The sequence below is a fragment of the Prunus mume genome, linkage group LG1, assembly GCF_029339155.1.
Source record: "Prunus mume cultivar Tortuosa linkage group LG1, ASM2933915v1, whole genome shotgun sequence".
Taxonomy (NCBI): Eukaryota; Viridiplantae; Streptophyta; class Magnoliopsida; order Rosales; family Rosaceae; genus Prunus; species Prunus mume.
Genome location: NC_142698.1, coordinates 10594813 through 10655604, shown reverse-complemented (window position 1 = coordinate 10655604; position 60792 = coordinate 10594813). Strand labels below are relative to the sequence as shown.

Genomic DNA, 60792 nt, shown 5'->3' with positions numbered 1-60792 from the left:
TCACATCAAATTCATCATACAATTAAATACCTACTCACTCATCATACAATAGAAATACTCCTGGTCCTCATAGTCCTACACAATCAAGTACAAGAATGACTCAATCATTAGCGAAGACGATTCCACCGGATCACGATGTGAGGGAGTATTTTCCTTTGGAGGACGTAATAATGCCATTATTTCCGACATGGAATGCACCAAGGGAACTGACTGCGGGCATTAATCACTTGAGGAGCCATGTGTAATGGTTTTCAATTTTTTTGTTTTGCCTTGAATAATCTATTAAAAAAATTAAATTGGAAATGTAAGAAAATATAAAAATGATATGACATTAAATTGAATAAAACGGCAATTAATTTTTTACCTCATCGCCAAGATTTTGACCTCTTTGATCTTTTATACACGACCCTCCGGCCTCGATGAAAGATGCCATAAGATGGTGAATAAAAATGAATACTTGAAAGTGAATAAAACATTGAGTAGAAACTGAATAATAGTTGAAAGGAGAAGAAAATGTATAAGGATTTGGTGTTAAAAGTGAAGAATATTGGTTGGTATTTATAGAAAAAAAATTCATTATTTTTTGGGTATTTTTTTTTTCATAATTTTATTGCAACAAAATTGACTGTCGTTGGATTAGAGGACAAAAAATAATTTGAGCGCCCAGATGATGCCACGTGGCTGCTAGCCGCGTGGAAAAGGCGGCAAATTTTTACCGTTAGCACTTGCAACGCACGCGCCAATAGTAAACAAAATTTGAATTCCAAGGCTCGCCTAGACTCGTAGCCCCTACCGCCTCCTTGGGCAAAAGGGCCGTTGGAAACTTTTTAGGGCTTGCCTCACCCCCCCAGCAGCTTGCACCGCTGGAGTGGCTCTTAAGGCTATGATGCTTTTGAGATTTGTGGGTGTTTGATGTCAAATGGGGCTTATTTGAGTGGTTTTTGGGTGATCGAGTGGCAGTTTGTGTGAGAAGTTTGTCTTATTAATATGCAGTTTTGATTCTCTGGTCATATTTGTGTTGTGCGATGAGTCTAAAGTGGATGTTATGTGTTGGAAATTAGAAAGTTATTTGTTTCTTTTTATGTATTAATTGTAATTGATTTAGGAGTAGCCTTCAATTCTAAAATGACAAAATTTTGATTTCCATCATTTCAATTTTTGGCAATTGAAAATTTCAATGTTTGGATTTATGTATGTTGAATTTTGTAAATGACAGAATTTTGTAAATGGTATTATGGAAATTGTGAAATGACGCCTATTTTGATGGAAATTAAACTCAGGAATTTGATGCTCTAATTTCTACAATTTTTTCCGTGCATCATTTAATAAATTTCGCGCTTAACTTGCAAAACAAGAGAATTGTCAATTTCTCTCTTAAATTCCCGACTTTTAGCTAAATTCCTAGTTGTTTTCCCTCATCCAAACAGAGGTTTAGAGCACTTCCACCACTGCAGTTTGGCCCGGGCATGAGGGGGCCTAAGTCCCATGTCGAGCTTTCAATGGGCTTCACTGGGTAGGAGGTGGGTCCCAAGAAACCGGGCAAGTCCAAAGGCAAAACGAGCAATTGGAGCTCGTGGGGCAGCTAACGCCAGCTTGGCGTCAACACTTGGGTTTTAAATTTTTAACGTTGGCAGTTGCCCAATCGTTATTTGTCCTCCAATCCAACGATTGCCTTTTTTTGTGTTAAAAAGTACCAAAAAATTCTAATTTTTTTTTTCTATAAATAACTACCAATATTATTCACTTTCCACACCAAAAGCGTCATACATTTTCTTCTCCTTCCCATATTATTCATTTTCCACACCAAATTTTCTTCACTTTCCAAATTTCATTTGTGTTGAAATACAAATGACATCTTCCATTCAAAGCCGGAGGAGCATGGACAACCATAGAAGATATTTTGTTGTGTGAGTGTTGGGATCCAAGTTGGTCATTGCCCGATCACAGACAATGAGATGAAGTTCTCTCATATGTGGTGAAAAATTGATCAAGATTCAAAATTATTCCTATAGGTCTGACCGTTGTGTTGAATGAGACACCGCTCCACGATTCAACGACATCAGATTCACCTTTGAATTCCCCGATGAATCAAGACTGACCAATCTAAAAGGAGCCGAGGCCTATTAGGAGAAAGGTGGCGAAGGCTAAGAGATGGAAGTAATTCCACTAATGATACTGCAAAATTTTTGGAGCAAATTGCTCTAAACAACACAATAAGAATTGAGAGAGACATGAAAAAAGATGCGGATGAGAATTCAATGTATGAGGAATTTGCAAGAGAGAGGGAGTATGCATGCAAACAAGACATGAAAAAGAAGGATTGGAAAACCGTAGCAATGGATACGAGCCATATGTCCCATGAAATAAAGTCATTTTGGAAGTTAGAACAAATGGATATTATGAGAAAAAGGCTTTTCCGTGACGATGGACCTAGTAACACCGATTGGTTAAATGATGAAAACCATTAGGTTGTATTGCTTGTCTTTTATTTAATTAGTTGTCTTTTATTTAATTAGTTGTTTCTTGTCTTTTATTTAATTAGTTGTATTGCTTGCTTTTATTTAATGAGTTGTATTTTTGTCCTTTATTTAATTAGTTGTATTGCTTTTCTTTTATTGAATAAAGAAAGTATTCAATAATATAGCTATTTATTTAACACATTGCATACATCAAAACACAAAGAAAGTATAATTCATTATAAAACAAAACCAAAGCATAATTCAAAACAAAACACAACCAAAGTATAATTCAAAACAAAACATAAAGAAAGAAAAATTCAAACAACGCATACATCAACATAAAGCATAATTAAAAACTAAGTATCTTCATTTGACTTCATTGATTGTCATTGCCTCTCACCACTCATAAGTGATCCATCAAATCAACTTGATGTCGTTAATGAATATAAAAAGATTGCATCTTCGTATAGCGATCAATCATACGGTTGTTGTAACGACCGTCCCTAACTAGCGGTTCATGCTCCAATGGTTGTCCATTTTGCTCACACGTGCTATTCATAAATTCTTGTCAATTCCATGTTCATGGGATCAAGTTCGAACACCTCTGGAGCATCATAATCATACTTATCCTTCACAATCATGTTATGGAGGATGATGCACGTCATCATAATGCTCCTAAGCACCTCTTCATCAAACATATGAGCAGCCCCCCTAATTATTGTCCATCGAGTTTAGAGGATACCAAAACACCTTTCAACATCTTTCGTATAACCCTCTTGATAGGCAACAAATGATTTTTCCTTCTCCGATTGAGGATGTAGAATTGTTTTGACGAATGTCGTCCACCTCAGTTTGATTCCATCTGCTAGGTAGTATTAGGGCTGGGCATCCAAACCAAAAACCATGTAAAACCAGTCGAATCAAACCGACGATGTGGGTTAGTTTGGGTTTTTTTCAATTTTTGTTTGGTCAACAGTGTGAAACCGAACCAAACCAAAGGTATATGGTTTAGTCCTAATGTCTGATATTAAAAACTACCAATTTAATCAAACCGGATAGTTACTGTAGCACTTGTACACGTGTCATGCTTCTATTCATTGTTGGTGTAGAACCTATAGACCACATTACATAGAATTCCTTCCCCCAGTCATTATAATCTCTTGAGCTCGACTCAGTTAGCCTAGAATTCTCCTCCTCTTTCCCCCAAAGTGACTGCGACTCATCCTTTTCCTTCCCTAAAATTTCTTCACCTCTGCCTCGCCATCGCCTTTCCCTCACCATTTCCTCTCCATTGTTGTCGCCTCTTCCTATCGCTGTCACTTGTCATTTCTAATCTCTCAACTCTCAACTCTCATCTCTCATCAAATTCGAAATTGAAACCATCTTTCATCTTTTATCTCTCACAGTCTCTCATTGAATCGAAACCACCTCTTAACTCTTATCTCTCATTTTTGCAATGAGGTAATTTTTTATAACTCAAATATGCATTTTGATTTTTGCAACAAATTTCTTGGTTTTGGTTTTTCTAGTTTTTGAGTTATATATAAGAATGTTATTCTAAATTTTTTCTAACTCCAATTTGTTTTCTTATTTTTGTAATTTTTGTAATTTTGTTTTTTCTAGTTTTTTGGTTAAATTATATATAAGAATGTTATCTAAATATTTTCTAATGTTGGTATAAATTTTATCTAAATGTTAACTGCAATGAGGTAGTGTGCTGCACATTTGGGGAAGGAATTGGATTTCTTTGATGTGCTTGCTTAAAGATTAGTGTAGCTATTACCACTGTGTTTAGTAACTTTAGTTGAATCCTTGCTATTGCTGCTGCTTGTTGAATTGAAACCTTGTTATTGCTGTTGTGTTGAGTGTTTAGTTGTGGGATAGGTTAGTTTTTGTTGTAGCCCTTAAAGTTTTGTCCAGTGTGGAAGGTAGTTCTCAGACTCTTACCATTAACACACCCCTTACCCCAAGTGAGACTCCTCCTGATGATCCACAAACAGTAGAAGGAGAATCACCTAATGTCCTCACTCCCCCCACTCCCCCCACTTCCTCCTAAGAAGACAACCTGTTAGGAAATCATATGAGATTTGGAATCATTTTACTAAGGAACTAGTTCAAATGGGTAGTGATGTAGGGCTTAGGACTTCTTGCAACTACCGTCATTCATCTTATGCATGTGATCCTACTAGAAATGGCACATCTACTTTAATGCAACATTTGAAGGTTCAATGCAAAGGGGGGTTCTCCATTAAAAGAGGATAATAAACAAAAAGTTCTTTCATTTAAGAACAAGGGAGGTCTTGTTGCACATGCATTTAGCAAGGAGAGAACTAGAAATGTTTGTGCAAAGGTGATAATAATTGATGAGTTGCCTTTTAAATTTCTTAAAGGGTTAGGGTTTAAGTACTTTATGAAAAGGGCACAACCTAGATTTGATCCACCGTCTCGTAGGACCATTGCTAGAGATGTGTGGTCAATCTTTGAAGAGGAAAAAGCCAAATTAAAAGAGTATCTTGAGTGTAAATTCACAAAGAATGTCTCTTATTACCGACATTTGAACTTCTATTTAAAATGTGAATTATATGGCTCTCATTTCCCATTTCATTGATGATGGTTGAAATTTGCATGAAAGAATCCTAAACTTTTGTCAAATTTTAAACCACAAGGGTGAAGTCATTGGGAGACTTATAGAGAAGTGTTTGGCGGATTGGGGAATAGAAAAGGTGTTTAGTATCACAGTTGACAATGCAAGTGCTAATGATGGTGTTGTTAAGTATATTAAGAGCCAATTAAGTGATTGGAACACACTTTTGTGGGATTGAAAAATATTACATATGAGGTGTTGTGCTCACATAACCAACTTGATTGTCTTTCAAAGGGTGTTTGAATTGTATGACTCAATTAAGAGTATTCGCAAAACTTGTAGGTATACAAGATCATCACCATCTTGATTAGAAAAGTTTAGGCAATGTTTGTTTTTGGCCATGATTGATAGCAAAGGTTTACTACCTTTGGAATGCAAAACAAGGTCGAATTCCACCTACTTAATGTTAGATGCTGCATTGAAGTTGCAAAAAGGTTTTGATAGGGTGGCATTGGAGGACTCTAACTTTGAAGCTTACTTTAATGAAGTTGACAATGATGAAATGCCAAAACAAAATAAAAGAAGGTTTGGATGGGAAGCAAGCTCGAGGATAAAGGTGAGAACTCTAATAGTGGGGGATTGACATTATGTAAGGGCCTTTGTTACTTTCGTGAAAAGATTTATGAGGCAACATTAAAGTTTAGTACTTCTAAGATGGTCACTACCAATACACCCTTTCATAAGATGGCTAAAATTGTTAATGAGTTGAATGGAATGATGCAGAGCCGAGACCTTTTTATGAAAAAGGTAACAACTTCAATGAAAAACTAGTACGACAAGTATTGGGGACAAATTGGGGGTGTGAACTAGCTTGTAATATTGGTTGTAGTTCTTGATTCGAGGTAGAAAATTGACTATGTGCAGTTAGCCTTCCTTTTTTTGGAAGTAGACGAATCCAAGGTTGATAAGAAGATAGTTGAGGTGAAGAAGCTTTTAATGCCCTTGTATGAAGAGTACAAGAAAGAGAACACATCTCTTGCCCACTCTTATGTGGAAGAAATCACGGAAAATGGGCCAGATCAAAGTGTTGAGAGTGATCTAATTCTTAAGCAATTTATGAGATTAAGAAAAGATAAGATATAGTACAAATTGGGAATGAAGTTGATAACTACTTATTGGAGCCTGCTGATAATCCAAAAAATGTGGGGTTCAATTTGTTGGGTTGGTGGGTAGAACACTCTCCAAGGTTTCCAATCATGTCTAAGGTTGCAAAAGATATATTTGCCGTTCATGTTTCAAGTGTGCCTTTAGAATATGCCTTTAGTGATGGAAAAAGGGTTGTGGATACTTTTCGGGCTTGTTTGACTCCCAAAACTATTGAAACCCTTATTTGCACAAATGATTGGTTGAGAAGTGAGAGTTGTGACTTCAACAAAGAGCCCACTGAGGATGGATTAGAATTGTACCTAACTTTGGAGAAACTGGAAAAAGGTAATGGTTTTTGTTTGGTATTGTTTTTCATTTTAATTTGTGTGTTTTAACTTTCTAAACATTAACTTTTCTTATGTTTTAATGTTCTTGCATAAGTTGAATCATTTCATTCAAATGGACAACCTCCTAATGACACTCTCATTCCCACGGATTGATTAAAGAAACAACATGGCAGCAGTTCCTGCAAGTTTGTAATTCTAATTTCTGATGTTGTTGCTTTGATGGTTTATTGTTGTAATTAGTAATATACTAATATCTCTCTTTCATGATGGTTTGAATTTGTTAAATTGGTGTTTGATGTTTGATGTTCATCATTTGTTGATAATGGATTGTAATTTGTTAAATTGATGTGTCATGGATTATAATATGTTAAAATGAAGTATGATGTTAAAAGATGCTTTGAAATTCATGTGTAGCCTTATATGCTTTGAATTGGACTTAGAAATGTATTTTTTGTGAAATTTGGGCAAATTTATATGAAAACCCAAAAACCCAAACCGAACCAAACCAAACCAAACCAAACCAACAAGTCTGGTTAACCGGAGTGACCGGTTTACACCGGCTATGGTTTTCGGTTTCAATAATAGTCACACTAAGACCTATGGTTGTGTTCGGGTTGGGCCCAAAACCGAACCAACCCAGACTGAGCCTAGCATTAGGTAGTACCCATCCTAGTAGACGGTATTGTTCATTTTATAAGTGATCTGAGGGGATTGTCCTCTCAACACATCGTTGAACACAGAGAATTGACCGATCATGTTGAGGTCATTTTGAGATCCCGCAACTCCGAAAAAGGCATGCCTAAACCCATGTATCGAATGATGCAACGGCTTCTAGAATGATACTTTTTTGGCATTTCCTATTTCCATAATCTCTTGCTAAGCAGTTGGGCAATTCTTCCATTGTCAGTGCATACAGTCGATGCTTCCAATCATGCTTAGGAAACCTCGAGTCTTAGCTTTTTGTAGAAGCTTTTGGGGGTCTCTAGATGTAGGTTTGCGAAGGTAATCCCTCATATAGAGAGTTTTGATTGCATCACAGAATGTGACAAAGCTTTCTAGGATAGTGGATTTTCCCATCCTAGCAATCTCATCCACTTGATTTGCAAATGTGACAAATGCTAGCATCCATAAAGAAGCTGTAAGCTTTTGCTCCAGAAGAAGCCCCAAAACCCCAATAGCATCACACTTCTAAACGAAGTATGCGTCATAATTGCAAACATCTTGCATTATTTTATTAAACAAATAGGGTTGCATTCTATATTGCCCTAAAAAATCAACAATAGAGTACAACGAATTTTGGATAAAGTAATCTTCTAAAAGATTCTTCCTCGAGACTGCCTACGTCTGTCCACGTTCAGGCCACGGCCGACTTGTGAACCACGGTGGCTGCCTTGACTTGTGAAGATCTGTATTTATATATATATATATATATCTTCCTAGCTTATAATTATAATTATTTTAAACTAGAAAACGTGGCATCAATCTGTATAGTGAAATGGAAACATTCAACTACAGGTAAAAATTAATATGAGTTGGAGTTAGTTGGATGAGGTGTTAGAATTATCTTTTGCTTGGCAATAGGTGGCTTCATAAGGGAGTTGGCGTCAAATTACCTTGAGCTGGAGCACATGCATATATAATTTATCTCTTAGGGTTCATGTGTCAAATTTCTAGTTACTTAATCTACTTTTGTGATAGGATTAATATTAGTTTATATTATATAAGGTTTTCCATGCATATCTCATTTAAACCGCCAAACAATCATCCAATAGGATCTTTGTGGTTGCCGACTTATGCTTGTATAAATAGGATCTTTCAGGTTTGAAATAAGAGAAAAAAACAAGAAAGAAATGCGAGAGGAATTAGGAGAGAAAAAGAAAGAGAGAGTGGTGATAATAATTTGGAAGAGTTAGAGGTTGGAGCTTGTGTTTTCTTAACTTGGAACTAGCTTTGCAAACGAGGTAGGGGTTTCTTGGGGGGCCTTTTGCAGGGATTGATCTAATTAAATTTCGTGAACTCTATATTATGTGTGATATTACTGTTGATTTACGCTCCTTGTATTGGATATTTACGTACTCTTAACTGTTTGAACAATGTGGGCATGATTATATATACATTGGTGATATTTAAATTATTACATTGTTTTTATGAACAGAAGAACTATATAATGTCATGGAAATTATTTGGAGTTCTTGGGTTGAGAAAATAATAGTAGAAAAGAGGGTAATGATAATGGTCTTTTGTGTAGTTGAGTCTAACTCTTGGCAGATACCAGGTCTCAAGGATCCCACAGTGCACATGGTTTTTATTGGGTAATTCGGGACTGGCGAAAGGGAGTTAGACAAGATGACTAACAAAAGGGAAATTATGGGATGATTGAAATGAGTGTTAGTTCATATAAATGGGCATTCGGGACCAAGTGGTATAAGCATGATATGGGACGTGCAGGTCTGCTTATTCAGTTATATGAATTAAAGGGATTAGATGAAGAGCATTCATGCATTGTTACTAATAAATTGTGAAATTTGGCTGCTTGATTATTTGTCACTTAATTTAATTATATCAATTTACCGTGAAAATGTTTATGTCCCCATTGAGCTGTGGTTTCGCTCACCCTCTAATAGATTTTGCAGGTACCGAACCTGAAATCTAAAGCTTGTGATGATTTTGGCAATGTCTATATAGTGTATTATAGCTTGTGGTTGAATAATAAACTATTCTTTTAGTGAACTCTCGAGTAGTTCTAACTTGTAAAATAATGTAAAATTTTTACGGTTTCAAGATGTTGTCATTTCCGCGTTTCCGCTGAATATTCTATGTGAAATATTTATTTTATTTATTTAAATGTTTTCTTTACATTTTGGTTATAGTTTTTATTAAATTCTATAATTAATGTGTGAATCACATCTTAACCCAAGATTTTGGTAAATCCGAGGGTTGGGGCATGACATAACTCTTGCCTCTCCAAGCACATTCTCATGTAAGACATTTAGAGTGGACTATGAAATATAAAATCTAAAGAAATGAAAGGATAGAGAGGATATGGTGTGAGAGGTTTGAATTGAGGCTTTGCTTTTATAGAGAGATTTAGAAGATAGAGTTAACACATGACACAATTTTAGAAGGTGATAATCTTATCTGAAATATGATATTTGTATTTTATAATAAATATCGACATGTGGCAACCGAAAATATTATCCGAAAATTGAGATGTGAATTTTGTAATAAATATGGATACATGACAACCATAAATCTTATTCGAAAATTTTATCTTTAAATTGTATCCGAAAAATTTATATGAAATATGAGATGTAAATTTATAATAAATATTGACACGTGGTAACCGAAAATTTTATTTGAAAATTTTATCCAAATTAGTTGTTTAAGTTGTTTAAGTATAATAATAATAATAATAATAATAATAATAATAATAATAAATACAAGTGAATAGTATTTGTCTTTTGCCATGATAATAGGTGGAAACACAACAAGCCTTTTGAAGGGCTATCACTATTCATATAAATAGTAACAATCATTACCTTACCATTGCCCATTGCCATAACAAATGAGTGGAAGTGCTTTTAGAGAAGTGATGGGTGTTGATGGTGTGATTAAAGGTTGAGGGAGTCACGGGAGGTGTTGGTGTTATTAGTGTGAGGTGTGGCTGTACAAACAAATTCGTAAATTTTTCTAGAGATCATGTAGTTTTAAAAAAAAATTATTTCATTTTACAAAATGGGATATACTTTGTAATTAAAAGAATAAAATATGAGCCTCCAAAGACAATATTTGGGTGTCCACAAAATCACACTTCAATTCTCCAATAAATATTTCGACCAAAAAAGAGTCTCCAATAAATATTTCGACCAAAAAAAGAGTCTCCAATAAATAAATAAAATTTTAAGTAATTCAGATCCAATAGGGTGGGCCTGGGCTTGACCCAAGATCAAAATAATGATGGAAAAGGAAAAAAGGAAAATCGCTAGAAGGAGGGCTCGAACCTCCGACCTTGTGGTTAACAGCCACACGCTCTAGCCAACTGAGCTATTCCAGCTTGTTGCTAGATGACGCCATTTTAAATATATATAATTGTTTGATGATATGTGTTTTGGAGTGGGACAATCGCTGCTTCTACGCTCAATTCAATCCTGTCCATCTGCAACAACAGCACAAGCATTATCCTTGTCTGGGTCCATACTCTTCACGACATGTGCGCTCTAGATCTTGGCCTCGAATATTTGATTTGTTTGACAAAATAGTAAGTGTTTAATTTTTTATACAAGCAATATTAGAGATGAAAGATTTGAACACAAGATCTCGAGTATATGGAGAACTGAAATGACAATTACTCAAGTCAATGTATAATGACTATTTCTGAATAGCTACTTGATAAATACGTGGAAGTAAATAACAATCACATTGTTCAAGCTTGAGTGATAAAATATAAAGAAATCCAAGGAGGGGAAAAGAACAAGAGAGATTAAGAATAAAACAGGGTCACTAGATCCGAGAGACTGTAGTATTTGCCTACATGACGCTACTGTCCTCTGCTATCTCTTCATCATCAGTTTATCTCTTCCCTTACAAATTACAGAAACACGACAATTAGCAAGTCCCCACAAGTTTTGGTGGGGCTGGTTGATGTGTTGTTGTCTTGTCCCGCAATCACATGCTTAAATCGAGTGGATAATTATTTCTCTTACAACATTTTCATGGCTGTCAGGAATTCCCATTTTATAATTTTTTTGCATCATTTTAGTTCATGGCTTTTCATTCAATATGTCTACGAATTAATCATTGGAGAAAATCAATTATGTGTTTTCTTGGCTCTTTCTGTTTATTTTTCTTCCACTCACATTTGCTCTCATTACATCCCTCGATACCCTTGATTCTATAGAAACTTACTAAGTGTGTTTATTTATTTATTATAAATAATAGAGAATTATGCGAGATTAGCTCTTCTATGAAGGTAGTATGCGAGGATGCACCCTCCATCCTGAAAGAGAAGGGACCTATACTTGTGGGAGACCCCACCCATCCCCCTATCAAATGTACATGAGTTTATTAGCTTGTGTGCCCTTAATACATAAAATATGTGTCAAGCATTTTGTTATAAGGGCTTTTAACATATTATAACAGGATCAAGTTAACAACCAAGCTGTTTCAATCAATCAAAATCAGTGGTGGAGATTCTCTCCATCTTTAATGTTATATAATAAACAATCACAGAAGTTCCTATAACAATTATCACACAAATAGGATGCGTGTAAGACTAATCACCACCAGAAAACTTCACTATATGTCACAGATACACTGGTGACATGTATTTATGTTAGCCACAAATTATCCGTGGCCAACGAATGTTAGTTATGAATTGGACATAGATCACGTGATCGAAGTAGGTGTTATTAATTTTCTGCCACAATAAAGAGTATTCGTGGCCTATAAATAATGGATCCCACCATCTCTTCTCACCCTTTGCCAAAGTCTGCCTCCCCTCCCCTCCCCAATTGATTAAAAAATATTAGGACTTGTAAAAGCGGAATATTGGTTTAGATACCTGACTTATGAGTTTGGTATTTTTTTAGTTTTATCTCATGATTTGGAGCTGTCTTGTAGTTTTCATACGTACTGTTTGCATTTCTTTTAATTTGGTTCCAACCAAATTACATTTAGGAGCAAGTGATGTATAAAATGGGAAAGAGAGTTTCAATTGTTTCCATTAAAATTAAAATTAGGAACAATTGATGCATAAAATGAGCCTAAGCATGTCAATATAGATCTAAACGAACAACTCAGAAGGAAAGATATCCGGACTTATCTAGCTAATAGCGCCTTGAAGTTTTTGGAAGGTTCGTTAAGATGATAAAACTCCAATTTCGAAAGGGCTGAAATTTTTGGTTGATAGTAACAAACAAAACAACCCTACTCTTTACAATCACATATAATATACTTAAAATAACCAGTCAACAAACGATATATTCTGTAGCTAGGAAGGAGAGAGTTGGTGTGAAAATATGCTTTGCGTGCATGTGATTTTTGTCTGTGCCATCATTTTCAATCTGTAACCATGCTTGAGGCCCACAAGACTGGTGCAATTACAATAAGAATACAATTCTGCATCCACCATGCTTATCATTATTAATACCTATAAAGAGAGAGAGAGAGAGAGAGAGCCAACATATCCTTGCCTTAGTGTTTATAATGGAGAGAGATGATGTTATTGAACATCACAGGAGATCCCCTAACCTTTCCAGGTGCATGATGTCCCCTTCATGCTTTCCAGTGCAGGGGGAAATGGAGTACACTCGCCTCCACAGCTGTGGCCGCAGCAAGAGAAGCCCGCGATGGCGAAACTTGCTGCGGAGGTTTCTGAGTGATAGGGGCAGAAGCAGAAACATGTATGGGTCCAAAACTACCTCGTTTCAGTATGATGCAGTCAGCTATTCCCAGAATTTTGATGAGGGGTGTCACTTGCAGGAACAAGTAAATAGACGACATATTCAAGCCATGTTTCATGATGTGAGATGGGATCGCTCACATGAGTGATGTTGTTGTGTCTAGCTGCACTAGCTAGATGTGTAAGTAAGTATAGATTTTTTTATTAATCATTGTAAATATTTCAGATCCATATGTGTAAGCATATATATATGCAAAATTTGAATCTTCTGTTTTCCTTTTTCAATTTCTGATGCTCAATCATGAGGAGGTTTTCTGTAATGCGGGATGGATGTACGTTGTGAGATTAATTCGGGATGTGAGTGGCGTCCGTACACTATTCTAGCCGTACTCGTATCCCGTATTAATCTCGTAACAAAATTTCAATAAGAAGACAAATGCATAGCTTAAATATGGATCTACTAAAAATTAGTTATGTATTTTGAGCACATGGCAGGTAGCTCTATTGAGATTCATTACAAATTTCTAAGATCAGAAAGAAGTCTTATTATTTGTGTTAAACTGGATCTACCTTAGTATATATGTTACTTCAACAATGCACGGTTTTTACACAATAAGTAACAATGTTCCACACAATATGATCACAAATTGAAGCAAGAGAAACCCCACAAAGGACAAAAAAAGGATGGTTTTTGAAGTAAAATATTTGCTTATTACAACATTAATTTCGTATGTTCGTTAAGTCTTTGCGAATAGCCCAAGGGATGTGGGTGAGCGGAGAAATGTGTTAGAATTCACTTCCATGGATAAACCCTATTTTGGTTAATTAATCACATTTCTAAGTAAGTTTTATAAATTATATACGAATGTAAAATAATTAAGATTTCTAAATAGAGTAATTTCATCGAAAAAAGTGTTAATTATATACAACCCCTCAAACTCTGAGGTCAATTTAAATTGGTAAATTGATGAAAAATCTACACATAAGCACAAAGATAAAAGAATATGTTAATATTTTTGTTAAATGATAACGTGGCAAATATAGGTGTCATATTAAATATTTTATACTTACGTGGACTCGATCAATTTAAAAGGACTAAAGAAAACCATGAGGGCCTGATGTCGTACGGCATATCGACGACATAACGACCCCAATCGGACCACCTGGCCCAACACAATAAAGGCTTGAAGGAAGAGCTCGAATGAGATGGGAGCAGCAGAGAAAGAAAAAAAAAAAAAAAAATCTAAATTTACATTTATGTCACATTGGTTTTTCTACTTATTCAACAGTCTTAGTAAATAAAAAAAATAAAAATAGAGTTTTATCAGTTATAAAATTAAGTTTCACTAAAATACCCAAAATGGGGGTTGAAATTATAAAAAAACCCAAGTACTATTTAAATATATAAACACACCCAAAACCCATCACTACACACACTCAAAACCCATTTATAAACACACCCAAAAAGTTGACTTTGGGGTTGATTTTGGGTGTGTTTCTATGTTTAAATAGTGCTTGAATTTTTTTTATAAATACATGTCTAGGATTGAGTTTATTTATTTTATATGGATGATCTGGATTTAATATTGATTTTTCTTTCTGTGTGTGCTCTATGTTGATCTTCATTTTTTAAATATATTTTTTTTTTATACAAGGGAGATTTGGAAGGGGTAATCGAACTTAAGATCTCTGGTGCAGAGATAAATACTCTTAACCACTTCAGTTATAAGCCTTTGTAATTATTGCTTGATCCTGGAAATTAGAGGACAAATTTAGTGAAATCCTCTACAACTATTGTCCGTCATCTTGAAATATCATCGAGAGCTGAGAATCTTCATGAACAAAATATATATTTATCTATTTTTGATGTCCAAGACTCTAACCTCAATTGCTTTTAACTTCCTTTTTGTTAAAAAATTTTTTATTTATTTTTTATTTTTTGTATTTTGGATTGCAAAGTAAATAGAAATTTTATTAAACAAAGGAAAGTTTTTACAGGGCCATCAAAGCCCATGAAGAACACAAAACCCCGGGGAGGAAAAACCCAACAATTAAAACAGCCATAATAGGCAAGCCCAACAGGCCGATAAAAAGAAGAAGAAAAAAAACAAGACAATCCCACCAGAGCACAGAAGCAACTTTGCTAGAACTTTTAACAATCTATGCTCTCCAGCGAAAAGAAGAAGAAAAAAAGTTTTACAGTATACACTTGGGTTGTAAGGTATTTTGTTTAGGGCAAGTCTGCTAACATTTGTCCACGATCCTCAGATACTTCTTTGATATATAGACTGCTGCTGCATTTTGATCAGCACATTTTAGATGAAAATGTTACATAGTGGAGGTTTATTTTTCTCAATTAAAGAATGTGAATGAGAATTTTACCCGTTTTGATTGCTCTTTGTGGTGTATGTTAAGTTTGTTGGTTGGGCCGGCGCAGCTGAAGCTGGTTCGGGACATGCGAATCATCACTTATGCTCATGCCATAGGGAATGCAGGCATTTCTGCTCTCTGAATTCACAGCAGTTGTGCCATAAACCTGATACATGTGAAGTCAATTAGTGATGTTTTTATGATGTTTTATTACATGTTGTAGTTATAGATCAGAATACCTGCTTGAGTAATTGCATTTTTTCTTGACAAATGAGATTTACCTTGTTAAAGAGTTCCATGTTTTGTTGATGAACAAGATTGCTCTGCATGGATCAGAGAAATAAGAAAATGCTATGATGGTTGAAATTGAATTAACTCTTAGGTGGAATGTGTAACGAGGAATGAGTAATTATGTGTTTCTGGAAAGACCTTTTCATTGAGCTCATCTATTTCATCAGTTAATATTTGTTCCTGCAATTTCAATGCTTGTTATTTGTCAAACTTCTACCAAAATCAATAGATATCAGCAGGAAATGAGATTATACACAAATTAAAGCATTTGATCTGACCTTTTGCATACGAATACCCTGCAGACTCATTTCTAATTGACTTTCTAGACCCTTCAGTTCTTTGACACTCAAGCCACAAAGCTGTTCTCCCATGCACTGCCTGTCATACCAGAATGCAGATTATCATCAGGTGTTTGATATACTTTCACAATCTAATGTCTATTACTATTAGTGTTGCGTTCAGTGGGATGTGCGAAGCCATTTCTGATTTGCTACCTTTGCTATATATACAGTTTGGATTATATATGGTAGATACATATAATTAGATATCATACCTGTTTGGACATTGTAAAGGATTCTATGAAGCATATTATGAGCACTACTATCCATTAAATGGTACCTTACTTACAGCCATCATTATTTGAGTGTTTGTGTGCTCAAACAAAAATGTTCAATTTAAAACTGAAGGAGAAAGATTGTACCGATGCTGTTCTTTCAAGCTCTGCAGTTGTTGCCTTAAGTTGGCTATCTCCCTTTGCCAAAACTAGCAAGTAAAATAACACAAAAATAAAATGCGCATGCAACTTCGGAGAATTGAATCAGTCTATATGATCAAACAGAGACCAAGATCTTTCAATAATATGTCAGAAACATGTCATTATAGAAATACATGAGGTGGTTGAATTTTCGATATCTACTAATCTGATTGTATTTGGGGTAGGTAGTAATGTAGTGTACTTCATATCCAACTCCCTCTGGTTGCATAGCATCATAAATTTGTCTAGCCATGTTCATCGAAATCTTTCAATTTGTCAGAGTTTTTAAACCTTTTTCCCTTGAGTGATTCATCACATGCTGCACGTTTGTCAAGAAAATTAGTTTCTTGCAGCATGTGTACAATTTTGTTTAGTTCAACATATTCTAGTAGCACTTCTTAGTCAAGACAAACGAACCATCTTATAATGGAGTTATTATGTCAACACATCATACCACCATCAGGACTTTGTTTAGAAGATTACATGTTGTTCACATCCCTGGCAGCTGAAAATATACTAACTAAATTCATTTGGAATACCAGTACTGTTAAAACTAAGGCTCAATCTCATCCGTCTGAGGTTGGTGTGAACGCTTTCGTGACGTTTGATCTGGTAAAATCTTATACATCATCATCTTCATCATTACATTTCCCAATTCAGGCGATAATGGAAAATATTAACAATTGAAGACGGTGATCATGGAAAACAAGGATCTGAAGGCTGATCTAGAAGTTTAGTCTTGGAAGATAGCAACCAGGAGAATTTACTTGATCACAACCTGGTTTAACTAACAACTATACTTGATCAGTGCCAAGGAAGTTGATCAGTAATGTTTAATTAGCTTCGCCTGATGGTGGTGTGAAAGTAAGCTTTTCTTATGTAGAATTGGTAGCCTATAGGAATTGAATATATATCAAGACAAAACTATGGCCTCTCAATATCCACATATTGGCACAATTCCATTAAAAAATAGTTCGTCTGACTTGAAAAAGCAGGACCACAGAATATTGTAATACTTTTTCTTTGTTAGTTACGTTCTTATTGGTAGCAATACAAGCAACTGTTTGGGAGTTGGATATCTTTGTTTGCATTAAAACCTAACAATACTTGAGTAGAGATGATAACTGAGTGCCTACAAGGTATAAGACAAAGATGTATTAGTTTTTTTTTCTTCTTCTTGGAAACATAAGAGGTTTATTGTTTATATTGCAGAGTGATACTTTCTACATGTTGAAACAGATACTATACGAACACGCGTTTCATTTGTATGCAGATACTATAGCCGTAAACCCAGAATTATTCGAAGCAGAACTGCAATCTTTGCATAATGGTATGTTATAAACTAGGACTATGTGTGTTCTCTGCTCAAAACTGCCAGGTCTTTTCATCCCTTATTCACTATGAAGAAAGTTCACTATGCTTTTCATCCTTTTTAATCTCCTATCTTGAGGTTGATGTAAAGCCTGAAGACAACGCTTACCTGATATCTATTTTATACTCAAACAAAGCTGGGAAGAAAGAAAAAGAAATCTGATTCTTGCAATGCGGAATTATTAGCATTACTATTGTTTTATTTCAAGGTCAAACACGATGAAACAATAAACTTCAATGTAAACAACAACATGCTTGAATAATGCAGAAGAATTAAATTAGAGAGAGGTAGATGGAAAGACCTTCATTTCTGATGCTGGGTTAAGCAGTTGTTCATGCCCCTCCTTTGATTTGTTGTATCTCTCTATCACTGATTTCATGCTGGTAGAAGGGCATGAAGTGGTCAGATTGTCCTGATGAGGACTTTTTGAAAAAGAGGATATAATGGTCGTTAAGGCCATAAAGAATAACACTCTATGAGAAAGACAAATTAATGCCCTTGAAGTTCTGTATAGGCAGCACAATAAAAATGAACTTAAATGATGCCTCAATTCTCAAATTATATTTTGCAACATCGAGTCATGATGAGAGAAAACAAATGGCTTGGAATTCAAATGATGTAATTTACTACTACAATATATATGTTTTATAGAGGTGAGTTTTACTTGCATGACACCTATCTATACAAATTGGTCACATCTACTTCAGTCTATACTATGATCAGTAAATGTGATACAAATAGTTTAAAGCTGCTTATGAGGAGGGGGATTCGAACTTGAGTGCAAGTGGGCGAACTCGCTATCCTAACCAACTGGCCTAATCCACGTCTGCTTAAGAATACTTTTATAATTAGTAATCTAAAAGTGCATTAATTCAAATGACCAAAAGTACACTTTCCATTGTATTCGGCAGATTTAGCTAGCTAGCTAAAAGTGTTTCTTCAGTTATAGAACCACTTTTTAGTGCTTTATAAAGAAACACTATAGAAGCGTTCTTAGGAAGCACTTTCAAGTGCATAGGATTTGTTAGATGACACACCTACGTACCCATTTATGACTAGGTAAAGTTAAATCACATTGGTTGCCATGGTTAACCTGTTTAAAACCTAACATGATGAGTAAGTTTTACCTAACCTTTACAGTAAACCGAAAGGCCATAAGTGGTAATATTTTTTATAAAGAGAAGAAAAGACCAACGGGTCTAGCGTAGTGGAAATGGCTTTAATTTGCAGATCAGTGGCCTCAAATTCGAATCTCTATGACACTTTGACAGTGTGTGTGGAGGAAACCCCAACCCCTCCCCACCCCCTCACCCCCAATTATCACTTGTATATATATAAAAAAAAAAGATCATAAGTAATATTAAAATTTAATTTTTAAGAGCATCCGCAATGGACTCCCTAAATCACCTTTTCAGATAAAATTTAGGGAGAAAGTGAGAATACCCACCTCCAAGCTCCAACCATGCTCCCTATCCATCTACTATAAAATAGAAAGATCTCTAGAAGCTCCTGTATATGAGGAGAGAGAATGGACTACTAATGACTCTCTATAATTTAATGTTGTCTTATTTAATGAATATTTTAATTAAAAAAGAACTATAACATTTATGACTTCCTAAACTAGATATATAATGCCATAGATATATAAGTTTAGGAGCCGTACGTAGATAAAATTTCAACTTCATATTAATGCCATAGATATATAGTTATAGCATTTATGACTCATAAAATTTCAACTTCATTTATGACTCGCTAAAGAATTATAGTTTCTTTTATTTGTTGTATAATGCCGTAGATATATAAATTTTTATTGTATTATAATTTTATTTATTTATTTATGTTATACTTCATCTTATTTGCAATTTTTTTAAAAATATTTTATAGACAAGAGAAAGATGAACACGCAGACATGACACGATAAATTTGCGAATGAAATTGAATGTACATATTTTGACATGATAAGTTAACGGGATTGGTTTGAGTTTAGGATAATTTCACATGACATGACACGACACGAACACAATTAAACAAAACAAGTTGCGAAGCCTATAATGATCTATTACGAAATGTCTTCGTGTCATTGTCGGGTTAGGCAGGTCAACAGGGTTATGACAAGAACATGATACACACTAAATGGATTGAAAACACGATTATCATCAACTTGAACATGAATGTTTCATATTATTTTCGAGTAGTAGTGTTATATGTTGTCACCAAAATTGCCACCTCCAACTATAGAAGACGCTTTTCATTGACAAGTCTTCGGTAAGTTGCCCGGAGTTGAGTATATAAGAAGTCATCATTGAATGGGATAATGAATCTTAGGTTATATATCTGAATGAAAGTAAGAAAACCCAACTATCAAGTGAAGAATGAAGGGCGCCAGAACCAACTGGTCAGGTCGGCAGTGGATATGGGCTGGGGGAAGAGATAACAAAGTTATATAAATGCTCTCAAAGTTGGTAAGCAATCCATTTTTATATCTAACTTATTATAATTAAGGAACTTCAACAACATTTAACTATATTCTAGTCAATATTGTTCTTTCGATTATCCTTCTAGCTTTTAAGAGTTACTTTTTGGCCTACTCTTATTATGTTTTTGTTATACCTTTGACTTAGTTCAAGCACTTGTTCCCTTTTTACATATCTTAACTCTAAGCAGCCTATGATGATATTCAAAGTTCACCTTGTTAGTGTAGGTGGCTCGATACAAGCCATGATAGCCCATGATAAAATTCTGAGCTATATAAATATGTGTTGACTGTGACACAATGGTGGTACTATATAACTGCTTGCATTGTAGTCTAATCTCTAGTTCAGCTCCAATTTTTGTGAATCTCTTCATAACTTCAAAGTGGCAAACTAGACATCCTAAGAGATCAGCTACATATATTTTAAAGATAAAAATTAATAACATATATATTTATTCATAATCCCTAATCATCAGAAGTTATTTAGATGCAGAAACATGCAGCTCTATCAGTAGGCCATGCAAACTATGTTGCAGTAAATAAATATATAAAACCGTATATAACATTGAATTACCCTAAATTTTCCACAAACAGTAAGATATATAAAGAATCTGCAAATATGTATTCAAGTGTGAGTGGTCATTTTCTGTTGGTTCAAAGGATCCAGAGACGCACACAGAGTAAGCTAGAACCACGGGATCAACACATATATGGAGAAAGAAAGAATACTGGTCAAACCTGTTGCTTGAAAATTCAAATAGCTTTCCGGTGCTTGAGTAGATCATAAGTCCTACTTCTGCATCACACAAAATTGCCAACTCCTTTGCCTTCTTAATCAAACCCTTTCTACGCTTTGAGAAAGTCACTTGCCTACTTGTCGAATTATCGATCCGCCGGATCACAATCTTACCCCTCCCCATAACCCTTAAGCTCCTTTTTGTCTTAAGGTTTTCTGCAATAAAAAGTGTTGATGAATAATCTCAATATTGTTAGCGTAAGGATTAAGAGGATTAAGGAGAAAAGCATGATATAGGTGGAGCTAGCCCATAAGAACACTTACGGTATTGATCAAATCTGTGGGTTGTAAGAAGCTTGTGTTACATTTTTATCCATGATAAGAGCTTTATAGCCAAAAAGTGGTTTAGGGATGAAAGTAAGACACATTTTTTAATGGGAATGGGTTTTGAGTAGATTAAACTTGCATTAGTGGTCTGTACTTTGTATATTGAAGTACTCAAGAATGAATTATATAATATAATTTGTAAATATGCTATATATGAGAAATTATACATGTCCTTTATATTGTGAATATTTTGATGGTGTGATCCGTCGTATAAGTCAGCGACACATACATGTGAATTATTACACCCACACATTTTTATGTTTGTTAGTGCGCGTTTGGAGATTTAATTTTTTCCATACTCTTCTGGTTTTCTTGTTTGTTTATTTACATTAATCTTATCATGTTTTGTTTAAGGGGTAATTGCTAAAAGGATCACAACATCTCATTACATCACTTGACCACATGATTTGATAATTAATGTGTTAATCAATAGTCGGCTTTTAATATTGTTGTAATAACCACATATATTTACTTCATATAAACATCTAATTATGTGGTCAGAATGTGATGCCTTTAGCATTTTCCTCCACTAAATGATGAAATGATCAGTTTATATATTCATCCTCATCTTGAAACATAGTAATAGGCTATATATGGATAATTGAGCGCCTCATTACCTTTGCCAAAATATTCTCTCCCTCTACTTGTAGCATATTTTCTTTCCCTCTTCCTCATGGTCTCTCGACACATATGAGTGTGTGATTTTGGTTGTATCTAGAGCTGGTAAATTTGGAGAGAGAGAGAGAGGCATTGGTTTGATTGTTTTTGAATCGCTATCAGCATAACGCGTCGCAATTTATGCCCATATAATATCGCGTAAGCTTTTGGGAATAGAAATATTATTATGAAAGAAATGATCAAGCATTTAAGAAAAGGATTGTTCAACAAGATTATCAGCCCAAAGAAACATATGATCTTACAAAGATAATTCACAATTCACCAAAAACAATCACATAAAAAATCATCATCCTCCTCAACATTAAGAAAATAATCATCCAAATGTTGATCTTTACAAAGATCATTCACCAATTTCTACTCAATTAGTGCTACAACACAGCCCAATATATAGCTTGAATCTTTTCCGAAAACGGCCTCCAATTTCATGGGTTGCTAGTTTATGTGGAGAATTTGGGGGTTAGGGCTAGAGGCATTTTTCAGAGGTGATATGCTCATGATTTAAGGCGTGTTTAAGAGTGGGTTATGTGACTTTGGTAGGTTTTTGATTGTATGGGACTGAAACGAAAACTTAAAAAGAAAAAAATAAATTACAAACTGAGGAGCACGTTTTCGCGAATGATCAGCGTGATAGCGTATCGCGAGCTATGCAAACGCGATTCAAAACAATGAATGGTTAAAATATATTCATGCCAATCCAGAAAAGCAACAAAATGCAATCTATTAATACATCGCATCTAAACACTTGTAATATTTCGTAGTTGGGACTGCCAAACATAAAGGCACCTGTACACACCTTTTTAGGCTGTGAACTCAAAAATAATTGAGGTTCATTTTCCTCTCATTGAACTTAAAGAGCTAGGAAAAGTAGGCTGAGTTATCTTATTTAGTTTTTGTAGATATGTTGCGGACTTCGAGAGTACGAGAAATTCTCTGAAGCGTTGAAATCCTGCAGCAAGTTTCAGATACCAACTCACATGCGAAAGGCTAAAATTGGCATCTGTCAACCTTAGAGTGGTCTTCTTTGCACGTATTTGTCTTGAGCTTAATCAATTGTAAATTGTAATTAAACAACTCTTAAACTCTATTAGAATGCAAGTATCTAACTTAAAATCAATTCACAATTCGCTTAGCCAATTGACACGCCTAAGCAACCAAGCTGCAGTGTCAGTGAGATTTTCTCTCTCACACAACACTCAACTGATCATGATCATCACTGCTTATTATTACGTACACATATGTAATCTATCAGATGACATGTTTGAGTAGTGCATCGAATTTACATAAATTTTGGCACTGGTACAATTATTAATATCTTATGCCCCTATTTACATTTTAAAAAAAATTATACCCTACTATAAATGGATTCGATACAATACGCCGGCATGCCACTATGACATATTTATTGACAACATATACACTATATATGTATGGCATACATGTCAACTAGAAATACTCCATAGTATGGTATATATTGTCCCTTTATATTGAGGGATTTCTCAAATAATTTTATTTGAGGGACACCATTTAGGGTCTTCTACGAATTTATTTTTCAACGATTCAAATCATTTATTTTTTTAAATTTACATTCATAATCATTCTTACAAAAAATTAGATAAATCGAAAACCATTTCGACATCTAATTATGTCTACAAAATTAATGAACACGGTGCTTCAATAAAGTACTACAATTTCAATAATTCAATTGAGAGGTCAAATGATATCGGATTCAAGTAATTTTTTGTAAATATAATTTTGAATGAATATCTACAAAATAAATGTTTGGATTAGTAACATACAATACGGAGTGGACTCTATAAGAGTGTTTCTCAATGAAAGCTCTTTGATAGGGTATATATATATATATATATATTATAATTAGGATGTGGCTAAGGCCAAGTTAATCATTATGGTTTGGTGACTGTCTCTAAACACAAGTTCCCATTGGCTAAACCCCACGTGAATTTGATTTGTTAGACCAATAAGATTCGATCTTGCTGTAAATCCTATTGGGGCCCTGGGATTAAGGAACCCAAAATCGAAGATTGGGTTAATTTAAGCACAGCTTTATGACATCAACTAGCAGCGTAGCCAGGTGTCAATCATCAACAAATGATATAGGTTCACAAACCAAGAGAAAAAAGGTAATTTTGTGGACATTTGCCACTAGTCTATCATCCCAACAAAGGAAAATGTTGCGTTACCGAGTCATCACACCATTCAATAATCAATACATGACTACTTTTCAGTCTTGTGATGTTCGAACATAAACTAATAAGAGAAGCACATGAACTTCATCATAACTTTCAATTTTCTCCGCCCAATGAAAGTCAGATATGGCTCCTTTTTTTTGGAGGAGAGGTATGTCCCTTTTGATTCTCTAAGCCCACTTGCTCGGTGGACTGAAAACACCATTCTTTTGCACTTCGGGTAATTTCTGACAGAACCTTCAGGACTCAAGAAGGTGTGGAATTTTTACAATGGAACTAGAAATATATTAGGGTGGAAACTCGAAGGGGGTGAATTATTTTGTGCTTTTGTTCTTTCCCTGTTGGTCCTTGGCGCTTTAACCTATCTCTTTATTAGATAGTGGTCATGTTTGGTGATGGAGATCTAGATTAGATTGGATTATGAGGTAGAATTGGATCGCATTGGATTACATTGGATTGGAGACAATAACATTAATCCGATAACATGTACTACCTATGATTAAGGGGGGTGAATTAACTGAAATATGCTATTACATGACCTAGTAGAATCCAATTCAAGTTGTTTTTAAGCCACTAAACATTTGACTATGATTATGAATAATGTCCAGCTAACCAAACATGCAATATTATCAGTAAGCATCTTATCAAAATGTGTGATGCTAAAATACCAACTACCTTGCCAATGAGTCAATAGCTCAATGGTAAAAATATTTGACTATAAATCAATTGTCTCAGGTTCAAACACATATGACACATTTCTCCCCTTGCTTCTAATTCTAACTTTCACAAAATACCAACTACCTCGTTTTTCTTTTTCAGAGCCCTGTTTAATTTGCAATGAATCTTGGGCCTATTGTAACGAACCAAGTTGGGCTTAAGCCTTAAGGTAAATTTCTCCCCGCACTTGCATTGATTTCGTCTTGTTCTTCAGCTCGGTTTGCTTTACTTTCGACGGTTGGAGACATGGTAGATTTTAACTTCCAAATAAGATGGTTGTCTAGTGATATTTTTGTTAACAGAGGTTTCAATTTCTTTTGAATTTCTTTTCTGGTCGCCTTTTGTCCTAGTAGGAAAGAAGCCTGGTCCAAAACATTGGGAAGCATTTTGAGAATCGTGATTGGAGCTTGCAAATACTTCGAAAAGCCATACTATGGATATGGAACTGGTCAAAGTCTCAAGGTCTAGGATGTCTATACGTTCATGTTATTAATTTTGTTGACTAAAATGATGGGGAATCAATGTGCCAACATCATTTAAATTTTTTAGCTTGTCTCTATTTGATCATGAAATTATAATTTGCTTAGGTGAACATCTGATTTCATGGTGGCTAAATCTAGATGAGAAATAGAGGCATGATTTTGGGCATTTGCTTGCAGTGACGAATTCAGGAATTTTACTTTGTGGAAGAGGAAAAATATAACTAATTGCCTAACTCTTTGAGACATTTCGTTGAGCATTTACTTACACCTTAAGAAACATATCAATGGATAAACTGATTTGTTAGGACAAATTAATAGAGACTATTTTGTTGAGTGGGGCTGATAAACCCAATTGCCCCTCCTTCCGTCGGCCAATGATTGCCTGGCCTTGAAATCAGAATGAAAATTTTCATACAGCGTGCAATTTGGCTGAGTCAAAAGAAGTGGAATGTTGAGAATTTCCAGGTACCGAAGCAACTTTCTAGCAGTCGAGTTCTTTGCTAATCACAATTAAGTCTCTAGGGATTAATTCAAAACAAGTTGTTAATTTCTTGATCATGGTTATAGTGTAACCACTACGTAGAAGAGAAGAGATTCTGGATTTTCTAATTTCTATTGGTTCCACAGGATTTGTCTATAAGCCCTAGCAGATTGACAGAAAAAAAGACTGTCTCGCCGCTATTATGACAGAATTAATGCAAAACATATATCTCCGAAGCTACATAAGCATGTAAGGCCCCGTTTAGTTCATGGAATAAATTTGAGGGGAAATCATTTCCTAAGGGATGAGAAATGGAAGATTCCTTTTCCATGTTTGGTAATGCTAGGAAAGTAATCAGGAAATATCACTTTATTTCCTTTTCCGTGTTTGTTTTGAGTAGGAATGAAAAATAAAGTTTGTGTAAATTTTCAATTATACCCATATTAAATCAAATTAAAAAAAAATGCATTTAATGATATATTGTAATTGTAAATTGTTAATGGGGACAAAATGGTAATGAAAAATGTTTATTTCATAGTGGCTCATTTTCCCAAACTTTACCATGAGGAGGGAAAACAAAACCTAAGTTGGGAGAATGACTTCACTTTCCCCCCTACTTTTCCATGGGTTAGGCAACGTTTCCTATGTCTGGACTTACCAAAATGGGAAAGTAATTGATTTCTCATCCCAAGTCTCCTTTCCCATCCCCAAGTATTCTTTTCCATGAACCAAACGGGACCTAAAACTATTCAAGGTCAACTCTAAGCAGATTCTAAGGTAATCTTTGAAAACATCTTTTTTCTTATTGGCTGGTTGTTGTCAATCCTTCTCATTTAAACACTTTCCAAGACCCCTGTTGCTGGAAGTGGCTATCATTGGCAATCTTTGTAGTGATTATAGTAATGAACCACGAACCAAGTTGATATAGAAATGCATGTCACATAAATATTAGATAGTAAAACTGTAAAAAAGATGCAGATAATTAATATGCCAATGAATTTAGTCTTTTTCTGTATTTATGAGATTCTGCTTCAATACATTTGTATCATTATTAGACCCTATGATCAGTCTTGAGATATAAAGTCAAGTCTCTCTCTCTCTCTCTCTCTCTCCAATGGTGACCTCTTTCTACAGATTACCGGTGCTGCTACTCTTCTTTTTCCATCTTTTTCTTCTCTTTGCTTTGCTCGTTCACTTTCTTTTGATATATCTACCTTTGTTCCTAATACAACCAACATATACTATCATGGAGATGCAAATGCAATGGCTTTAGATGGTGTTGTCGAGTTTAACAAAGTGAATTATTTATGGCACGTTGGATAGGTCACCACTATGGGACAATGAAACAGGAAAGCTCACTGATTTTGAACCCATTTCTGCTTCACCATCCCCTTTTCTCATTGCTAAATGAATAAAATATCAACAACTTGTCTCTTAAGAGAAAGTTGGGTGAAGGTGGGTTTCGTTCTTATCTACAAGTTCATGCGAAATGACCTTGATTCTCATTTATTTCACAATAAGATTCGTCTCAATTGGGCAATGAATCCAAGTTCATTTATAAATTTGTATTCATTTAAACCCCAAAAATGGAAAGCAAATAAACAAAGAAAACAAAAGCAGAAAAGGCCAGGAACAAACAAAGCACCACAAACACAGGGAAGATTAGACTAGAACCAGTATAGTCTAGTATAATAATCTTCCCCATCACAAATTCAAAACAAAATACAACATAAAGCCACTGTTATCGCATAGGGGACGAGAATCGCACCATCATGGCCACAAATAGGGGATACACACCCACCACACATGTCAGCATTGTTGTACCTAGAGACCCACCGATCTTCAGCTAAGAAGAGAAATTCCCCAAAAAGCATAAACACATTAGCACTAAAACATGCCTCCATAGATTGCCTTCTCCATCACACCTGAATCTGACATTGCACCTAAGAGAAAATAACAACCAATCACAACACCAAGGTATATGCCAAAATATAGACACCAAGAGACTGGAGAGCATTGGTGTAAGCACGAGAGCAAGAACGGTAGCAAAAGCTCTAAATACACTCTGATAATAGCATGGCAAAGCGCTTATACATATAATTGTTGTATCCTAATGGAGAGTCCATATCCAAACAGAAAAGCAGGCAAAAAGAGAATGAGATGTTGGGGTAGATTGGCGAAAAACGGGGGACACAACATCATGAGATATTTAATCTCAGTACATGGCACAAGGCTCAAGCAATCACTACAGTAGGGAAAAGCACCCAACTCTCAGAGAGAGCCACTAGCAGAGCCAAACAGGCTTAAATTGAAAAAACAAAAGAAAAATCGAGAATCACTCTGCAAAAAATACCAAAACCCCCCAAGAGGTGGAAGAGAAAGGAAATGGTAGGAAAAAAGGGGATGAGGGAGAAAACAAGAAAAAGGAGGGTAGGAAAGAAAGAGAAAAAAAAAAAAAAAAGTAATGCCACACTTACCACATTATTATCCCACATTTCTATACCACATGATGTGGCATGTCCATATCATATGACATATCATTTAAATGAATGAAGTGTATTTTAATAAATAAAATTAGAAAAATAGAAACTAGTATTTTACATGATGTGGTATGTAACACATCAGCCGCCACATCATGTGGTATAAAATTGTGGTATAAAAAATATGGTAAGACTAGTATTATTAAAAAAAAAAACCTCGAAAAAAGTGGAGGGAGAGAACAGAAAAAGGGAAAAAGGGAAAAAGGGAAAAAGGGAGGAGAGGTAGGGAACGAGGGAGGAAGGGGGAGAGGGAACTAGAAAAGAAAGAAAAGAGGAAGAGGAGGAAGAGAAGGAGGGAAAGAGGGGGTGAAGGGAGGGGAGGGGAGGAGGGTTAGTAACCACTTCCTCCTGGCGGCACAAGAAAAGAGGGGTGCTAGGGTTGGGAGAAAAAAATTGCATAGCTGAGAGAGAGGTTCGATATATCTTCATGTTTAGGGGACCAATGTGAGATGCACAAGGAGACCTCGATGCAATCAAGAGTGGAAAACCAATTATGCTATCTATGGATTAGTAGTATCAACAATTGGTTTTCGTTAGACTTTTTGGGCATTACCTACTTATATTAGTAAATTAATATGGACCAGGATTTATCATTAGTCTCTCTTTTTGTGGTTTTATTATACCGTTGTACATCCCTTGATTAGTAGTGTATTTGAACGCAGGTGCTGAATATGCTGATACGGCTGTGTGATAAATTTTTTTTTTTTTTTCACATAACAACCCAGCTATATGGCAAGGGCTTATACCTCAAGTGGTTAATGTTAAATTTTAGAGAGACGGGTCAACGGTCCACTACTAAAAACACCAATCTTGTCCCTAACTTAACCACCTACAAAGCCCAGTAAGTATGAGTTTTTATCACAAAAAGCCTTGGTGATATTAGTAGTGGAATCTATTCATTATATCTTGTATTTTATTTAGTCAAGTTTCCAATATATGACTTATATTCTTCAACAGTTAAGAGCATTTACCTCTGCACCCTTCTCTTTCCCCCGCCCCCAATATCGCTTGGGTTAAATTATTTAGCTAGCCTGGGCTAAATAATTGGATGGGGCCCAACTAATGTCACCTAGCAGTCAAGTGATGTCATCTACTTTAATTTTTTTTTTAATTTAAAAAAAAATGATTTTGTTTTTATTTAAAAAAAAATCTAAAAAATTCCTTTTTTTTTTTTTTTTGGTGTATACATACCTACCACTTCTTACATAATTTCTCACAACATCTTCATCATTTTACATATTATCCTTCCTCAATTTCATCATTTTACATAATTTCTCACAATCTCTTCATTATTTTACAAACTATCCTTCATCTTTTCCCTTTAAATTAATTTTTAAGTTGATTTGAGAACAAGAAAAAAAAAAAAATCATAAATCTATAAGACTAATCACGTGACGACACGTGGATGTCAAAAATCCTATCCCAAAATATTTTTCTCTTCTAAAATGTATTTTGAATAGGATATAAATAGTAGTTTAATTAAATTAACTAATAAATTTATATAATATACTAAAAACCATTAAAATATTAAATTTAGCCCCTTGTTGCTGGAAACAGTTAAAATGTAATCTTACACTATTCCTTATAAAATTATTTATTAAAAGGCTAAATGTAGCCTGCGGCTATAGCCCTCCCCACCTTAAGATTGCGTTAGGGTTGTTAGTCTTGTTAATAGTCAATAAACTTTGAGGTTTCTCTCATTTTTCTTGTATAGGAGTTGTGCGATGGCAGAGACAATGTGAACATAGTCATGTTTCAAGTGAAGTAAGTATATTAATGTTCCATTTCTTTGTTTAGTAGCCAACAATTGTCTCCTTTTTTTAGGTGTCTTCCTGTTCCTGTCGAAGGTCAACTCCGTGGCTGATTATTATTAAGAGATAATATGTTTTAAACATACTTTCTTGCAAAGACCCCATTATTAAACCTTCACCCATCTTAACTACACTACTACAAAAAAAGCCAAAGACGACGGGAATTCACCGTCGAGTATTCGGTTTTCAAACCATCGTGAAATTGACTGCCGTCTATTTGGGTTTCAAACTACGACGGCTTTTCACCGTCGTTGTTTATCTATAAAGACGACGGTTTTTAAAGAAAATCATCGTTATTTAGAGGTAAAGATCGTTAATTATAGGAGGAAAGACGACTGTTTTTAATAAAACCGTCATGTATTGTACATAAAAATGACGATTTTTTTATGAAAACCGTCGTGGATTGTTTATAAAGACATCATCTTTACATACAATAGACGACATTTTTTTATAAAAAGCGTCATCTTTACGTACAATAGACGACCTTTTTTTATAAAAAGCCTCATCTTTACGTACAATAGGCGAGAAGTAGCTTGCCTACAATGGAGGTAAGGGAGGCTCGTCGACTACTTGGAGTCGAGTTGGTAAGCTGCAACTTGAACAATGGTCTTCTTGTTGTGGTAAAATGCCAGCTGTTGCTGGTATGCTATTGCTCGAACAATGACCTTCTTGTTATGGTAAGATGTCAGCTGCTGTTGGTAAGTTGCAACTCGAACAATGACCTTCTTATTGTAGCAAGATGTGAGCAACAGCTGGTGAGCTGCAACTCGAACAATGGCCTCTTCTCGTTCTTCTTCGAGCAGATCAAGGTTGACTTTATCTACTTGCAGTTTTGGTCAAGACTGCCCACCTCAACAGCTCTTGGACTTTGTCAACATACAAGATCATCCTTGGGTGCTTCGCTATGTATTCTTATGAGGCTTGATTTGTGGTCAGTTAGGAATTTGAGTGGATGGCCAGCTTCTTGATTGATAGCTCATTTGTCAAGCGCAAGCTAGTAAGCAATGCCTCGTACTTTGTCTCATTATTTGAAGTCGAGAAGCCAAGCGTGATAGCTTGCTCTAACATGGTTCCATCCGGGGTGATGATGATGACGTCTGCTCCAGCTTTTTTTTGGTTCGACGCTCCGTCTAAGCGCAATCTGACACATGTCTCGGGTTGGTCGAGGTTTGGCGGAGGTCTTTTCTGCTCTCAAACTTTCCTTCTTTTTGCGACCAGCTTCTCTTCTTCAGCCGATGATGTGAATTATGCAACAAAGTCTGCTAAGGTATGGAGCTTTTATTGTAGTTTTCGCTCTGTAGAGGAGGTTATATTGGCTTAACTCTATAACCTACTTCATGAGTCGCTGAGAAGCATCAGGGCTGTGGAGGATTGATCTCAAAGGAAAGTCAGTCATGACGATGACTTGGTGAGCTTGGTAATAGGGTCACAGCTTTCTCGAGAAAACTAGAACGGCCAAAATGAGCTTCTACAATTTTGGGTAGCGAGTCTCTTCATCGAGGAGAGCTTTTGACATGTAGAATACCGGATGTTGGACCCCAAGTTCTTCGCAGATGAGAGTTGAGTTGATAGCCGAGTTGGACATTGCCAGGTACACGAACAAGTCTTCACCAGGAACTGGCTTTGAGAGTAGGGGAGGTAAAGTGAGGTAAGTCTTTAGATTTTGGAAAGCGACTTAGAACTCCTCGTCCCACTTGTCTTTTTGCCACTTCTTCAAAGTTTTGAAGAATGGTCTGCACTTGTCGGTTGATTTTGATGGGAATCGGTTGAGGGTCATTGCTCTGCCCGTTAGGCTTTGTGTTTCCTCCACTATGGAAAGGCAACTTCATCTTGAGAATGACTTTAATTTGGCGTGGGTGTGCCTCGATACCTCGTTGTGTGACTAAATACCCCAGGAATCCACGGGACGATACACCGAACGTGCATTTACATGGATTCAACTTCATGCGATCTGGCGGAGCAGCTGAATGCCTCGACGAGGTTATTGAGGTGGTCTGCATGTTTGGGGCTTTGACTAGCCTATGGTCTGCATAGACTTCCATGGTTCTACCAATATGCTCTTTGAAAATTTTATTCATGAGGCTTTGGTAGGTTGTTTTGGCGTTCTTCAGCCCAAAGAGCATGACCTTGTAGCAGTATGTCCCTCTCTCGATGATGAAAGAGGTCATTGCCTTGTCATCGTCGTGTATCATAATTTAAGCAGTTGATTGCTGGAAGTTGAATTCACGAGCTGGTCGATTCTTAGCAATGGGAAGTTGTCTTTAGGGCATGGTTTGTTGCGGTCGGTGTAATCGACGCACACTTTCCATTTTCCCTTTTCTTGTTTTGCCACTAGAACAATGTTGGCCAGCCATTATGAGTAAGGGATCTCTTTAATGAAATTGCGGCTAGAAGCTTGTTGATCTCAACTTCAATGATCGCGACCCGCTCGAGAACGAAGTTGTGTCTCTTCTGCACCACGGGTTTGTTGGTAAGGTTGACATGGAGCCAATGGCAGATGATGTTTGGGTCGATGCTGGGCATGTGAGATGGTGCCCACGCGAACATGTTTTTCTTGTTCTGGAGGAAGGTGGTCAGCTCCACCTTCTCGTCTGGACTTAGGCACGAGTCGATCCATGTGTTTTTGTTTGGCTAATTAGGATCGAGGGGTACTAACTCAATGCATTTCTCAGGCTTCTAACCTTTTTCAACGGAGCCTTCCAGGAATTCCCTCATCTCGATCCTTTGTTTGGATTCGCACGAGCCGATTTGCGCTTCTTTGTTTAGCTAGCCAGGATCAAAGGGTACTAACTCGACGTCATCCTCAGGCTTCCAACCATTTTCAAGGGAATCTTTCGGGCATTCCCTCACCTTGATCCTGGCTCCTTAATTGCTATTGTGAGGTAGCAACTCCTTCCCGTTCGAGCACAGCATGCGCTATGAATGTTTCTGCCTCGTTGGCAACTTGCATTACTGGTGTGAATTGAACTGCTTGTTCTTTCTTGAGCCCTTGGGTTGTACATTTCATTTCCGTGGTTTGGTCATTGTCGATATGCCTAATCCCGCCCCCAGGGATGGGGTAGTGTATCTTCTAGTGTAGAGCAAATGTGATGGCCTCGATTTGTTAGTGAACTCAGTGAAGGTTCCTGTTTCCGAGCCTCTCTCTTGGGGCCGCGATTTGCGCTTGTCGCGGCTTCGTGCTCGAACTTATTACTCTTTTGGCTTGCCTGCTTTGTCGGGTGATCAACTTGCTTGCTGGCTTTCTTCGCGACAATACTATCATCGTCCCAAAGTGCATAGCTCTGTCGTCGCAAGACTTCGCCAAGGTTCGGCTTGGAGTTATGGCCAGCTCCCGGTATAACTCGTGCTCGGTTGGCAAGCCCTTTTTGAAAGCCGAGGATGCAACCTGGTCATTGCATCCTATGATGTCCGCCTTCTCACCTTAAACCGCCTCGGTAGTTTCTAAGATACTCGTCTGTTTTCTCAATTACAGGTTGAACAGTTGGTCCACATGCTTTCTGACTATGTTGTTAGAGGTGTACTCCTTTGTGAAGATGATCCCTAACTTATTGAAGTTGCTTATCAACACGGACGGTAGAGTGTGGAACCAGTCTTGAGCTGCTCCTCGCAGAGTCATCGCGAACACTTTGCACATTAAGGTGTCGTCTGCCTTGTACAGGATCATAGCGCTCTTGAAGTGCCTCAAATGGCTCTCAAGGTTAGAGTCCTCTTTGAATGCAAAGTGATGGATGATGTTGTGAACCGCTTCGGCGGCGGAGCTCTCCACCTCGTCTGTAAAGGGCGAGCAATCAACTCGATCAATTTCCTTACGTCGTGCCTTCTATATGCTTCCTTTAAGTTGGAGACCTTGGAGTCGGTCATTTACTAGTTTCTCGACATCTTCTACCCCCAGGGCTAGAGGCTCGGGCCGACATCCTCGGTGCCTCGATCGCGGCTGGCTAACTTCTTCCCCAGTTCCCAAGGGTCGATCTCCTTGGGTGCTCTGCCCGTGGGGTAGATTAGGAGATTGAGCTTGTGAGGATTCCTCTACAGCTTATCGCCGCATGTTGGTCCTCAAGCGGGCTAGTGGGCGTCGACCGACATCTTACGCCCGCAAGGAGGGTAACTCATGTCGGCGTCTTCGCCTCAAGCACGGATGGCTAACTTTTCCCACGGCTCCCAAGGGTCAATTTTCCCGTGAGGCGGATGAGAAGGTTGAGCTTAGAAGGATCCCTTTACGACTTGCGCCACGTGTTGGTCCTCGGCGGGCTGGTGGGGTCTGTCGTTGCGCTTGTCACGCGATCGTCACGAACTTCGAGATCCTTGTGAGCCCAAGCGAGCATGGACATTGGTATGGGCCTAGCCTCTCTAGCACGTTGGTCCTTGGACCTAACCTCGAGCGGCTCGAGTACGGCTCACGGTTGCTGCGCTTCTCGTCTACACGATTTCGCTCTCTCCTGCCCGTTTGCCCCTCTCGACTAGCCCGGTACCTCTCGAATCGCTCACCGACATGCTCGTGTGCCCTTTTTCCTCCACGAGGTCCAAGGTTAGGGCCTTGACTCAAGTTGATCTGCCTGAGTTGTTGGTCAATCAGGTTGTTTTGATCGTCGACCCTCTGTGTTAGTTGATCAACCCGTGAGTTAAGGTCTATCCTGACTGCGCAGTCAAGTAGAGTGTGTGCATCGGGCCCAATGACATATGGGCTAGGGCTCCATTAGACGCGCATACAGTACATACGTCAAGTATGATTGCAGAGGAGGGAGAGAATAGATCTGCTCCAAGCGGGACGGCATCGAAGTAGCCATGGGGTTGTGCAGCGATCTTGGTAGCCGAGTGGTGTGGTTGCCGCTGTGCTCAAGGCGGATAGCGAGGCGAGCAACTCCGGCAGGATGGCGAGCAGAGCGAGCTCGGCAATCGGCGCTTGCGGTTGCAAGGCGGTGGAAATCACAAGGTCATGTGGCAGCTTTTCAGTAATTCCAGCAGTTGAAGGTGGTTGCAGAGCGCTAAGAGACGGCTGCAAGGTGTTGGTAGCCACGATTCCATGCGGTTGCATTGAGGTTTACACCACGAAACCATGAGACGGGCCTGTCGTGGTGGTGTTACTCTTCGAACGTCTTGTATCAACCATGGTTGTTTGAAAAAAAAAAAAGTGTAAAATGGATTTGGAGCACGCTTTGAGTATTATTTTGCGCTTTCAATGAAAAGCACCACTTTGTAGGAGTGGTTTCCGTCCCATTAGAATATTCGCCAAAGATTCATTCGTCTTCTCTGCTTTCCTTTCTCCCAGCAAAACATATCGGAGTAAAGGACCACACCCAGTGGGTGTTGGACCAAAGGCTCTCCGATGCCTAAGTTAGGTTGGGTGTTTCAAGGAAAACAGGGTGGCTGGAGCCTTGTGTAAAAGAGAGAAAGAATATGATGGCTAGGGTTTTGGAGAAATGATTTATGCAGAGTTTTAGTATGAATTTAGACGTACCTTGACCCTTGTGTGTAGCCAAGTATTTATAGTGGTCTCGGAGGCTAGGGTTTCAGAGGAATAATTCCGTAGATGGAAAGGAATTATTCCTCCCCGATTTGGAATTGATTTGATTAATTAGGGATTTGATTTATTAGTAAATCAAATATCTAATTATGGAAGGTATCAAATCAATTCCTAATTTAATTAGGTAACTCCTCATTTAATTAGGAATTGTGGTAGGAATCAAATCAATTCTCAACCTAATTAGGTAACATTCTATTTAATTGGATAATCCCAATTAAATTGAGTAACTCCCAATTAGGTTGAATAATTCCTAATTCTGTCAAATAATCCCAAAATAGAAGGAATTATTTGACCTAGGGTTCTGATTTAATTCGGTTCCCACAAGTACCATAATTCTGAATTGCATATGCATTTTAAGAGTTGACAATTTGCACTAAAGCTGCACCAATTTTTTCTCTGGAAATTGTTGCCTTACAATCATGTAAGCTTCCAAGCAATTGGTCTCCAACATCTCCTCCTGTGTCTCTTTGTCTCCGTTTCCTTCTCTATCTTTTTTCTCTTTGTTTCCTTCTTTGTCTCAGTCTATTCTCCAGGCCATTGCCATCTTTTTCAACAACCTATCATCTGTACCTATCAATAGCGTCATTTTCCTTTTGCTTTTTCCTTATGCTTGTTCGATTAATTTCCAAATACACCACTTCAAATCGAGTGTAGACAACATAGTCTATCAGGGAGATGCAGTGGCTTCAGTTGGCGTAGTTGAACTGATCAACATGCGTACTTACCTATGCCGTGTTGGCTGGGCCACTTATGCTAAGAGAGTGCCTATCTGGGACTCTGATCTGGAAGGCTCACAGACTTCAGCACACATTTCTCATTCATCACAACAGGTGAAAACCCTTTCGGCCATGGGATTGTGTTCTTTCTTGCTCCTATTAGATTTTAAATCCTACCAAACTCAGTTGGTGGCTTTCTAGGCCTATTCAACACCACAACCAATGACTTCTCTGGAAACCAAATTGTTATTTGTTGAGTTTGATTCGTACGTAAACCCTGAATAGGATCCCGACTATGAGCATGTCGGGATTAATAACTCAATTTATTATGTTGTCACCACCGTTTGGTATGCTAGCATACACAGTGGAGACATTACTGATGTATGGATTGCCTACAATGCAACAACTAAAAATTTAAGTGTCCATTGGAGCTACCAAGCTACCTCGAATCATAACGAAAGCACCACTCTCTTTCACCAGATTGATCTAAAAGAAATTCTGCCTGAGTGGGTCACAATTGGATTTTCCACTGGTATTGGTAAAAATGGAGAGCGTGATACCATTTTTTCGAAGGAATTCAATTCAACTTTGGAAAGAAAAGAAAGTAGTGGAAATAATGCAAAGAAGAAAACATTAGTAGTGGGTTTAATAGTTTCTAGGGGTGTTCTGATAGCTTGGGTGTTTATAGCATTAATTGAGGAGGTGGAAGTGGAAGCAAAAGCAGAGGGAAACACTAGAGACAGTGAACTTAACATCAATCAACGAAGACCTTGAAAGAGGAGTAGGACCAAGAAGGTTCTCTTATAACGATCTTGTTACAACCACTAACAATTTCTCTAATGAGAGGAAGTTGAGCGGAGGATTCGGTGCTGTTTACAAAGGCTACCTAACCGATTTAGACATAGCAGTCATGGTGAAGAAAATTTTAAGCGAGTCTAGGCAGGGAAGAAAAGAGTACATAACAGAGATGAAGGTTATTAGTAGCTTGAGACACCGAAATCTAGTGCAACTCATAGGATGGTGCCATGACGGAGGTCAGTTCCTTCTTGTCTATGAGTTCATGCCAAATGGTGGCCTTGATATTCCCCTATTTGGAAAGAGGTCTGCTTTATTATCTTAGGCTGTGAGATACAAAATATCTTGAGGATGGCCTCTGCATTGCTTTATCTTCATGAAGGGTGGGAGCAATGTGTGGTGCATATGGATGTAAAATCAAGCAGTGTCATGCTAGATTCTAGCTTCAATGTCAAGCTTGGTGACTTCAGGTTAGTGTGGCTAATGGACCATGAGCTTGGTCCTCAAACAATTGGATTGGTTGGAACAATTGGTTACTTGGCTCCAGAGTATATAAACACAGGTAAAGCTAGTAAAGAGTTTGATGTTTATAGCTTTGGTGTGGTCACCTTAGAAATAGCTACTGGAAAAAGGTCAATGGATCATATGGAAAAGGATTTCAAAATGGGGCTGATAGAGTGGGTTTGGGACCTTTATGGAAAAGGAAAGCTTCTCTTAGTAGTGGATGTGAGGCTGCATTTAGAGTATGAAGAGAAACAAGTAAAGTGTTTAATGATTAGGGGACTGTGGCGTGCTCACCCTGATAAAAGTTTAAGGTCATCGATAAGGCAAGCAAATCAAATTCTGAACTTTGAGGTAGCATTGCCAAATCTTCCCTCAAAGATGCATGTTCCAGTGTATGATGTACCTACACCACCATTTAGGTCCGGTGATCCATTAATAACCATAAGCACTCAAGAAGGTCGATGAGCTTTGCACACAACCTCAGTTTGTAACTTTGTATATAAAGTCATTCTTAGTGTTTTCCACGAGACATGATTGGTTGCATCTATAAATAGCTTGGAAATTACTCAAAAAGTAGTTCTTTTTTTTTTCCTTGTATAATGATCTATTCTATTGCAAAGAAATAAGGGAAACTATGTGGCATGAATGTTTATCTGCACATAATGCAAGCAAACTCATATTATGCCGCAATAAAATTTCATTTCACCCCCACTATTCTATCAGAAAATGTAGACATCCCTTTTTTCTATATGTTCTTTTCACTATTAATTTTCATTGAAAATCAACTTTTGCCTTCTAAGTCCGTTACCATTGATGTCCAATAGCTTTGATAATAATGGCTGGATCTACTACTACCTAATCTAAAACATAAACTGAACTGAACTTAAGATGAAGGAACCTAGTGCCGATGCCTTATCATCCCACGCACCACCACCTTCCGTCCCTATGACTGTCTCCTCCATGAAAACCCATCACACCTAGACACATTTTCCAACAAGAACACATCGATCTCACTCTCAACATTGACAACAAAGTTGCTTTGTAGAGCCCCTCATGGGAAACGTGTTCGAGAAGACTATCTTGTGGTTCTTTTGTATTCCAAAAGTTATGTATCAATTAGTAGTATCGACAAATTTTTTCTTTCCTTAGTGGATACAAATGGTTTTCATTAGACTTTTTGGGCCTTATTATACTGCTCTTGTACCTCTTTTTTTTGTGGTTTGATTATACAGCTCTTGTACCTCTCTTTTTTGTGGTTTGATTATACAGCTCTTGTACCTTTCTTGATTAAAAATGCTAGGTGCTGAATCTGCTGATATGGCTATGTGATAATAATTTTCACATAACAACTCAACCATCTTGGTTAAGAGCAGTTACATCTGCACCTGAGGTTCTAGGTTCGATTCCTCCCTCAACTAATATCCCTTATATAAGATAATACTAATTAAAAAAAAACAGCTCAACTATATGAAACCATAACATAAACAGCAAGTTGATCGCATCCCATTTCTCATTGCTAAAATATCAACACCAGCAAAATAGCAGAAAAACAATCCTCGATAATGGTATCATCTGTTAGCCAATAATGGCACAACTTCACTTTAGTTGCTCGCCTCCTATTGGAGCTAAAGGTTAGCTTCATAAAAAATAGATAATTTATCTGTTTATACACTTTGAAGCAGGCCAATGATATGAATTCTTCATATATATTGCTTTGGCACGTCTCCCTCCACTAACAATATATGAATCTTACCTAAACCATTGAATTAAGTTTCAACCTGGCGACATGCTCATTGTAATGCAGCACTTTGGACCATAAATGTATATGAAGGGTCATTTGGAACTTGAAACAAGCAAATATTTAATCATATTCAGGGATTGACAAGCTCTATCAACTCCTTTTCAATGGAACTATTACTCCATGCATAAATTAATGCCGGTGGTTGAAAACCTGGATTATCACCAAATTATAAGCAATTGTTGGGCTAACAAATTCATAATGTAAGTTACCAAGAATTTGGCCTCCATTTAACTGCTCTGCTCTCTATCTCTATCTCCTTCACATGGCCGTACCATCTCTACCTATCAGCATCCTCTTTTACTGCTTTGTTCTTCCATTATCTAATTCAATTTATTTCAAAATTCCCCATTTCGATTCAAATGACACCACCATACTCTACCAGGGAGAGGCAGTAGCTTCTGCTAGAAAAATTGAATTGGTCAACAAAATCGATGATTCATGCAGAGTTGGATGGGCCATCTATGCTGAGAGAGTGCCACTTTAGGACTATAATACTGGGAAGCTCACTGACTTCACAACCCATTTCAAGTTCATTGTTGACACAAACGTTGTTCCCTATGCCTCTTATGACACCGAAATTAGTGCAACTCATAGGATAGTGCCATGATGAAGGTCAGTTGGTAGCCTTGATTCTCATCTTTCTGGGAAAAGGCCTGCTGTACTGTCATGGGCTATGAGATACAAGATATCTCTAGGGTTAGCTTATGCTTTGCTTTATCTTCATGAAGAGTGGGAGCAATGTGTGTTGTGCACAGGGATGTTAAATTAAGGAATAATGTCATGCTAGATTCTAGCTTCAATGTCAAGCTTGTGACTTCGGGTTAGCGCGACTAAGAGACAATGAGCTAGGTCCTCAAACAATTGGATTGGTTGAAACAGTTGGTTACTTGGCCCCATAGTATATTATCACAGGCAAAACCAGTAAAGTGTCAGATGTTTATAGCTTTGGGGTTGTTGCCTTAGAAATTGCTACTGGAAAAAAGGCAACGGACTTTATTGGAAATGACTCTAATTTGGGATTGGTAGAGTGGGTTTGGGATCTTTATGGACAATGAATGCTTGTCTTGGTTGTGGATGAGAAGCTAGATTTAGAGCATGATGAGAAACAAGTAGAGTGTTTGATGATTGTTGGATTGTGGTGTGCTCACCATGATCAAAATCTGAGGCCTTCCATAAGGCAAGCAATTCAAACTCTTTAACTTTGAGGCAGCATTCCCAAGTCTTTCAACAAAGATGCCTATTCCAGAGTATCATGTTCCTACACCACCATCAGTCAGCTCTGGCGAAGATATAAGTACTGCAAACCTTCAAGAGGGCCATTGATTTCGTTGAACGTTGTATGAAAGATCATGTTCAGTGAGTAAAATTTGTATACAGTTTATCTTTGTATGTTTTTTTTTGTTTTTTTATTTTATTTTTTATATATATGAGATACATGATTGTTTATATGTATCAAAACATACTGTCTGGATTTACTGTGAAACTAGTTATGTGATCTTCATGTATCTATCTGTTTTGGGATGTTTGCTGTAAATAACAAAACTCAAATAAGATTCAAAGAATAAATCTTGAAGGACATGGTTTTTTTTTCGGGAGAATGAAGGACATGTTTGGAGAGAAGGGAAAAGTTTAAAAAAAATGGACATGTGGTGTTCTTTAAGTGGAACGAAACACCCCATGTACATGTTGATGTGGTGAACCAGTAACATGATGGGTTTCCCTCGTTAGTGGAGGAGAGAAAAAGAAGGAAAATAAATATTAAAATAAAATAAAAGAAAGGATGGGAAAATTTGAAGAAAACGAATGGAAGAGAAAACGAGAAAAACTCTCCCTCATACATAGCCACCAATTAGTTAGGAATGTTGGCTATAAAAGCAGTTTCCTTCTTTCAGTTCAATGCATCCCTTAGAAAACCAAAACTTAGATAGTTTTGAGAGATAAGAAAGCCTCACTTGTGTGAGAGAGAAAATCCTCTTGAGAAAAAAAACCAAGAGAGAGTTTAGCCACCGATGTTTGGTGAGATTATTATTGTATTCCTATTATTTTTCTTAGTGAAAAATAGAGTGTTAATTTTGGACATTTTATTTACACAAGGCTGAGAGAAGTCATATCCTGGGAGTGCCATATTTATGTATTGGCTCTTTGATTTTTCGCCATCTTTCCCAACAAGTGGTATCAGAGCTTCGGCTTAAAAATTATATTCTTGTGTAATTTAAGATGGAGGAGTCATCGTCATCATCATCAGCAACATTGTTAAAATTAACTGCATCCAATTAGTCCATTTGGAAGCCAAGAATGGAGGACATCCTTTACTGCAAGGATTTGTATGAGCCCCTTCAATTGCTGGGGATCAAAGTGTGTTTCACCATGTGGCACAAGAGACGGATGCATACAAATTATGGACAAAATTGTCGTCCATGTATGAGCGAAAGACCGCTCAAAATAAAGTATCGGTTATCTGACGGTTGGTAAACTTTAAGTACAGAGATGGTCGAAGTGTTACCGAGCATCTCAATTACTTCCAAGGTTTGATCAACCTGTTGACGAATATGAGGATGATGCTTGATGATGAGTTACAAGCACTAGTGTTACTCAGCTCTTTGCCTGATAGCTGGGATACACTAGTAGTATCCTTAAGCAATTCAGCTCCTCAAGGTGTTCTTACATTGGACATAGTTAAAGATAGCATGTTCAATGAAGAAGCAAGAAGGAAAGAACAAGGTGTAGTAGCCAAGTCAGAAGCCCTCGTCTCAGAGTATTGTGGAAGAACTAACAATAGAAAATTCCATAGGCGAGACAAGTCAAAGGGCAGGTCAAGAGATGGCTCGAGAGGAAGGTCCAAGACAAGTAAGGACCTAGAATGTTACCATTATGGCGGGATAGGCCACATGAAGAGAGAGTGCAAGTTGTGTAAACGAGTGCAAGATAAAGGTAAAGAAAAGAGTTATGCTAGGCACACGACCACAACTACCTCTGGTGGAAAGAAGGTAATTATTCTATGTGGTGATGACTTCGTTAATTTTTCCTCTCAAGATACATGCTGGATAGTGGATTCTGGTACATCATTTCATGTCACCTCATGGAGGGACTTCTTTACATCTTACACCAATAGAGATTTTGGTAATGTGAGGATGGGAAATGACAAATTGTCCAAGATCGTCGGAAGATGAGATATTTCCCTTGAAACCAACACAAGCTGTCACTTGGTCCTCAAGGATGTCAAACATGTTCCAGACATGCATCTCAATCTAATCTTCATTGGATTACTTGACGATGAAGGATACACCAATATCTTTGCTGAAAGGAAATGGAAAGCTCAGCAAGAACTCTCTTGTCCTAGCACGAGAAAAGAAGGAGAACACCCTATACATGACACATGCAAAAGTCAGTAATGGGTACGTAAATGCTCTTGCAGAAGACTCGATCGAGCTATGACATAAATGGCTCGGTCACATGAGCGAGAAAGGGCTGCAAATTCTAGCCAAAAGAAAGCTAAAATCATGCACACATTGCTTGGTAGCTTCGTTTCAACATAGTCATGCACAAAGAAAACCCAATGTATTGGATGTTGTGTACTTTGATGTTTGTGGTCCTATGACCACTAGTACTCTTGGTGGTGTAAGATATTTTGTCACCTTCATTGACGATCATTCTAGGAAGGTATGGGCTTATGCACTTAGAACAAAAGATCAAGTATATGAAGTTTTCAAGTAGTTTCATGCTAGCGTTGAACAAGAGACTGGTTGAAGCTAGAAATGTATTCGCACCGATAACGAAGGAGAATATATGGGGGCATTTAGAAATTACTGTAGAAGTAATGGAATCATGCATGAACGATCTGTTCCGAATACTCGTCAGCATAATGGCATAGTTTAGAGAATGAACAGAACAATTGTTGAAATAATAAGAACAATGTTATCTCATGCCAAGCTGCCCAAGAGTTTTGGGGGTGAAGCCCTGATGACTGCGATTGATCTAATCAACCTTTCTCCTTCAACACCTTTGAATGGTGATGTCCCGAACAAGTTCTGGTCGGGAAAAGACGTTTCCTACAATCATTTGAAAGTTTTTGGTTGTAGAGCTTTTGTTCATATTCCTAAAGACAAGAGATCCAAGATCGACGCGAAGTTGAAAGAATGTATCTTTGTGGGATATGGGAATGAAGAATTCAGTTATAGGTTATGAGATCCTGTAGTTAGAAAGATTATTAGAAGTAGAGATGTTGTCTTCTTTGAAGATCAGAACATTGAAAACATTCGAAGAGGTGATAAACCTGATAATCCTAGAGAATATCCAGCTAACTTGGATCCAGTTCCTCCTCCATTAGAGCACAATGATAGGCGAGATGAATCCAAGGATAATGATGATCCAGTTAGTGATTCTATTATAAATGAACCAGTTGATGATGACATGAGTGATGATCATACAACTGATGATATAGTAGATGATGTAGCTGATGAGGAGCTAGAAGCACAAGCCCATGAAGAGCCAGCGGCCGAATTCCAACCAAGAAGATCGAACAGGGTACGGAGACCTCCGAGTAGGTATTCTCTAGATGATTACGTTCTCCTAACAGACAGGGGAGAACCAGAATGCTATAAAGGGTTGAGATCATTCCTAACAACTAAAATGAGTTATTAAAAATAGCAACTTTAATTCTCGCAAGTGCACGAATTGTTCATAGTATAGCTTATGTAATTACGAGGTCGATCCCACAGAGAATGGTAACTTGGTTCCAAGTTAAATTACTTAGAATGCTAAAAAACAGAAAACAAAGAAACTGACTAACTAACTAAAGGCAAAGTCGAATTCAACAATGCCTCTTGCTAATTACTCAGGGTCAAGGATAGAATCCTAGCACCACACACGCATTCGAAATGGAGGGTTTTGTTGTTGAAATGATGACATGAAAGTGAAAAGAAAGTGTTGGAAAGTAACCACTGCCAGCAATCAACAAGTTGTGAAACAATGATTGAGAGGTGTTAGAGTCGTGGAATCTACCACTAGTCTTCCTATCCAAGTGAGGAATGGATAGAAATTGACTCAAGCTTCATCAACAATAGAATATTGCATACAAGCCTATGGTATCTAGTTGCAGGATGCATGATTCTCCTAAGGCATGTGATTATGCATGGTATCTACACAACACGTGATCTCTAATATGCAACCTAAGCATGGTATCTACTTAGAATAAAGAATACGAGAGTCATTAAGCTCCTTGAGAATATGATAATCACACAAGTCCTAGAACATGGTATCTGTCCTAGTCAACCTATGGTTATTAACCCCTTGAATGATTCTTAGGTCATTCATGTGTTGCTTGTGAAAGGATAGTAGAATTGGTGAATCTAAACCCCTTCCCAACTTGTGCTAGATGCATAAAATCATAGTTAGCTACTCCAAGAAAACATACATCAAGCACATAATAAACTGGAGATTAAGAACTTGATAATGAAAGCAAGGAAATCAATTAACTATAAAACCATCCATAACTTTGAATATTCATGACTAGGGCTTCATCCTAAGCCCTAACTAAATGGATTAGTTAGACATAACTATGAATACAGAAAATAAGATATATATATAGATAGGATAAAGAGAGGAGAAGAACTAGATGATGGCAGCAAGGAATTCCCAGGACAGCTCCAAGCTCTCCCTCCTTTGCAACTAGCTCTCTTCTCTCTTTGTGGTGGAGAATGGAATCTAAATGTGTGTATGAGTAATGGATGAAATGAATGTCTGTCTCTATCTCCCTTGAATAAGTGTGTAGCTCTCTATTTATAGAGTGAAATTTCGTCCTCCCTTTTGGCTGGTGAAGCACACCTCTCTTAGCTGCTCCCAACTATCTCAACTTCCCAATAAATGCCAACTGCTCCAGCTGCCCATACATGCTAACTGCTCTAGCTGCCCATACATGCTAACTGCTCCAGCTGCACAATACATGCTTTGGTTGACTTTTGTTCATCTTTCTGAGTTCCTAATCTGATTTGTCTCCCATATGTGGCTGCTCTAATGTGTAGCACATGACTCTAGAGATGTAGCCACATATGATGTGATGGCAGCCAACATGACTTTTCTGTGAACTTGGTTGAGTCTTTGACATGCTGAGGGCTCCAGATTTATCCAATTATACTGAAATTTGGATATGTTATAATACACCCATTGGAACAACTTCTATCAAGGTTGTCCCCTCATCCAACCTGCGTAATTTGCTGAAATGAGGCCCGCAAGATGACCTACAAAACTGAACTGACAAGGAGTGTGGCCCAAATTGGGTTTGTCTTTAAGCTCATATTCCTCTTATCCCAATCAGCCCTTAACAAGTATGGATTGCATCAATTGTGATCTTTTGTTGTCTTAACCTATAAAACAAACAAAAAGAGGTAAGTGACTCAAAATAAAGAGAAACTAAGCAAAGTCACTAAATAAAGAAGGCATGCGAATGTATGAAATTATGAACTTATCATAAAGAAGCATTGACTCATGATCAACAAGATGAGTGGTTGAAAGCTATGCATGAAGATATGCAATCTCTGCATGAGAACCACACATATGATCTGGTAAACCTACCAAAAGGTAGAAGAGCACTCAAGAACAAATGGGTGTATCGACTGAAGACTGAAGAAAGCAACTCTAAGCCCAGGTTTAAGGCAAGGCTAGTTGTGAAAGGTTTCAGTCAGAAGAAAGGAATTGACTTTGAAGAGATTTTCTCACCTGTAGTGAAGACGTCATCCATACGGGTTATACTCGGTTTGGTTGCAAGCCTGAATCTCGAGATCAAACAGCTAGATGTGAAGACAGCTTTCCTTCACGGAGATCTTGAAGAAGAAATCTAAATGGAGTAGCCAGAAGGATTCAAAGTCAAAGGAAAAGAAGATTTGGTATGTCGGCTGAAGAAGAGCTTATGTGGACTCAAGCAGGCACCTCAACAATGGTACAAGAAGTTCGATTCCTTCATGATTGAACATAGATATCAGAGGACTACTTCAGACCATTGTGTATGTGTGAAAAGATTTGATGATGGTGAATTCATCATACTTCTTCTCTATGTCGATGACATGTTGATCGTAAGACAAAACAATGACAAGATTAGAAAGCTGAAGAAAGAGTTGAGCAAGTCTTTTACTATGAAAGACTTAGGACCCGCAAAACGAATCCTGGTATGAGTATATCCCGTGATATAAAAAATCGGAAGTTGAGGTTATCACTAAAAAGTTATATCAAGAAGGTACTAAAGTGGTTTAACATGGATAAAGCAAAACCAGTTTCTACATTATTTCCTAGTCACTTCAAGCTTAGTTCAAAGCAGAGTCCTACATGTGAGAAAGAAAAAGAAAACATGGCTATGGTGCCATATTCCTCAGCTGTTGGTTGCCTGATGTATGTAATGATTTGCACGAGGCAAGACATAACGCATGCAATTGGCGTTGTAAGCAGATTCCTATCTAAACCAGGTAGAGAATATTGGAATGCTATGAAGTGGATTCTTAGATATCTTAGGGGTACTTCCAAAATAAGTTTGTACTTTGGAGGTGGAAAACCTGCATTGATTGGCTACACAGATGCAGACATGGCAGGAGATCTTGATTCCAGAAAATCTACTTCAGGATACCTAATTACATTTTCAGGATGAACAGTTTCGTGGCAATTAAAGTTACAGAAATATGTTGCTCTATCAACTACAAAGGCAGAGTTTATTGCAACTACTGAAGTGTGCAAAGAAATGCTCTGGATGAAGCGATTCCTATAAGAATTAAGGCAAGAGCAGCATAAATACATTTTGCATTGTGATAGTCAGAGTGCGATCCACTTGAGTAAGAATCCAAGTTTTCACTCGAGGTTGAAGCACATTGATGTGCGATATCACTGGATATGTGATGTGTTGGAGTCTAAGCAATTACAGCTTGAGAAAATTCCATACTGATGACAATAGTTCAGATATGATGACCAAGTCCTTACCTAAGGACAAGTACAAATTTTGCAGAAGAGCAGTTGGACTGCTAGAGCCCTCTGCCTAAGTCGGGAGGGGGGGATTGATGGGTTTCCCTCGTTAGTGGAGGAGAGAAAAAGAAGGAAAATAAATATTAAAATAAAATTAAAGAAAAGATGGGAAAATTTGAAGAAAACGAATGGAAGAGAAAATGAGAAAAACTCTCCCTCATGCATAGCCACCAATTAGTTAGGAACGTTGGCTATAAAAGCAGTTGCCTTCTTTCAATTCAATGCATCCCTTAGAAAACCAAAACTTAGACAATTTTGAGAGATAAGAAAGCCTCACTTGTATGAGAGAGAAAATCCTCTTGAGAAAAACAAAAAACAAAGAGAGAGTTTAGCCACCGGTGTTTTGTGAGATTATTATTGTATTCCAATTATTTTTCTTAGTGAAAGATAGAGTGTTAATTTTGCCCATTTTATTTACACAAGGCTGGAAGAAGTCATATTCTGTGAGTGCCATATTTATTTATTAGCTCTTTGATTTTTCGCCATCTTTCCTAACATAACAAATCCATAACTCAAGTCCTGGAAATAAAGACTAAAGAATATGCTTGACTTGAGCATGCCTTTAGCCATTACTAAAGTAAAACCCTTCTGAGAATGGAAAATTTGCCAAATCTACCCATTTAAAGATTTTTATGCTTGACAGGTCTCCCGGAAAATTTGCCAAATCTTCCCATTCAACCCAAGCCCAATGCATATAACTCACCACTTTTCTAAGGTTTTGTTAACAAGCCCATTGTCTGCTTGATATAATTTGCACCCCTTCCCCCATTCTCTTTGTGTAGATGGCCCAACAAGAATTTAACAAGGCCTCTCCTAAGGTATACTTTTCTTCCGGACGTTTTCCCCTACTCAAAAGGGATATTCTGAAGAATTAATAATAAAAAAATCTTGGACATTTTGACTGTTTGAGCAGGCTCTGAGTATTATTTGAGGAGTTTTTTTGGTTTTTTTTTTTTTGGGGTGAGAGAATTATTTGAGGAGCTATAAATCTTAAAAGGAAAAATATAAAAATCTATAGTGTATTGGAAAATGGAAAATTTGGAAATATGGACACTCTTTGACACAATAAATACTTTTATACAAATTTATAAATAAACTCAATCATAGACATGTATTTATAAAAAAACACAAACACTATTTAAACATAGAAACACACCCAAAATCAACCCCAAAATCAACAATTGTATATTTTTTGGGTGTGTTTATAAATGAGTTTTGAATGTGTGTAACGATGAGTTTTGGGTGTGTTTATAAAGTGTTTTGGATGTTGAGTTTTTTTATAATTTCAGCCTCCATTTTGGGTGTTTTAATGAAACTCCCGAACCATATGTATTTGCAGTGAATTGGATACATATTTTTGGTGAGTTTGAAACCTAGTTGTGGCTAATCCATTCCCATTGTAGTGGGCATATCTATGTTTGAATTATCTTGTTGTAAACAAAGTTGTGTAAGAGCATGCACAATGGGTTCCTTAAACCAACCTCCTTAGCTAAAATTTGGAGAGGAATTGATGAACAAACCCACCTCCAATCAAAATTGAACAACAAATAAACTTACAATATCATTGTAGTTTATTATTTTGGAATATTTAGTATTTGAATATGAATATTTTATTGCAAATCAAGAATTAAATTTAAAAAGAAGTATTTATGATAAAAAGAAGTAAAACATTTATGACTCTCCAAATTAGGGAGTATAGTTGAAGTTAGAATTTTTTAGAGAGCTCCTATAATAGGTTTTTTGTGTTTTTAGCTAAGAAATAAGGAGTGTGATTGTGGATGCTCTAAATATCTTATCATTTTGACAAAAAAGGAAGACCATTAATTCTTTTTTTTCTCTTCATAATTTAGAAATAGAACCACTCAAGTTGCTTTGAAAAATGCATCGACCCTGAAGTGGTACTCGAACCCTCTCAAGTAGTTGCTCGAATCTCTCTCGAGTAATATTCAAAAGCCCTCAAGCATTAAAAAAAAATCAAATCAAATGTTGCTATTTCTTTGTATTTTAACAATACAATACATCTCTTTCAAGGTAATGTTATCATTTTCTTTTTCTTTATAGATATGACAAATAGTAAGAGCTTCTGGGCATATTCACAACATTATTGGCATGTTTATTAATTCGTAATTTGGGGAGGAGGAGTCATAATCTGGATTTTATTGAAGTTGTTTACTAAACTATCTGGAATCAAGATAGGTGAGGATACAATGGGTAGAAAAATATGAATTCCTGATGGGATGGTTCTCATGGAATCATAATACCGCATCTCAACGAAGAGTCCAATTCCTCCAAAATCAAGAGTTGAATTCCTGATTTTGTGTGGACATCACTTACATCTTCTTTCCTTGATATGAAGTAAACGCAGGATTAATCCGTAATCAGAATCCAACTCCTTATTTTGATTTCGATTACAATTAGTAAACATGCCATATGAGTATTAACTGTAGGTGTAAAAGTTGAAAAACATTTGGAACAGCCGTAAAAATTCTCAAGTGTTTTGATATGTACGGCCCAAAGAAATGTGGAAAATATGGCCACCTTGACCCTTGCTTCTCAAATCATTTCTAATTCGGCAGGCTGGGAAGAAGATGGTTTGGTTTTCTTTGAGAATTTAACCATACAATACAGTCTCTTCTAAAATACACATCGACAAAATACCAAAGCACAATTTTGTCATACACTTGCATTACTTTACAAACACTAATGCCAAAACCAAACGATGAAAAGCAAGGAATGCATTTTCTTCCAACTTTTCGATTGAAACTGAGTAAAAACGGATTTATCAAAGAGGACAGCCTCCTCATAACCTTGGAATTCACTCCTTAATATGCCATACACCAGCTGTAGGAGCCTTTTATGTTCAAGTTGCCTCTTTTAATTCCCCCTCTGTTCATCACCCTGAACTTGGGAGACCCCTAACAGAATAAAAAGAAAACAAAAAAGGAAAAACTTTTAAGTACCCCAACCTTTCCCTCTATATGCGCACATCAACTTCGGGGACAAACATCCCATATCACTAGTTACTTTAATATTTTGGTATGGCTCGTAGCGATGATCGTAGGCGTGACACGGTGATTGACATAGGGAAGCCGGCGAATTTCACAGGGGGGCTTGAATTTTCCGCCCTTACGTATACCGTGACAAAGAAAAGCAAGAATGAGGAGGGGAAATGGTTCAAGCATGAGGTGGACTTATTGCACCAGATCACAGGGTTTGCACCAAAAGGGTGCATCACAGCTGTGATGGGTCCTAGTGGAGCTGGGAAGTCTACCTTCTTGGATGGATTGGCAGGGAGAATAGCAAGTGGGAGTCTTCAGGGCAAAGTGTCCATGGATGGCAAGGAAATGAACCCAAGCTTGATTAAAAGGACCTCGGCTTATATTATGCAGGATGATAGGCTGTTTCCAGCTCTTACAGTTTATGAGACTTTCATGTTTGCTGCTGATTTGAGGTTGGGTCCAGTTTCAGTTACTGATAAAAAGCAGGGAGTCGAAAAGCTGATTCAACAGCTTGGATTATCTGTAAGTGATTTATATTCTATCCATGTATATATTGGTTCTATATATGTGGATATATTTGTATGAACTATGTATATTAGTAATGTTTTGTTGCCGGCTTGTTATATGTCAATCTAGATGGCATATTTTAACAAGAATCCGCTTGAATATTAATAGTTCGAATTGGCAATCTAACGGTGTAACATTATGTGAGACTGTTGTATATATGTTACAAAGTGAAGTGTTTTTGCCATACATACCGTTCAGTCAAGAATCAACATGATTAAGAGTTCTTCCTTAATTCTACATATTATTTTTTAGCATATGTAATTTGAATGTAGTTCTTTACCTTCAAATGACCACTTTCATCTACTAAAGTAATACATATGATATATTATTTTTTTTCATTCTGTTTTTTGCAGTCTGCTCGAAACACCTTCATAGGTGATGAGGGAACCCGAGGAGTGTCCGGTGGAGAGCGTCGCAGAGTTTCGATTGGTGTGGACATCATCCATGGACCATCACTCCTCTTCCTTGACGAACCAACTTCCGGCCTAGACTCCACCAGTGCTCATAGTGTCATTGAAAAGGTACACCACATTGCACGTTCTGGAAGCACTGTGATCCTCACCATTCACCAACCCTCATCCAGAATTCAATTGCTTCTGGACCATCTGATCATCCTAGCTCGAGGGCAGCTCATGTACCAAGGATCACCAAAAGATGTGGCCATCCACCTTGGTCGAATGGGGCGCAAAGTACACAAGGAAGAGAGTCCTATTGAGTACCTCATTGATGTGATTCAGCAATATGATCAGTCTGAACTTGGGGTCGAGGCACTAGCCGAATTTGCACGTACTGGTATAAAACCCCCTCTCTTAGTTGACGGGGACGTCTCATTTGCGACTATTCTCCCAACCCCCACACCACCGCGCCATGGTGGGCATGGGCGTCATGGTGAAGGCCATGAGGACAAAGGAAGGTCTGGAAAGCGCTTGCCTTTACAAACCAGCACACATATAGCCAATGATTTTGATCACAGTGTGAGAAGTCCTTATAACACTAATTCAAGGTCATGGACTCCTACCCATAGTGGAGTAATGCAAAAACTGCACAGCTTTACCCCTTCAAGGCAACGCACAGACCAAAAGATGCAAAGCCCCATGAGGTAAATAATAATCATAATCCAAAGATTTATATATATATATATAGTCTCTTTTTATTGAGGGACGCCTTTTAGGGTACTATACAATTTTTTTCTCAATAATCCAAACCATCTATTTTTTAGGTCTTCATTCATAGATCATCCTTACAAAAAATTAGAAAAATCGGAAACCGTTTCGACATCCAATTGTGTCCTCCAAAATCAATGAACACGGTGCTTCCAGAAAGTACTAAAATTTCAATAACTCAAATGAGTGGTCATCTAACATATAGTATCAGAGCTCTTATGATTTAACAAAATGACATGGTACTCTTTTGCAGTGCATCCCCTGGCTACAACTATTCAAGTGAGATTCTTCCAAGCACACCAACACCCCACAGCAGTGATTACACGGTGAATGAAAATGATTACCTGACCCCAGATATTGGTCCAAACACCAAATCATACCACCACCTTGGCCCCAAATTCGCCAACTCCTTCTTCCCTGAGACTTGGATCCTAATGAGGCGAAACTTCATCAACATCAGGCGCACGCCAGAGCTCTTCCTCTCAAGACTAGTGGTCCTCACATTCATGGGATTCTTGATGGCCACCATGTTCAAAAACCCACCACAAAGCAGTCAAGGCATCACTAATCGCCTCAGTTTCTTCATCTTCACTGTCTGCCTTTTCTTCTTCTCATCCAATGATGCTGTACCTGCCTTCATCCAAGAGCGCTTCATCTTCGTCCGCGAGACTGCCCACAATGCCTACAGAGCCTCCTCATACACAATTGCAGGCCTAATCACATACCTCCCCTTTCTTGCATTGCAAGCAAGTGTCTATGCAGGCATTGTTTGGTTTGCTCTGGGGCTTAGAGGACCCTTCCTATACTTCTTGGTGGTTCTCTATGTCTCTCTTCTCTCCACTAATTCATTTGTGGTGTTTGTCAGCTCAGTTGTGCCTAATTACATCTTGGGCTACGCGGCAGTCATTGCCTTCACTGCCCTCTTCTTCTTGTTCTGTGGCTACTTCTTGAACAGCCATGACATCCCCCAAGGTTGGAAATGGATGAACCATGTCTCCACCATGACATATCCATACGAAGGGCTTATTATCAACCAATATCAAACCAACGACAAGTTCGGAAACAACACCGATGGCACCAGCATAACTGGTTTCGACATCTTGGAAGGTCTACGCATCAATTATGGCAAACCCCACACTCTTTCTGGATCAAAGAAGTGGGAGAAGGTGTTCATAATGTTGGGCATGACTGTTCTATATAGGATTTTGTTTTACTTAGTCATTCGTTTCGCGTCCAAGAACCAAAGGACGTAGAGTAAAACTCGAAGAGGGAATTCAAGAGAGTGGTCATCATGTTGATCAATTTCCTTTTCAAATTTATAGTTTGTCAAATTGAACTTTTAATTTCTGTTGATAGCTTCTTTTGTTTTAAATCTTTCAAATCATGTTTATAGCTGCAGGAAATTGATATTGCGTGTAGCATATTTGTTAACAATTAAGAAACCATGTGGATCAGCAACAACTGAAAACAGTTTATTTTTGGTTTTTCCTACGAAATTTTTTTCAACTATCCAATCCAAACCATCAATTTTTCAAATTTTCATTCATAGATATCATCCTTGCAAAACATTATGTAAATTGAAAATCATTAAGGCATCTAACTGAGACCAACAAAATCAATGAATACGATGATTCAAAAAAATACTTAAATTTCGATAATTTAATTGAGTGGTCAAATGATATTGGATTCAAATGATTTTTTGTGGAGATGATCTTTGAATGAATATCTGCAAAACAAACAGGCAAAAGTTGGTCACAAGGAAGAAGCCCTTCAAAATTTTAATTTCTAGACCTCCCACGAGGAGTTTGCCCCTTTGGTTGAGCAAGTTTTGAGTTTGGATTAGATGCAAAATGGACCCTATAAGGGTGTCCTTCAAATAAAAGTATTTGAGAATCCCTCAACGGAAGTTCTATGCAGATGTCCGGACATTATTATCGTGCGGACATCATATATATTCTGCTATCCCTCCCCGCTTTCCTTTTGTTTACAATGACATCCGCACGATAATAACATACGGACATTAGAAACAGAGAATATTTTATATATATATATATATATTCTTAATATCTAGTTAGCACTTAATCTTCTTTGTGATATAGAAGTTAGGTGTTCAAGTCACAGTAATATATTATAATATTACCCTCTTTTGGGGTTTGATATTATAATTACCTAGTCACACTCCTTACTCTCTCATGAGTCATTTACTGATTAAGAATTTAATTATTTTTTTCATTTTCTAAATCAATAGTTTATTTTGTTTTATTGAACACTCAACACTGGTCACTGAAACCTAAGATCTTTCAAAAAAATTATATACAACTGAAAAAGATGTTAAAAAATAACTGCTTTACTATTTGTCTAATAAACCAAGAGAAAGAGGTTATCCTGTAAAGGTTTTGGCCTAATGTATATATAGAACAACTGACAAGGTTTAATACTTTGAATATGCCAATAATTTGTTGGATGCATCGACCCACACGTTGCTGGGAACAGACTAGACTTATAACTTAATAGTTTATGTTTAAATGGTTTGGCCAATTTATATTACATGCCCTTGAGTGATAGTTCATAGGGCAGGGTCGGCAGCAAAGGGGCCTACAGGTTGATTTAATTTAATATTGATTGCCTCCAACCCTGGAATCTTTTTCATTGTGTGTTATGTAAAGCAAAATATTATATGCATATATGTGCTTAGTTAAGTTGACTAGATGAGATGTACTTTATTTATTTTGCACTTGAGTTCGAATCATCTTTCTCGTAGTTTAAATTAGATTAAATTACAATATCACTTGTATAAAAATATAAAAACAAAAAATTCTATTTTTTCTTATTTTCATTACTTGTAACATATAAGTAAACATGCCAGTATATAATTTAGCATTTTCCCATTGTATTTGAAATAATTATGCTTCTCCAATTCATTTCAGATCAGTGATCGTCATGCTTCTAATTTCCCCTGCAAGCAAGGTTGGCAACAGGTTGCGCTGGAGTCTGATTCAAAGGTTTTGATCGATGCTCTCAGAGAGGGCAGCAGTCCTGATGCCAGTGTGGGGAAGGGATTTTTTATGACATTCGAATCTGAATTCAGCAGTTCATTTATGCCTCTGCTTTGGATGCTTCTATCACGTCAGAAGGCTGTAAACATTAATTTTGATGATTAATATCAAGTTATCGTTTCTGGAAAAAAACAAATTCTCTTTGCAAGCCGAGGTCATGTTTACTTTCTAGGAATTATTGAAGTAAGGAATGAGAGAATATAATACAATGGTGATATTTCCACTTAAAATATGTCATGTGTCATTTTAGAAAGAAAATAATTATTCCTTTTTACAGCTGGACTTTATTGATATCCATTAAAATAAAATTAAAAAATTAAAAAACTTAAGAAAAAAGAAAATGTCCTAGCAACCCAACTCAACGCCTCCCCCACACCACCCCTAATGCCATCCCTTCTATCTTCTTCTTCCTTTGGCTGCCATCAATAGACATTAGTCACAAGTATAGGCGGATCTACAGAGGCACAAGGAGGTGCAATTATACCTTCTCTAGTTGGAGAAAGTGTTGCAGGTGTTGAAATGTTGCCCCTTCGATCAGGTTGCTGCGTACGACACCTAGTCAACAAAAATCCTCTTTAAACCTTAATCCTTTGCTACACGCTTGTAATTTTTTTTATAAAATAAATCTCTAGCCAAAATGACGTCGTTTTAGACCAAGGGAAAAAAATTGTAATGTAGATGGCAAAGGAGTTCCTTTAGCAATAAGGAGATTTTGCTTCTTTTTTTGGTCAAACAAGGAGATTTTGTTTTTGTTTTTGTTTTTTTAAAGAAGAAGAAGAAGAAAGAGTCCCTTTTTGAGAGATTCTTCACATCCCCACCACCATATCTGCGTTCCTTGTGTTTTTTTTTTTTTTTGTTGTTGAGAGAACTCCAATCTTTTTATAAAAATTGATTCATCGATCAAGTTTTATGCTAATAAAGAAAATTTTATATCTTACAGAGAATTTGGTGAATACATGGAGGAGTAGAATATGCAATTGAAATTGGTACTTATAGTTGAATGGGGTAAATTAAAATCCAATGGACAGATGTATGACAACAATGATCAAATAAACCTGGAGACAATATGACTAGTCAACAACTGGTCATAAACCTATGAACATATAAGAATAACATAGATGCACAACATATCAAATATTCAAATCCCTGCAAGCCTAGAAGATAACTACATGACAATCTAGGCACTCAGAAAGACCTGTCAATCTAAGCATCCTCTGTGCTAGCAACAACTAGAGTGATAGGTGTGTGAACATTCATCAACATTTCAGATATAACAAGTACAGTATGACTAGGCATATAAATTAGAGAATCACACTAGAAATATTTACCCAGAAACCCACAATTGGGAAAAACTAGGGGTCATCACTTCGACCAGGCAATCTACTAAGTCAATAAGGTTCTTACAGAGAAAGTAATCACAAGCTCAAGCAACCCTAGGTCTATTTAGGAAATAAGCACTACCTCTATGTGCAACCTTCTTCTCCAAACTTAGTTGAGCTAGCAGCTTGTCCTGTAACTAGTCCATCAGCTTATCCACCCCATGGCATTGCAACTCAGCTCTAAATTGACAAATCGATGAACATGGAGATTCAAGGAATAAAAGATCGATTTCTTCAAGAAACCATTCTTGAAGAAATTAATCCAAGAATATGATCTAGATATGAATGAGAATGTGTTTAACTATCCTAGATGCAAATTTTGAAGAACAAAGCAGATTTGAAAATCTCATGTTGGAAACCTCATACCTCACTCATCTCAACATTTGTAGAGGAGAATAAGAAGAAGATTCTCTTTCTCTCTCTCAAAAATAATGAATGAGTGAGTGAAAAGGATTTTAAATATCAAAGTAGATTTTAAAAACCAATTTTCAAAATCTCATAATGAAAACCCAGACTTCACAAAGAAGGAAGAAATATAGAGAAGAAAGGCTCTCAAAATTCTCTCTATTTGTCAAAGTGACAGCTATAGTGTAACACCCCGACACCAAATTTATCCCATGTTTTAATTAATTTGAGTGAAATTAAGAATTTACCCGTGGGATAGAGGTATTTTAGTTATTTTCTTATCCGGAAGGAATTTGGGAATTCCGATTATAATGTTGCGTAGAGCACGGTGAGATGAGTCTGTGGACACGTAGTGGGCTCAAATCGGAGTTGTAACGAGAGAGTTACGATCGAATGAAGCTCAGTGGCACGATCGTAAATATTTAGAAAATGGATTTTTGATAAAAAGACGGAACTGCCCTCGTCTCTCTCTCTCTATCCTGTCTTCTCCTTCGCGCGACACCCCGGATCGCTTCACCGACTCGCTTTGGCTACCGCCCGCCACGGTGCACCACCGCCACCGACCGGTCGGTTCGAATCACCCCAAAGAACCTTTCCCAACCATCCTCGACGGCAAAGCAACCACCGGAATCCGCGGAAAAAGCTCGGAATCGCGCGGTTTTGATAGAAACCTTCGGCTCTATTCGTCGTTGTCCGCCACCATTTCGACGATCCGTATGGATCTTGAACCTCTCAAGCTGTTCTTGCTGTTGGGTTAGATTCGGAGATTTCGCATTTTGGAGATCGACGAGGAAGTTTGGCCGATTTTGGCCTCCGATTCCGGCCACTTCCGGTCAGTTTTGGGGTATGTCCAAGAACAAAAGTGACTCCAAATTAGGTGTATTACCTAGGTAGGAGTCTTGGCTCTCGATTTGAAGTTTTCGCGATGCGATATTGCTTTGGACACCTCACGCCCGGCTTGTGTGCTGGCTGCGCACTGTAGTTGAGGGGCATTTTTGTCCCACTGTGATCCTCTCGATGTCACGAGCACGTAGGTGTGCTCAGATCTCATTTTGGGTACCGGTGGAGTCTTGAACGGATATCGCATATAGCGTATTTTTCGGTTTCGCTAGGTTTGGACCGCTGGATGGTCCTGAAGTTATAATATGTTGATCTATGTATTACCAGGATCGTGTAGGATTCGACGGATCGTAAAACGGAGTCCCGGATACTCCGGAAATGTCAACCTAGGGTTAGGTTTTAGTAACCGTCCGATCGCGCGATCGTGAGCGATCCGACCGTCCGATCTGGACCAAACTTGCAGGACGTGTGTCCTAGACCTTGTAGAACCTATAGGAACTGTCAGATCAGAATTTGGAGGTTGTGGGCCCCGCGGGCCCGTTTGACCCTAGGTTGACCGTGAGACTTCCGAGATAGTCTTACCTTTTTTGAGGGTTAGAATGACCTTAGTGACAGGTCTTGAGCGTTGTTGAGTTAAAGGGATATTGTGGGTTTATGATATAAATTGATGAATTTAAATGGGGGAGTTTATGGAATGCTTTATTGGTTGAGGTTTATATAGGATTAGAAATTAGAAATTATATATTTAATTGTGTGGGTGTATAAAGGTATATAAAGGGATCGAATGTTAGTTTACAGTGCTATACGCACTACCCAATGTACCCCCCATATTGTGATTATGTTGAGGCCTTTAAACCCGTGCGGCTGGTGAGAATGTAGCCAGGCCCAAAGTGAACAGTATGATGGCTGGTGAGAATGTAGCCAGGCCCAAAGTTGAGGTCGCACGCGTCTTTGGATTAGCCGACGCAGTTGATGACCCCACGTGGCCGGATGCGTCCCGACGTATGAGGGGAGATATGATTGTGTGCGGGCTGGTGAGAATGTAGCAGCCCAGTGTTGAGGTCGCACGCGTCTTTGGATTAGCCGGCGTGTTGCACCCCATACGTGGCCCCGACGTATGAGGAGATATGATTGTGTGCGGGTTGGTGAGAATGTAACCAGGCCCATGTTGAGGTCGACGCATCTTTGGATTAGCCGGCGTGCACGTGGCGGGTGCATCCCGACGTATGAGGGAAGATATGATTGTGTGCGGGCTGGTGAGAATGTAGACCGGTGTTGAGGTCGCACGCATCTTTGAATTAGCCGGCGTGTTGGACCCCATACGTGGCGGGTGCGCCCGACGTATGAGGAGATGTGATTGTGTGCGGGCTGGTGAAAATGTAGCCAAGCCCAAGTGTTGAGGTCGCGCCTTTGGATTAGCTGGCGTGTTGGACCTCATACGAGGCCGGGTGCGTCCCGTTGTATGAGGGGAGCTATGTGATTGTGTTTGGTGTGTTGTGATGGATAAATCCTACAATGTTTGAATTTGTATGGCTGTAATGGTTTATTGATATTAGGAGCCAAGATTGTTACGAAAGAACTACGTGTGGCTTGATCCCTCAATAGGGTACGTAGGCAGCCTGAAGTTACTAGGCGCAACCACAGATTAGACTCCACTTAGGCGGTCTTAGTGAGATTGGTTCAGACCATCGTTGTCGGTCCCGAAACTTGGTTGAATTGAGGCTTGTCCTAGTGACTAAGTGAGTGAAGGTGTGCATAATTAGATTTTGAATTTGTTATATGCATGTTTGATGCATTAAGTTATTTTAGAAACATTTGTGGGCAGTTCTGCTAGAATCATTTGAAGGTCGGAGGCCATTTGTGTAAATTGCATGAGATTATATTGTGCGTGTTGCCGGTTGGGTTATAAAATGTGTTTTATGCAGGTGGAAATTTTGGGAAATGTTAAATTTACAGGGGAGACTCTGCCAAAATTTCGGTAGAAAGTCTCGTGCCCTTAATCCTCTCTGGTAAACGAGGACATAGTTTTAAGGAGTGAACCAGCGTGGGTGTGATGCCGGGTCTCTGCAGGTTCGTCTCGGGTTCCGGAAATTCGGGCGATCCTATCATATAGAGTTGTAGCCTCCCTTTTTACCCAAAAATAAGTTTGCCCTAAATTTCCCCCGCTGGCAGCCACGCATTGGCTTCATAATAAGACAACAAAAAATTACGACATAAAACCTATAGCTAGTAACACGTGAGAAATTAAATGAGCAGTGAGGTGGCAGTAACGAATGACTAGTCATCACGTTGAATCGATATGTCCTAATATATATGTAATGTATGATTTACCTTTGAAGATCTTGATTGCATCGTGCCACTATTGATCTCAGCCACCGTAATCATCATCAACTAGACTATCCTAATATAATTAACCTAGAGCTTGATGAATTACATGTGCAATATTTACAAAGTTGTCAAGGGAGGCTAAAAGCCTTAGCTAAACATAACCTAACAACAACTATGTGTATTTACTTCTTACATTGGCTTTGGTTTGACCCGTTGCAACTTATTTGGTTGAGAGAGCTTTTCAGCTATGAATATTGTGAAAACACCATTGCATAATAAAATGGGGAATCAATGGTTGAGAAATAGCTTGGTTGTTTACATTGAGAAAGATGTTTTTCCTTGTATTAGTAATGAAAATATAATGCGATGTTTTCCTTATATGAAACCTTATCGGCAACAATTGTTGGTTAATTGTAATGATATATTTTTTTTCTTCTATGAATTATTAATGACATTGTTATTGGGATATTTGGTTGTCAATT

General features: G+C 37.5%; 2 protein-coding genes, 1 long non-coding RNA gene, 1 other non-coding gene and 2 pseudogenes across 5 annotated transcripts; 4 read left to right on the top strand and 2 right to left on the bottom strand.

Moving 5' to 3' along the window:
* Window positions 1-10516: 10516 nt before the first annotated feature.
* Window positions 10517-10590, bottom strand: TRNAN-GUU (transfer RNA asparagine (anticodon GUU)). The gene has a single exon. It is a non-coding gene; the product is annotated as a tRNA-Asn (tRNA).
* Window positions 10591-12797: 2207 nt separating this feature from the next.
* On the top strand, window positions 12798-13221 carry LOC148921004 (uncharacterized). The gene is made up of 2 exons (XR_016123198.1): window positions 12798-12937; window positions 13017-13221. It is a non-coding gene; the product is annotated as an uncharacterized LOC148921004 (long non-coding RNA).
* A 1869-nt stretch (window positions 13222-15090) lies between these two features.
* LOC103335359 (MADS-box transcription factor 23) lies at window positions 15091-21175 on the bottom strand. Of its 2 annotated transcripts, none has more exons than XM_008238370.2 (8): window positions 20935-21173; window positions 18025-18103; window positions 16298-16359; window positions 15876-15975; window positions 15736-15777; window positions 15588-15629; window positions 15319-15472; window positions 15091-15230 (listed from the first exon to the last, which is right to left on the bottom strand). In XM_008238370.2, exons 1-7 carry the CDS (start codon window positions 21114-21116, stop codon window positions 15347-15349), a joined length of 633 nt encoding a protein of 210 aa, XP_008236592.2. In that variant the 5' UTR covers window positions 21117-21173; the 3' UTR covers window positions 15091-15230; window positions 15319-15346. The 2 variants fall into 2 exon arrangements, with proteins under 2 accessions (XP_008236592.2, XP_016650154.2); XM_016794668.2 differs by having other exon boundaries at window positions 15101-15227; window positions 20935-21175.
* Window positions 21176-36694: 15519 nt separating this feature from the next.
* LOC148921003 (L-type lectin-domain containing receptor kinase IX.1 pseudogene) lies at window positions 36695-38236 on the top strand (annotated as a pseudogene).
* Window positions 38237-39356: 1120 nt separating this feature from the next.
* Window positions 39357-40895, top strand: LOC148921002 (L-type lectin-domain containing receptor kinase IX.1 pseudogene; annotated as a pseudogene).
* Window positions 40896-50611: 9716 nt separating this feature from the next.
* On the top strand, window positions 50612-53555 carry LOC103335348 (ABC transporter G family member STR2-like). Its single transcript, XM_008238358.2, has 3 exons — window positions 50612-51094; window positions 51493-52238; window positions 52556-53555. The coding sequence occupies exons 1-3, from the start codon at window positions 50612-50614 to the stop codon at window positions 53553-53555; spliced, it is 2229 nt and encodes a 742-aa protein (XP_008236580.2).
* Window positions 53556-60792: the final 7237 nt, after the last annotated feature.

What these genes read in the sequence shown, in the direction of transcription:
- LOC103335359 (XM_016794668.2), bottom strand. Translation starts at nt 21,116, where the DNA reads ATGGGGAGGGGTAAGATTGTGATCCGGCGGATCGATAATTCGACAAGT. An exon ending in TTTGAATTTTCAAGCAACAG is followed by an intron (nt 18,104 to 20,934) that starts GTTTGACCAGTA and finishes CCCTTCTACCAG; the next exon opens with CATGAAATCAGTGATAGAGA. An exon ending in AGGGTATTCGTATGCAAAAG is followed by an intron (nt 15,778 to 15,875) that starts GTCAGATCAAAT and finishes TTGAAATTGCAG; the next exon opens with GAACAAATATTAACTGATGA.
- LOC103335348 (XM_008238358.2), top strand. Translation starts at nt 50,612, where the DNA reads ATGGCTCGTAGCGATGATCGTAGGCGTGACACGGTGATTGACATAGGG. An exon ending in TTCAACAGCTTGGATTATCT is followed by an intron (nt 51,095 to 51,492) that starts GTAAGTGATTTA and finishes TGTTTTTTGCAG; the next exon opens with TCTGCTCGAAACACCTTCAT. An exon ending in AAGATGCAAAGCCCCATGAG is followed by an intron (nt 52,239 to 52,555) that starts GTAAATAATAAT and finishes ACTCTTTTGCAG; the next exon opens with TGCATCCCCTGGCTACAACT.